This window comes from Lissotriton vulgaris, chromosome 1_1, assembly GCF_964263255.1.
Source record: "Lissotriton vulgaris chromosome 1_1, aLisVul1.2, whole genome shotgun sequence".
NCBI lineage: Eukaryota > Metazoa > Chordata > Amphibia > Caudata > Salamandridae > Lissotriton > Lissotriton vulgaris.
Genome location: NC_141685.1, coordinates 1,090,698,413 through 1,090,770,501, shown reverse-complemented (window position 1 = coordinate 1,090,770,501; position 72,089 = coordinate 1,090,698,413). Strand labels below are relative to the sequence as shown.

General features: G+C 48.2%; 1 protein-coding gene across 1 annotated transcript; it reads left to right on the top strand.

Annotated features, from left to right (window-relative positions):
• Window positions 1-19,027: 19,027 nt before the first annotated feature.
• On the top strand, window positions 19,028-70,027 carry CCDC134 (coiled-coil domain containing 134). The gene is made up of 7 exons (XM_086963479.1): window positions 19,028-19,270; window positions 32,164-32,282; window positions 49,198-49,319; window positions 54,143-54,227; window positions 54,752-54,933; window positions 55,396-55,467; window positions 67,545-70,027. Exons 2-7 carry the CDS (start codon window positions 32,180-32,182, stop codon window positions 67,668-67,670), a joined length of 690 nt encoding a protein of 229 aa, XP_086819605.1. The 5' UTR covers window positions 19,028-19,270; window positions 32,164-32,179; the 3' UTR covers window positions 67,671-70,027.
• The last annotated feature ends 2,062 nt before the right edge of the window (window positions 70,028-72,089 follow it).

Below are 72,089 nucleotides of genomic sequence, written 5' to 3'. Positions count from 1 at the left end.
CTGAACTTTTCTTGTCACCGTCCAGCATTAGGAGAGAGGACGTTAAATGGATTAAGTGTCATTTTTTGGAGACGGTATGTTTAGACGGAGAGGAGAAGGAATTAGCGAAACCTTCATTAACCCCTTCGATGCTGATGAGGAGCTCAGCTCGTCATCAGCTACGGCGCTCGTATGCTGATGACGAGCTGAGCTCGTCATGTAACGTGGTATTTTTAAAAATGCCGCACACAGCGGGAAAAGCCCCCGCAGCGATGCGGTTAAGATCACACCTAGTGTTAACCATCACCCCCTCTCTGGAACCGTACCTTAAAATTGTCACTAAACCCTTACACAGATTTTTATTGACAAAATTCAGGTTTAACCTGATTCATTACTCATTAGGTTGTTATCAACCATGGGCAAAACCAGAAGAGGCCCCTCCCTGTGATTGTGATAAATTTTCTAATCAAGATACCATGCATTTTATGATGTTCTGTGGGTTTTAAGCCACCTCAAGGAAGAAATATTTAATACCTGTTTTGAGGGAGGCCGGCTTTATCCAAGTCAGGCCTGCACTTATTTACCTCCAGATGTTGGACAATACTCGCATCATTTTTAGTGTTGCAAGTTTCTTAGCGGCAGCATTTAGAATCAAGAATAAACAGGTCCCATCAAATGCTTTACATTAACCATGGTATTGTTTTTACTGATTTTAACTTGTGTAAATATGTTGTATAATGGTTTATCTGGGTTCAGCACTGACTTTGTATATTAATGAATTGCCGATTTTTAATCTTGTTTGTAATTTTAGGGCCTTTTATGGTTTTTTATAAACCGAATAAAGTGTATTTTGACTGACTGAATCTCTGCTTGATGAGGAGGACGTGGCAAATACCGCGTCCCTATAGGGGCCGGGCTGTGCGCAGTGCAGTGCGGCTGCATGAGTGAGTCCTGACTGTTTTTTTGATCATGCGCATTGTGAAAGGGTACTCGCAGTGACATGGAAACTGTACCGCTAACTCACACTGCTCAGCGGAAGATTCCGTGCCTGCGTTGATCGCGGGGTCTAGATTTTCAGGGTAAAAAAACACTGTGACATTGTGTTCAGATACAAAAGTTATGTGTTTTAATAGTCGCAAGGAAACAGGTATGAGGCTGAATTAGAGAGCCAAAAAAACGCTCCTATGTAGTTGAGCCCCAGTGACTGTGGATCCTGTGTCTGCGCACAGTAAAACATGTTCCAATATAAAAGCTATGTCTTCTAGTGATTGCAAAGAACCAAGTATGATGCTGATTTTGAGAGTCGGGAAAAACACGCCCCTATATAGTTGAGCCCCAGTGACTCCATAAAGGTAGATAATGTCAAAGGTATTATAAGTAAGGTGGGACCATTAAGAGGAGGTTTCTAGAGAATGGTGAATACAAGCCAATTAGTAATGGGATTCAGAACAATCTATATATATATATATATATATATATATATATATATATATATATATATATATATATATATATATATATATGTGTATATATATAAATATGAATATAAACACTGTGGGTCATGAAAAATATCTGTGGGGTGAACCCACAAGGTAGGAACTGACGCCACTTTCAATTGAAAGTTATAAGGTATTATCATAGACCATTTCAGATGAATTGATTCCATGGGATATAGTCATTGAGCCCTGTCAGGCTCGTCCCCAGACGGAATACCCAACGCTGTTCCTTTTCCAGTAGACCAGTCTCTGATGGCAGTTGATGAGAAGTGTGGCTCAGGGGTTAGAGGCGGCAGACCCGGAAGCTGAGATCGGCCCTGGACCAGGGTTCAATTCCCCGCCTCGGCGGGTCTTGGGCTCAAAAATTCCACGGACTCGATAATTCTCGCTCCGGTGCCTTCTCGACTCACGGGTTCATACTCTGCGACTCTGGGCAATAGCTTGCTTAATCTCCACAACGGCCCCTCGCGGCGGGATGCCTGGCTTTCACCTTGTGGATACCCTGCCGGGGTTATCTCACAGGGGAATACCAGGACGGGTTCCCTAAGCAAGCGCCGGGAAACCCTTTGTGGGTAGCTGTGCGCTATATAAGCTCAAATACATTTACATTTACATGATAGTCCAGTGTAGATCATCCACTGTGTGTGTTTCGTCTAGGAAGTGGGAAGCCATTTTAGTGGTGCTCTTTTTACACCGAACGTTGCTTTTATGTTCACCTATTTGGATTTTAACTGGTCTTGACATCATGCCTATGTATTCGAGCCCACATGGGCACGTGATCATATATATGACATTGCGGCTGTTACAGTTAGTGAATTTCCTCTGTTCCCATTTGCTTCCATTTCTGAATTCCACCCATCTGCTTTTTTTAGTAAGGTGGCACTTACTGCAGTTGCCACAAAGGTGGTGGCCCTGGACAGGACGTACAGTTGGGTTGTTGGTAGGTGTGGTATGGCCTGTGCGGGGGCGTGTATGGACCAGCATGTCCTTGAGGTTTCTTCCTCTTTTGTGAGCAAACAATGTTTTTTCTAAATGGAGATCACCACAAGTGAGGATTCTCGACTGCTTGTTTACAATTTTGGAAATCACATCTGAATGGGTGTTGTAGGTCGTCAAACATATGGGTCTGGCCTCTGGATCTTTCAGAACCCTTTCTTTTAGCAATGCCTCTGTGGTTATTGCGTGCCCTTTTCATGGCCCTATTTATGATGGGTGCCGGGTATTTACAATGGAAAAGTTTGGTCTTAAGGTCTGATGCTTGTTTCCTGTAGTCAGAGAGATTGGTGCAGTTACGCCTGAGGCAGAGAAACTGCCCATAGGGGAGATTGTTGTGAGAAGTTGGCCTGATATATGATGCTCACTAGTTCTAGTGATCACCTTGTATCGGTCCAAACAACCCTTATGGTGATTGGTTGTAAAGTCAACCTTATAGACCAGCTATCCTAGTAGCGTGGACAAAAGCAGTCTTTAGGCTAAACTCTGAATGGCATGTGAAGCCAGCTGTTTTACCACATATAACCTTTGAATACCAAATGAAAAGGACACCACACAGGTTGTTATGAAAATAAACAGTTATTTATTAACTAGCATACACCTCTGAACTCTTTATGAGGTCAGAGGGCTAAGCACAAGACAAACTCTTTGGAAAAATACGTTTAAGTTGCACGATTTACAATGGTGCCCTAGGGGCACGACAAAACATATACTAAGTAAGTGGAATGTGAAAGTCAATTAAAGGAATGGAGCTGTCCAGAGGTTGTTGGATCGCTGGTACCACGCTATACTAACTTGAGGTAGGTAGTAGGAGGCCCACGGAGCGCGTGTGCAGAGTGTGAACTCACACGCGAGATGCGTACAAACGTCTATGGACAGTACAGTTTAAAGGAAAGGTGAGTACGGACGTTCCTGACTAGATAGGACAAAAATGACAATGGAACTGGACACTAGGAGAGTCAAGCTACCCTTGAGCACCGAAATGCTCGTGTTACCTCACCCGCAGGCTGCGGGTGCATAGGTGCGAAGTAGTGTCGGGTTTCCACGTCGAAGTCTATGGAGCCTTGAAGAAAGATGCTGCAGGCGACCAGGAGGAAGATGTCCGGTGCAATCCAAGGGTGGATTGGTGAAGAGAGGAACCTGAAAGCAGAGGGGACAATGTTCAAAGTCACTAGCCAGTGACTTGAGTGGAACCAGGAGTGGAACCAGATGTCGTCGTCGCGATCAGGTGAAGGTGGACGCTTGTCTCTGCAGCCACGTGGACCAGGCGGTGTCTTCGACGACCAGGATGGAGGCACAAGCTGTCCCACGCAGGCTCTTGCTGTCGGCGGTGTCGTCTCCCGATTCGGGTTCAACAGGCCTTGGCAAAGGCAACCCACGCGGTGAGTGGAAACGGCGTCTGGAGTGGACCAGGAGGGTCCGGGGTGCTCCTCTTTTGGAAGGGAGCAAGGGCCAGTCTGGAGCAACCAGACCAGCAGCAAAGTTGTCGGAGTTCGTCGTCTAGGAGGCCACAAGCCAGCCGGCAAGTGACCAGACAACGCGTCGAGCAGCAGGCAAGAAGAAGGGCCCCACGCAGATCTCGTGGATGCTGGAGGGCTGGTCTTCGGTGCAAGAGCTGCTCGGGGTCGGGGCTTCTCAGTCCCCAAAGCACTTGGATGAGGATACCTCAGGAGTCGTGCTGGAGCGAAGTGCTGCTTCTTCCAAGATGGCCGGTCCCACGTGTCTCGTCGCACCCACGGATCTCAGCTGTGCTGCAGATGTAGGTAGAGGTCGGAGAGGTCTGGGAATCCAGGTCTCGTCGGGCTCTGAAATCTGGATCCGTGCAGGAAGACGACAAAGGGAAGCCGCGGTACGCTGATGGTGCCTGCTTGTGCAGGGTGAACACTCCTTGCCCACAAGGGAGATTTATTCAGTCTTCTGTGGAGCAGAAGGTCGAAGTCCAGAGTTTCTTCTTGTAAAGTTGTTCAGGATAATCTCATCTGGAATGGGACCAGCTCCTACCTTTATCCAGCTAAAGGGGGCTGCACTATGACTAGGTCCCTCCTCTGGGTGGGACCAGGAAGGGGGGTGGTTACACCCCCTTTCCTTTGTCCGGTCTTGCGCCAGCTCTGGGGCTGGAGTGCCCCAGGAACTGGTTTAGACCGGCATATGCACAGGGACACCTTGTGTGCCCCAGGCATGTCTCATTCCTTTCAGCCCTGTCCTACCTAATACACAAAATCCTGTCTGGGGTGGTGCTAGCACCTCCCAAGGCAGGAAACCCTTTGTCCGAGCCTCCCTCGCTGGAAGGACTCCCAGCAGCAGGAGGTCAGACTTGTGTCTGTGGTGGCAGCATCCATTTTGTGATGCTAAGGCTCGTGTTAACTTTAACTGGGGTTCACAGTTACATACATGTTGTGCCCCTCTAGAAGGGTGGAATGCTACCCCCGTCGCCAGAATTGGCGAGGGGGTAGTATCCCAATTCGTATGACACCTTACTCGACACGTTTTGATAATGCTATACCAAAGTTAGCATTTGACCGCGAGGATCATAATGCACTTAAGAGTATATGGTATAGCGTTATCATGGAACAGCTATTAGGACTTGGTTCCGCAAGCTGCAAACGGGCTCAGCTCATGCCAGAGCACCATCTCACATAATTCCAAGCCCTCTGCCTTCAGGATTGATAAGGCCTGCCATAGGAGTGACTGATAGGAATATATGTGTCCATTTTAGGGTTAGATATAGGGATACTATATCTAAAGCAAGGGGTGGTTACACCACCTTGCCCCAGCTGATTGATCAGCCAGTTGTGTCAGATTTGGATGGCCAGTCAGGGGTGGCATAATACATGCTGCAGCCCCTGGTAGGCCCTGGGTGCACCTATGCCCTGGGTACCTAAGGTACACTGTACAGGGACTGATAAGGTGACCCAGTATCCAATTAGATATGCACCTAAGGTGCATGGAATCCATTTTACAGAGAGAGCAGTGGGCCTGGGGTCCTGAATAGCAGGGCCCCAGGTCAACTAAGTCGAAAAACCAGCAAAACACCAGGCAAAAAGTTGGGGGTAACCATAGTCAGATATCCACCTTCCTACAATTGTCTCGTAGGTGGCGTGGATGTTAACTGTCATATCTCAACAGGCAGTTTTTTGATGTTGGTTTGAAGTGTGTGGTTGTCTTCAGTACCCCTCCTTCCGGGTAAATGCTGAGGTCTAGGAACACCAAATGTTTGCGGGAAGAAATGCTTGTGAATTTTAGGTAGGGGTTCTGTTGGTTGGTCCAGGTCATGACATTCTCAATGGATTGGGTATCACCCTCCCAGATAACCAGCATATCATCAATGTAGCACTTCCAGGGGACGATGTTGCACCTGAAAGGGTTATCTTGATTGAGAATCTTGCTGTGCTCCAGATGGTGCACATAGAGACCTGCCAGGCTGGGAGCAAAGGTACTCCCCATGCTGGTCCCATGTCTCTGCAAGTAGAGAGTTGTCTCATAGAAGAAAAAGTTTTTGGTAAGTGCTAGGGTAATACACTCCATTACAAGGTTCCTGGGTGTTTGGTACCCCCGTGCGTGGGAGAACAGGACTTCCTCAATTATCTCCAGGGTTTCATCGTGGGGGAGGCTTGTATACAAGCTCTCTACGTCTAAACTCACTAGTATCTGTGTCTCTGGGTTAAAGGTAAGATCCTTTAGTAGTTGCAACACTGCTTTGGTGTCTTTTAAGTAGGTGTCAGTTGTTTGCACCAGAGGGTGTAGAAAAGCATCCGCAAACTTAGAAAGGGGTTCCAAAATTTAGCCTATGCCGGAGGCTATTGGTCTCCCTGGCGGGTGTTCAAAGTTTTTGTGTATCTTGGGAATGGTGTAAAAATAAGGTGTACTTGGTGACTTCTGGTCAAGGAACTCTGCTTCCTTCTTTGACACCCAGTCATGTGCTAGAGCCTCTTCCACCATTCCCATGATTCGGATCCGTAATGATTCTGTGGGATCCTGTTGTAGGATGGTGTAGTTTCTCCTATCTGACAGAAGTCTTCTGCATTCCTGGTCGTAGGTTGTTAATGTCTGTATCACTATCGCCCCTCCCTTGGCGGCGGGTTTTATAGTGATCTCCTTGTTGTTTCATAGTTCCTGGATAGCTGTTTTTTCCAGTCTGGAGGTGCTGTGAAAGGTGGGGTGGTGTTCTGTTGTTAATCGTCCCAGGTCACTCATTATCGCTTTTTCAAAAGCCAACAATTCGAACTGTATGGTAGAATCTGGTGGGGTGAATGTGGATTTCAATCTTAGGCCTGTATCAGTAGACCCTGGGTTTTCTTTGTTTTGAAAAAATGCCTGAAGTTTCAACTTCCTCATGAATTCATGCATCTCCACGTGGATCTTGAATGCATCCAGTCTGTTGGTCGGTACAAAACCAAGTCCCTTTTCAAGGACTTGTTTCTGGGTTTCCGTTAACTCATGTGATGTTACTTTGACCACTAGGTGCCCCTCTTGCTCGTGGAGGCCTGGTTGTTCAGTGAGCCTGTCATGCTCCTCTACGCGACCCGGGGGTCTTCTGTCTCTTCTATCGGCCAGTGGACATTGTTTCCTCTCCTGTTCCAGCCTCGTCGGGGTCCTGGGCACAATACTAAAAAAGGCAGTGGCCCGTAGAAATTGTAATCGGGATCCCATTGTTGAAAAGGGCCTCCCATAGGTGTGGGTCCATACTGGTATTGTTGAAAAGCTGTGGGCCCCTGGTAACCACCCCATCCCCTCTGTCTGGGATTATATGGTCTTCGGTTTTGCTGGCCTCCCCTCTGGTTCCTGAAGGAATTCTTCCTACTGGAATTGGATCCGTTTGAACTGTTGTCAGAAAAATCGCTGTCCTGATCACTGTTATACTCCTTTTGTATGTAGTCATCCCTAGTGTAGGGGTAAGCCCTTTCATGGCTAAAGCGTTCCTTGTCTTTTTTGAGTTTGTTGAATTTGATTTGTTTGAGAGTGACTTTGAATTCCGTCATTTGTTGATTTAGTTCCTCAAGGCGTTTTTTCAGGACGGCGTGGGATTGGTAGGATTTCCGTTGTACCTCTAATTTCTGAATGTCAATTTTTAGCTCTTGTGCTATCCTCGTGGCAGTCTTTATGATCAAAACTAACCAATCCCTGGTGCAGTGCCACGAGATGAGCGACCAGTCCTTTTAAAACACTTTATCGTTCTGAAAAATGAATGGTTCGTTCCGAACAATTAACCCCATCTGAGCCGCGTTGGTCCTCAGGTACTCGGTCATGAACAAGCCATGTAGTGCTGTTTTGATCTGCGTTCTTCTTAGATTAGTGAGTTCATCCCAATCTGAGCTACTGGGGCCTGGGTCGGTGTTGCTCAAGCCCTCAAAAGGATTGATTGCTGCCAGGATCCTGCCAATTTCTTCTTCCCCTGTTTCGTCGGTCATGTTTCGGAAGGCGTATGATGTGATAGGTCAAAAAATGGAGTGTATACTATGTGTCAAAAGGTTGGTGTGTAAATACTTAGAAAGGGGGGTGTGCAACTAGCTCTGATCGGAGAGGCACAATGTCTACTCAAGGTCAGGATTCTAGTTATTGGGATTATAAATGTATAATATATTTACTAGAGACCAGAAATTCTGGTTAAACTCCCACAGCTGTGCGCTGTCTGGATACCATGTAAATCAAAGGAGGGAGCGGAGAGAGATTGTGTCCTCATGGACACTTGGGCGGATTCAGTCTCCTCAATAACAGTTAAAGAACATCGAGAATCCACCCATGAGTGATAGGCGAAGAAGAAAGGGAACAGGTTTTTATGAAAGGGGGGAGTGTTTCCTACAGTGGTGGGAAGCACTTTGTGTTTTTAAAATACCCCTCACACACCAAAAGGGCCCTTGGTGTCATGCTTCATCAAAGGGGTCTTCGCGTCCCTCTGCGGAATGCGGCATGCTGCTAACCAATGAATACGCTGGAGCACTGATGTATTCTCTATGTGTGGTGCGTGAGGTTGTTGACTGGTAGGGTCAGAAGTGAATGGATTAGTGAGTATTTAAAAAATACCTGGCAAGTGAGGACTAAAAAAATGTTTAATATGCCTCTGTGCTGGTATTGTTAAAAAAGGTGTGCTGGAGGTTTTATGTGTATTTGATGTACATAACCTCCTGTGTGTGCGTCGACATGTTTTGAAGCAAAACGCTTCTTCTTCAGGACAGGTGTACAGATCCCTACCTTACTCACATGTGACAGATTAAATGCTGTCTCAACATAAATAATGTTATGTGTGGGAAATAGCCAAATGTGCCTACTATGGTAGAAAGGTCTAACACAAGGTACTGCCTTTGTCGTCAATCTGAAAAAGAACACAGGGGTGCAAAAGTTATTTAAAACACATATTCCTGGTGTAGAAATCGTAACCTGTAAAAGTAAAAATCACACAGTGTGATGGTCAACCTATCAGTATCAGTGTAGTGCTCTGTACAAAAGACACACACAAGACATACCAAACACTTAACATAAAGCACACTCTCTATATAGACTTATGCGTATTGCCGTGGTCATCCCTTATTTAGAACAGCACTGAATAAACCTTGTGAGAGGGAGGAAAAGGAATGCATACTTGCTATGATGAAATGAAAAGCATCATGAGACTGCAAGGACGTTGTGCTTACTAGCACTCTGCAAAGGTAAGAGAGAGAGTACAGTATTCAATATCAAAGCAATACTCACTCAATCTTCGTGGTGACAGTCCCATGGCCCTGACATCGGCGATGCCGTACTTACACGAGTAGAGGTACTCCCTGCTACCAGCGAGCCTGTTGCGACTCCGTTGTGTAAGTGGAGCCAGCGATAGTATCTTTTTATCCTGCCATTAATTGAAAGGAATCCCTGCTTAATGAGGAAGATGTGCCAAACACCGCATCCATATAGGGGCCGGGCTGTGCTCAGTGCAGTGCGGCCACGTGAGTGAGTCCTGATTGGTTTTCTGATCATGCGCATTGTGAAAGGGTACTCGCTGTGACATGGAAACTGTACCGCTAACTCACACTGCTCAGCGGAAGATTCCGCGCCTGCGCTGATCGCGGGTCTAGATTTTCAGGGTAAAAAAACACTGTGACATCGTGTTCAGATACAAAAGTTATGTGTTTTAATAGTCGCAAGGAAACAGGTATGAGGCTGAATTAGAGAGCCGAAAAAACGCTCCTATGTAGTTGAGCCCCAGTGACGGTGGATCCTGTGTCTGCAAAGATTGCTGAGTCTATTTTTCTCTTTCATAGGAAAACATGTTCCAATATAAAAGCTATGTCTTCTAGTGATTGCAAAGAACCAAGTATGAGGCTGATTTTGAGAGCCGGGAAAAACACGCTCCTATATAGTTGAGTCCCAGTGACTCCATAAAGGTAGATAATGTCAAAGGTATTATAAGTAAGGTGGGACCATTAAGAGGAGGTTTCAAGAGAATGGTGAATACAAACCAATTAGTAATGGGATTCAGAACAATCTATATATATATGTATATATATAAATATAAATACCGTGGGTCATGAAAAATGTCTGTGGGGTGAACCCACAAGGTAGGTACTGACGCCACTTTCAGTTGTAATTCATAAGGTCACCCACCCCACCCCCATCGAGGAGCGAAAATCCTTAGTCACTTGGCAGAACTTTGCCGCCATCTCAGAGGTTGATCTCATCTAATGCATCCGCAAAACCAAACCCTCCAACCATTCCTCTGACCCCATTCCCAGTGGCATTGCCATTGATTTCTATACTAACACTCTCTCCTCCTGGGCCAGGCTAGTCAATCTCTTCCTCAGTCAAGGATCCCTCCCAATTATCCTCAAAACAGGACAGGTTACCCCCCTTCTAAAAAAAAACCTTTGCAGATGCAAATGACCTCAATAACTTCCGCCCCATCACCAATCTTCCTTTTCTTTCAAAGATCACAGACAAATGTGTTGCAAAACAACTCTCCCAACACATTATGGAAAATAATCTCCTCGACATGTTCCAGTCAGGCTTTATTCAAAACTGCAGCACTGAAACAACCCTGCTCCAAGTGATCGATGATGCGCTGCATATTCTCGATTCGGGGGAATCGTGCCTCCTGGTTCTTCTTGACCTTTCTGCAGCTTTTGACACTGTTAATCACAACACCCTCCTTAACATTCTTCAACAGAGAATGGGCGTGGAAGGCACAGTACTCAAATGGTTTGCCTCTTTTCTTTCAGACAGATCCCAAATGATCAAGATTGCAAATAGTCTCTCTTCTCCACTGGTGGTTGGTCAAGGCGTCCCTTAAGGTTCTATCCTTGCTCCCACTCTGTTCAATCTCTATCTGGAACCCTTAGGGAACCTTCTAAGTAAATCTGGAATCCTCTACCATCTCTATGCGGATGACACCCAAATCTACCTCAAGGTGTCTTCCCCTCATGATCTCTCACTACTCAGCTCTACTCTCAACACTATTCACAACTGGATGCTAGTTCACCAACTCATTCTCAATCCCTCTAAAACAGAATTACTCCTCATATCTAGCTCTCTCTCTCCACCTCCTGTTCAAGCCTGGATGGATCAATCAAATCTACTCAACAGTAAACCCATCATTGTGGACTGCGCTAAATCCTTAGGTGTCATACTTGACAAAAGACTCAAGCTAATCTCACACATCAACTCCATGGCCAAGAGCGCACGTTATCAACTGCGACTTTTATGGGGGATTCGTCGGTTCTTCCCGGAGAATGATCTAAAAACCTTGGTCCAATCGCTAGTTCTCTCTAGACTTGACTATTGTAGTTCTCTGCTGACTGGCCTTCCCAAATCTCACCTCTCCCCCCTCAAATCCGTCCTCCATTCAGCAGCTCGTTTCATTTCAGGGTCCAAACGAAGTGACCACATCACTCTTATCCTGTGTTCTCTCCGATGGCTTCCCATCGAGGCTAGAGCTATCTACAAAACAGCGTGCATCACCCACAAAGCTTTGCACTCCTCCTCCCCTCGCTATCTGGCGAATAAACTCAAACTGTCTGGAGGCTCAAGACCTTCTCGGAATGCGGAAAAGTTCCTTCTTGAACCCCCCTCCTTCAAAAGAGAAAAATTGTTGGCACAGTTGTTCTCAGGTAATGCGGTGAGAACCTGGAACTCGCTTCCTCCTTCGCTCCGTGCCATCACCTCCATCCAGATCTTCAAAGCGGACCTCAAATCGCTTTTATTCCAAAGACACTTTCAGAACTAATTCCCTCCTTCTCAGACCCCGCCAAGAAGTTCTTTAGTCATTGTAGATTTGTCACATATGTTTATATTTTTGCTTGTACATCCTGTGCTTGCTGCGTTTAAAATGGTGTCCCTGTTGCCTGCGTTGTTTTGATTCTATGGCCTGCTATTGTGCGCCAGGAAGTTCTTTAGTCATTGTAAAATTTGTCATATTTATTCTTACTTTTGCTTGTACAGTCTGTTCATGCTGTGCTTGAGATTGTGTGCCTTTTGCCTGGGTTGCTTCGACTCTATGGCATGCTATTTTTGTTTGTTCTATTCCTGCAACAGTTCTCTCATGTAACGTAACTGGTTCTATTGTACAGTGCTCTGAAACCTTCGGGTAAAGTCCGCGTTTTATAAAAATGCATTAAATAAATGAATAAAAATAAAATAAACAAAAATAGACCATTTCAAATGAATTGATTCCAGGGGATATAGTTGGGGTTTATATAGGGCTGTGCTCTACGGTTGGTCATGTGACATGTAGGTGTTCATTGGTAGTGTTATTGAAACTTTTCTTTCATTGGCTGCTGTGAATAAAGTGATAAAAAGAAATGAGAAGCATAATCGGAGCCTCGGGCTTGACATAGAATGTATTCCTACTTCTATGTTTGGATAATGTCCCCGTTTGTTTCATTTTAAGAAAATCGTCACATCACATGGGCCTTCCCTTCCCCGTGGCTACGTCTTACATGCATTCCAATCAGATACGCGAGAGATAGTAAAAAATTAATCGGGGGAATTTATTTCCCATTGACTAAGATTGACACACATTTAGGGGAAAGACAACCATATCGGAAGTCTTAAGCCTCACTGAATCTAACCTAGCGAATTCCTGCCACGACTCTTAACGCAGCACAGGCGCTGCCAGCACTCTGACCTGTTTCCATCATCTGCCGCACCTCTGTAGCCCGCCCGCCCCCAGCCGCCCGACCCCTTCAGTCACCTTGGAGGTCCGGCCGCTGCGTGGAGTGTGGGCGTGGCACAAGGACTACAGATCCCAGCAGCGCTAGCGGCGCACACCGAGACCTTTGCGCGCCAGGAGGCGCATAAAACCAGCGTCACCCCGACCGAGGGGGTGAATCTAACCTAGCGAATTCCTGCCACGACTCTTAACGCAGCACAGGCGCTGCCAGCACTCTGACCTGTTTCCATCATCTGCCGCACCTCTGTAGCCCGCCCGCCCCCAGCCGCCCGACCCCTTCAGTCACCTTGGAGGTCCGGCCGCTGCGTGGAGTGTGGGCGTGGCACAAGGACTACAGATCCCAGCAGCGCTAGCGGCGCACACCGAGACCTTTGCGCGCCAGGAGGCGCATAAAACCAGCGTCACCCCCGCCTCGCGGGACGCCGGGCGAAGCCCGGGCCAAGGGCGGGCCCGTTTCAGCCCGTTACAGACTGTGCAGGACTGGACTGGGCCACGGTATTTTCATTTCCATTTACAGTTATACATCATTTTCTCTAGTGTTACATCGCTGAACATTCTCACTGTATTAGCCTGAAGCTTTGTAGCACTTGAACCCATTTAATAATGAATAAACGGACTAGAAGTAAAAAGACCTCTAGCCTAACTGATATAACCGGTCCACTAGACCTATTCATTACTAAGACGCATGAGGTCATTGACAATAGTATACAGATATTACAACGCAGGGTATCCCATGAATTGGAGGTCGCAAGAAGGTCGTCCATGGGGCCTCTGGCATCTGCACAAACTCCACTAAAGGGTCCAACTGCTTCCCTGCTCAAGCAGGCAGATAACACGAATGTATTAATTCATACTGTCCCAAATAGCGTTGATTTATCCGCTACCCAACTCTCCCTGGGCTCCAATTCCTGTGAGGACTTGGAAACTACACCAGACTTACAATTTTCCCAAAACGAACAGCATAGCGTAGACATTGTAGATCTTGACCCCACGGGCAATCTGGAGGGTGCCATAGCAAAGAGGTCAAACACAAATATGGACAAGGCCCCACACGAGATAGCACCAGTTGCGCAAAACACCAAGTCCTCGCTTAAATCTATCACTGACATCACTCCGCCAGGGCAATTAACTTCTATCAACAACGGCGCCGATTGCACAGCGACACCGCATGACCTCTGCCCTAGAGAGCTGTCAGCGACACAAACATCGGGTGTTGTCATCCAGAAACCATGCTCTGCATGCATAACATTACACGACTTTATCACAAATAGCATGGGGCGATTGCTAAAACATCACTTGCAACCCCTAGAGAAGAGCATCATGATTATAGAGAAACAACTAGCCAAATTAAATGCCCCAGTATTTAAGCAAAACACACTGAGCACACTTGCTAAGGGCCCTGGGATTGTAAGTAACACAAACATCCAGGTCCAACGCCCAACTCCACCAGCCATTCAACCCAAGCCCCATCCTCCTAAAAAAGCTGTTAACCTAGAAACTCAAAAAACTGACAGGCAAAACACACAAACTACCTCAAACCCCGTGACAACAGAAGGGTCGGGAAAACGGAAAGGCCCTATCGAGAACCCACAAAAAACTCCAGCTCCTGCGGAGTCCACCAGCCAAATAGCAAAACAAAAGGATACCCTACCAACATCCCAAAAAACACAACCATCTCAATCACAAGCTAACGAGAGGAAGGCCCCAAGGTATAGACGTCCGATACATCTCCCGCCTGAGGCGACCCCGCACACTGTCATACTTACAGGGGTTACAGAGCTGGCTGATGGTATGGATGAACCCCCCTGGTCCCTGCGAAACAAGGTACTTCAGTGGCTAAGCCAAAACAGACCTCTTCACCCATACAATCATGGAAGAATTGTATCCATGAGGAGAGTGTTCTGGATTGGTGAAACCAAAAAAACTCTAAAGGGCGATTGTATCGTACTAAACTGTGAGGACCCCGATACAGCCGATTATATCTCCTCATGGCCAGCTCTAGAAAAAAGGGGGGGCGTTGATGTACAACGTCTTTCTTTTTTTTACCCTCCTATAAACATCCCTAATTATGGCGACCCAAACAGTTGGGAGGAAGCACAGGATTGGACTTGGACACAGGTGGGGCATTATAATGGAAATAGAAACAGGAACAGGAATAGTAAAAACCATTGGAATGGAGGGTGGGACAATCATCCCTGGCCAATGAGAAGAGAGAACGCATATCCTGATTACTGGAGGGGGGTCCCCATGAGGAATAGGTATGATTGTCTGGACATGGTCGATTGACCAATAATGATAACAAACCTCAAAAATATAAATCTAGGCACTCCTGTAGAAACCTCTAACAGTGAAGAGCAGCTTGACACTGTTAATAGACCATCAGTAGGGTACACGCCTGATCATCTTCCATGGAACACACCTCGCACCCCCACAACCCCACGGATCTTCATCCAAACACACAGGGAGCAAGGATTAAACTTAGAGGGCATAGAGAGCCCAACCCCTCAGGTAGTGGCAACAGAACCCAGCCGACATAAATTAAATTTGAAAATTACCTCCTGGAACATTGCAGGGTTGAGTAATAAAGTAAGAGCCTACCCGTTCCTATCTCTCATGGCAAAACAGGATATAGTATGCCTACAGGAATGCTGGGATCAGGAGGAAACCCATATCGAGGGCTTCAGTACCCACTACATCCCGGCGATACAGGGTAACCGAGGCAGAGGGTCGGGGGGCCTATGCATCTTTACTTCCAATCTGAGTAATACAAAATTAACCACATATCTGTCGAGTGGATCCAATGTAGAGGTGGCTAGATCCTTGCAAGGACTCTTAGTCAAAGCAAAGGGGTGGTCCCTCTTCTTGGTGAATGTATATATAAATGTGCCCAAAGTAGAGCCCAAAGCCCTAATAGCAGAGCTTAATGCAATGCTCTTGAGGGGTGATAAAAATGCAGATTGCATCCTGGTAGTAGGAGACTATAACTGCCACCTGTGCCCCTATAGCGCCACAAAAAACTGTGGCATCTATAATTTAAGAGGTGACCCCACCACACATTTTGAACATTCCATTATTGGGAATATGCTTAACCAATTAATGCATGACTGGGACATGGGGTTCGCTAATGAACTTTGCGAGCCTTATGTAGCCTTCCAGACAACATTCTTTGGGCGGGGGTCAGGTACTACAATTGACTACATCTTAGTCACCAACAAGAACCAGGGTTGCCTGGGGGCTTTCAATACGGAAGATCTAGTATTAAGCGACCACTTCCCGATCAGCACCACAATTTTCATTGAGAAAGACGAGCGCCCCGAGCTAAGCATACCGAGTATCCTTCATGGCCACTCGGTGTCACTGGCAAGAAAAAACGGGTATGCTATAAAATGGGGAAAAATCGATGCTACAACCTTTCTAAGAGACCTAGTGCAGAAAGAAATGAATCAATTCATGGTCTGCCTAGAATCTAATACCACTCCTCAGCAAATCATAGTGGCATATGGAAGCATAATTGCCACTATAAATGATAAACTAACAAAAAAATTAAAGAGAGGCATAGCAAAGAGAGAATATGGCTGGTTTAATACCGCCTGCTCTAAAGCCCACAAAGATTTATTACAGGCTCTAAAGACACTTCCCAAGGATAATAGTGCGATTAAGCAAGCAAGACGTGTCTATAAGCAGACCCTATGTAAACGACAGGATGAACTTAAAAATCAGGCTTGGGAAGCTCTAGTAAAGGCAAGCTCCATAAGAGACGATGTCTCTTTCTGGAAGGAAATTAACGCTCCTTTCTTCTCCTCGGAGAACAAGGCAGATTCATTGGAGATAGCCATAATGGAAGACGCCTGGGTTGACTATTTTACCTCTTTATATAAAAAAGAGGCAATAAACATGACCCCAGAACATAACATCTATAATGGGAATTCGGCGATTCAAGATAGCTTCCCTTTAAATATAGTCTTTACTCCTGCGGAGGTTGAATTAGCAATCTCACAGAGCGCAAATTTAAAAGCTCCCGGCCCAGACGGAGTACCCATTGACTTATTTAAAGTCAATGCAGAACTGTGGGCTCCATTACTAGCAAATGTACTAAATGCGTATAGCACAATGGGATTCCCTGACTCATGGCATGAAGCCATAATCATTCCAATATTCAAAAAGGGGAATAGACAGGACCCAAAATGCTACCGCCCCATTTCCCTGCTGGATACATTAATGAAAGTGGCAGGTAGAATACTGCTAACTAAACTACAATCTTGGTCCAAAGACAAAGGGATCCTTTCTAAATTACAGTACGGCTTCAAAACTGGAGTTGGCACTGTAGAGCAGGGTTTAAATTTGAACTTAATAATAAACAAGTACATTAGCAAGAAACAAGGGAACCTCTTCCTTACTTTTGTCAACTTATCCTCGGCTTTTGACTGCCTAGATCATGCGGTGCTGTGGAAAACTCTGGCAAAGCTGGGAATAGATAAAAATATCCTACATTTTATACAGGAATTATACAGAGATGCGGGTGCAGCGGTTAGATATGGCAAAAATGGTGAGCGAACAAAAAAATTCCCTATAGCGAAGGGTGTCCGTCAGGGCTGCATCCTTGCGCCATTTCTTTTTAATCTATACATCAACGAGATAGCAGACGTTTTAAATGATCTTAGAGTTGACTATCCTAAAATAAATGGCACCCCAGTATCTTTATTATTGTATGCCGACGATGCTGTGATTATGGCCCGCACACAGCTAGGTCTTCAGAAAGCCATAACAGGTTTCTCATCTTTTATGTCCTCAAGAGGCTTAAAAATAAATGAGGGAAAAACATTTACAATGTCATGCTCTTTGCGAAAAAACACACCAGACTGCAAAACCTTTGTAAACACCAGCAAGATAGCGATGACCAAAACCTTTTCCTATTTAGGAATCACATTTAATAACAAGGGAACATGGTCACCAGCAATAACCTCGAGGAATTTAGCCTTTGCCCGTACAATAGGCGCTCTTAAACATTTTGCTAAGAGACTGGGCAAGAAACCTGTGAACATATTATTGAAGATATATGCTGCTAAATGCGTGTCTACCGCCGTATATGGGGCGGGTATATGGGGCATAGCAGATAGCACACAGATCCAAACAGTGGAAAATGCTTTCCTTAGATATCTACTCTCAGTCCCTCGCTCCACGTCTACCACTGTGTGCCACAACGAACTGGACAGAGTACATATCACAGATCTGATAAAAATAGCACCTGTAATGCTGTGGTTTAAGATTTGGACATGCGAGGACACAGGGTTCAACAGGGAAGTAATTAATGACTGTCTAAACTACTCTGCGTCTACCAAACAACCATGGCTAGCCTATGTGAAAAAGTTTTTTCTTTCTATTGGTAAACCAGATCTTTATTCAAACCCCACAACATGCTCACTAATATCAAAAAAATCTCTAAAAACGGCATGTTTAGATCTACTGGCGGAACGAAGATGGTATTTAGACGGGCACAAATCCACCATAGTAGCTCATCGTAATATTTTACATGGCCCGGGTATCCATGCTTATTTAGCACCAATCTACTCGTGTTACCATAGAATGCTCATGACCCGAATGAGGACGGAGTCGTTCTATAGGCTTGTATCTTTCCCCATCACAAACATCTGGGCTGTAAATATGGAAAATTGCCCGTGCGATGACTTATCCAGACAGTCAAACTTACATTGTATACTCTTCTGTAAGTACTATGAGTGGGGGAGAAAAAGATACCTGTTACCACTGCTAAAGTCATGGGGTGTAAGAACCTGTAAAACTGCATTGTTTAGATTATATATGCTGCAAGATGAAGTTACCATAGTGACAGCGATAAAATTCCTGGCGTTTATTGTAAAATGCAGGGGGTCCATGGGAAACGCATAGGACTTCTTGGTTAAACATAAAACTGAAAATTCGTATTATAATGTTCCTTATAAACACCGAATAATACGTATACAGCAGTAGACTGTATGAACCCCAAGAGTCTTGTAAATGAATATTAGAACTTTTTTATATGCACATTTTAATGAATTTGTTCTATTTTATCCTTTTTACTCTGATGATATTTTATATTGTAAGAAATTTTGTATATGAGAAAAGTTGTTTAGTCTGTTTTTTGCTTCGTATTTGTATGTCATGCTTTTATGGTTTTTTGTCAAAATACCGAATAAAGCTATCTTGAATTGAATTGAATTGACTAAGATTGACACACATTTAGGGGAAAGACAACCATATCGGAAGTCTTAAGCCTCACTTAGGTTATGTATAAATGTAGGTCTTTGATGAAGTCCCTAACTGCATTTGACCTTCGTGAGGTGCAAGGCTTGCGCTCCCTCGATGCCGTGAAAGCAATTAATTGGAACTACAGAACAGAGGCTTGTGGGTAGCCGTGATCGGAAGTGTCGTGTTCCAGCAAGGGATGCCGGGAATGCGAGTAGTATCTGAGTGCATCTGGAAGAGGAACGAGAAATCAAGAGAAAAGCAGCATGAGAGACAAAGGTGGCCCGCGGGAGTGACACCTCCCGGAGAGACCTTGCCTAGGTGAGGGCGAGCCTGCGGTCCTTCCCAGTAACACTTATGTGGAGGCCTTCCCTTGTGGAGCGAGATACGAGGAGGGCGGTTTGGAGAGTGACAGCCCTCTGAGGTGAGTGCTTTGGCTGCATGAAGAGTGACAACCCGGGCAATCATTTACCCTCGGAGGTGAGAGCGTCAGCGCCCGAGAATTCGTCCGCCTCCACGTGGATTTAGAGCCTTGTAGTGGGGAGGGCTGGAGGGGGGGGGGGGGCGTGAGAACCTTACAGAGGGACATGGGGAGTGACAATTCGCCCCCAGAGACACGTTTCCTTGAGTGTTGAACCCAAGGGGTTATGCAGAGGGATCTCCACCTCCCTCAACAGCTGTGCTGTGAACGTGGGGGCTTGGAGGTCTTGAAACTTTTTTTTTTCGGGTCACCCCCAACCTGAAATGTTTTAAGTATGTGACCCCTCAAAACGGTTGCAGTAGACTGAGCTTATTAAATAATTGGGGGAGTGGGCAATTGTGTTGCCTATAACTCACTTTAAATGTAGGAGATAGAAGAGAGCAAATGTCCTTGAACGTAAAGACAAATTGATGAAAAATCACTGTTTCTCATACGTGGGTTGCAGTGAAACTACAGCCCAGGTCCCCGATGCAAATGTTCCTGGTGCGCCAATGCAGACTAAGGTTCTGCGAAGGAGGGTGTCTGCTATGGCTGTTTGCCCCTCATGGCCAATGTTCCAACCCCAAAGCAAGCTACCTCAGCTCTTTTGAAGAAAAAACAGAACTGCCATATTTAACCCCACCACTCCGCAGCAAGACGTGGACGTCTGAGAGAGCAAAGGCATCGGCCAGGGGCAAAGTCAGCAACACAGCTTAGTGAGCTGTGTGTGGTGCACCAGCTGGAGCCTGCACTGTGCCAGTCTCCAGCAAGTGGAAACGGATCTACTTAATCCGCCACAGACTAAATCGACGGTACAGTGCAACTGAGCGGCCTGGCGGGAGAAATAGGACGTTGGCACAATTCATGCCCTGTTAAGAACCTAGCTTGTTTACTTTGGGGAGGTACTCGGGCTACCCAGAAGATTCAAACCCACCCCTTTCCCCGGAAGTCAATCGCGCTCTAGTTTACACAAACTGTATTCTGTTACACCTGATTATTGGGAACTGCATCCGCTAATACCAGCTGGTTCCGTTCCACGCTGATTCCAATCTTTTTTACTGTGTACCATGTTTTTGCCCTCTTGACGTTCATGTACCACATTCGGTTGTGTGTATGTGTGTGGAAGTAAAGTACTTTTTTTCTTTTACTTAAAAGCCTTATCTGGACAGTCATTTATTAATTGCTCTTATGTGTCTTATTGAGATCTGAGTGTCTACTCCACACCAACTCTCAGGTAGACTTCGCTACCCTGAGACTCAAGGGCTTAAAAAGCGTAGTTGGTGCTCACCTTTGGATTCAACAGTAAGTAAGTAAGTAAGTTTATTATGCATAGTTAATTAAAACCAGTGCAAAGCGTATTACAATCAGTAAACATAAGAAAAAAGTAAAAAAATAGACATTAAAAAATCATTAAGATTTGTGCATTATTCTCGTCGTTAAAAAGCATACACAGAAAAACCCAGTCTGATTAGCAAGGAGCAATTGTCTTTAAGGCGGGGGCAGCGTATTCCTGTGGGCCGCCTACATGTTGTCTGTGTCAATGTTCGGAAGTTTTTTGTTTTGACAATTTTTGCTCGATCATTGCAAGGAACTTAACGTATCTGCAATTCAGTTGCGTGTTCGAAGGGTTCAGGCAGGCGAGAACCGCTTGCCTTCTTGTGCAAGTTCCTAGCTGCTTAAGCTGGGCCTTTAAGAGCTGTTGACGGGCCGGCCGTAGCTCTTCGCAGAGGCAGGTCAGATGAAGTATATCGCCCTTGTCTGTTTTGCAAAACGGACAAACTTCGTGGCCGTTTCTCCTGAGCCATGGTGGAAGATACTCTCTGCTGGGCAGAACCCCTAGTCTATGTTTCAAGAACTTCAGTTTTATTGTCTTAGGATAACCCTGGCTGAAGTAGGGTTGTGGTGTCAGCATTTTATAAGAGTTTAATGACATCCAGGCATGGTTTCTTTTAGCGAATGTGGCCTTGTCCTCTAGTAAGGATAGTGTTTTAACGGTTTTCCAGACTAGTTTTTTAAATGAGTTGTGCCCGAGTTGCATGTCCCAAATCACAGTTAGATTAGTGGCCACCAGAGCAGTCTTCAGGTAGGATCTTGCCTGAGATGTATCCCTATTTTGGATGTCTTGCCATAGCAGCGAGTTTAGAGTGTTGGTGGGGGCCGAGCAGAGTTTGTGGCAGCAGTTGATGTACGCTCCCTGTCTGGCAAGGGCTTGCTTTTTCAATCCAAATTCCAGCCTAAGTTGGGCCGGGGATGTGTAGGACGGAAGGGAAAACATTGTTCTGTAGGCTTTTGTCTGGATTGTGTCCAGGTTCTTGGAGTCTTTCCCACGCAGCGCCTCGCTGCCATAGCAGATAGAGGGGAGTAGCTTGGCCTGGATAACTCTCAGATAGGGGGTTAGAATTGGCCCCATCAGCTGATTGGCTATGTTTTTTAGTGTAACAGCGATGCACGCCCCACTCCTTTTTGCTTCCTGCTTTTGTTGTGCAAAGGTGCCATCTCTGTCGAAGAGAACTCCCAGGTATTTATAAACAAGTGCCGACTCTATTTTTTGACCGCCTAATGCCCATGTCTTCTGAGACTTCTTCTTGGTGTTGATCGACATGGTGCGTGTCTTGCTCAGATTTATTTTAAGCTTGTTTTCCGTGGCATAGCTGTGCATTTGGATCAGAAGCTGCTGGAGGCCGATGTAGGTGTGGCTAAGTAGCACAACGTCGTCCGCATACAGCAGGTTACTCAAAAGTTTTCCCCCCCAGCCTCGGGGAGTCGGAGTTGCATATGTTGAGTGTGTCTGATAGGTCTGCCATAAACAGATTGAATAATATTGGGGCAAGCACGCACCCTTGCTTCAGGCCTTTGGTGGTACGAACTTTGGATGATAGGTGTGTGCCGCCTCCTAGCTTCACCTGCACCCAAGTATCAGAGTGTAGAAGCTTCAGCATGCTTAGAATCGGCTGCGGTATTCCCCATTGTGTCAGTTTCCCCCAAAGTCTGCCTCTCTCGATGTTATCAAACGCTGCACTGAAGTCGATGTAGCACATGTGCAGCGGCAGTTTTTTTGTTTTTGCTGCGTCGATCATTAGAGAGATGGCCAGAATATTGGTAGCTGTTCCAGTATTTTTCCGGAAACCGGTCTGGTTCAATGGTATTATCTGATTTGTATCCGCCCATTGCGCAATTTCCTCTAAGAGAGTTCCCGCAAAGTATTTTGCCTCGTTATCGAGGAGGGCTACTAGTCGGTAGTTATTAGGGTCCGTTTTGTCGCCTTTTTTGAATATGGGGACAATCGTCGACCCTCTCCAAGATTCTGGGATTTTGTTTAAGAGTCTTACTTCCGCAAATAGCGGTTGCATATTGGTAGCCCATTCTGTGATTTTTTTTTTTCCTTGAATAGGGCTGGCGGAATGCCGTTTGGACCCGGAGCGCCTTCCTTCCTGCCCTTGCGAATCTGTTTTTTTATGATTGCTGTTTGCTGGTCGGCTGTTGTATCCAAGATGGATTCAACAGTAAGGTAAAGCTCCAGGACACCAGTGGCTAAAAAATAAATATCCGAGTTTCCCTCTAACCCTCGATTGTCCTGATACTCGTAAACATGGTATTGCAGTGCTTGTAAATATTCCCTTTCCTAACTTTAATTGGTTCATCCTTGATGCACAGATATACTATAACCCACGTTTCTGCAGTAAATGATGTGTAGGAGTGGGTGTCATCCATAGTGAACTAGGTGTCCCACGGTGCCTGCTTCTAGTTCCCATTGTTGACAGTGCTTTAGCTCGCATATATCTGACATGCTAAATTCTCCAGCACACCTCAATGGATCTGCTCATAGCCCCATTAGGCCCATCACTGCTGGAAGAAATATAGCAATTCACCCAGTGGGCAAGTGGATGTTTTTCAGTTGTAGAACGCAGGGCTAAAATGATAGGACACATAATAAATTGGACCCAACACCCTTGATCAGTTAAGTTTTTATCTCCGCAAATTGCTTCCCAACATTCTATGGGCATCTTGCCATATATAGCATTTCAGAATTATACTTACCAGACAGACACAAAAGAAGGCTGAGAGAATTCGCAATGCAGTTTGGAATATACAGCCATGTGAGACACCACATCCTAGAAACCGCTAGTACAGACATATACAATTAGAATCAACAGCGGTTTCTCAACATGAAGACTAATATATCAGTTACCACGCCGAGTTATCATTTAATAGCACACTGTGGGCATGAAGGTTAATCACCGAGCAGTTGCCCTCTGTGCAGCAGCATCCTTTCCATGGGAGGTTGTTCCCTAACCAACTACGTTTCTCTACAAACCAGTTCAGATCATCTGCCCTGTGTTCATTCTCTTGAAAATGCTTAATTAAAAGAGGAGAGCCCTTCACTTCTAATCATGGTTGGTTGTCAAGGAACGAAGTCCTAATCTTTGTTTGTTTGTTTGCTTGCCGTGCATATGTTTAATTTGTTACAAGGGCATGTGAAGAGATAAGCAACCCCTCTGGAGTTAGTTTGTGAGTTATTTGCTCCAAAGGTGTTCCAACCTGCATCCTCTTCCTGGTATAATGGCAGTCTGTACATTGACCACACATAAACATCCCAGATGTTTGAGACCCCTTGCACTCCCCTGTGCCCCATTTTCTTGGGACCTTGACAGGCTAGTTGATCCTGCAAATTCTTTCCTTCTCCTGAAAAACATATAGTGGGGGTGTCTGTCTTAGATCCAGTGTCAAGGTTCTTCCAATGTCTGAGAATATCCTTCTTGTATTTTGTTGGGCAGAATATTGTACGTAGGGACACTTATAATGCATAGTGACATGTATAATGGATATTTTACCCTCTTGGTTCTGTTCATCTGATAGTGCCTCTAATGTAGTCTGACACTTGCTCAATCTATCTTGAAGTTTGCCTTTTCAGACTATTGTATACATGTTGACAACAATAACTACCATCACAACTTCAGGTGACACCAAACCAGCTGCTTTCTAATCCTGCCTTGAAGAGGTCCCATTTTTTTGTTGAGTGACAAAACATTTCTGCTCTCTTTCTGTGTTCGTGATCAAGAAAATAATTAAAGGAAGCAGGAGAAAATGTACAAACTCTATATGGCGGACTGATTTATTTTATAATAAATTATCGTTTAACACAGATTTGAAAATGTTACACTTTAAATTATCATGTTTGTGTCTGCAAAGACCTACATCTCGAACAGTTGAGCCTCATTCTTGAATTCTTCCTAATTGGGAGATTCTCTTTGAATGCTTTGGGATGGAAGATGTCAAAATGCAGTGACAAACTATCTTATAATGGATTCGAAATCTTAGTATTATTCTTTTAGAAAATCTGCTCAAATATTCAGGCTTTCCTGGGGTATCTCATGTGTTTTGAGGTTCAGATACTCAAAACATTCCTTTGGTAATGTATGAGAACCCATCCAGATCAACAAGACAGTCAATATAGAAGGCAGTAATTATTTCTTTGAAGGAGTCTTCTCATTCGGGTTCTTGAATTCTTCAACGTGATGGACATATAGCTAGCCATATCGCACTCCTATAATGTCAAGAAATTTCTCTAGCATTATGGAGATGAGGGCCTTTTTGAATGACCAGAGTTGGTTTATGTGTCTCAAGTCATCTGGGAAGAATTCTAGAGCGCACAGATGACGATAGAAAAGGTACACTGTTTACCTTTTTAGGTTTTGCCTAGCCAATGTTCGTACGCATGCGCTAGGAAAAACTTAATGATATGTGTGTGGGGACTGGAACGTCCCCACTCTCGCATTGGCTAGCTCCATAAATGGAGGCTAGCCATTGGGAGAAGGCTCTGTCCGTCAATCCCGGACCAGATTCGGGGGCGTTCCGAGAATTTTTGGCTTTTGGCTACGTCAGCCGAAAGCCTGTTCTCGGGAACGCCCCCGAATCTGTGCTGGCATTGACGGCACCCGCCCTCATTGCACTCCCTGCCAAAGGCACGATGCCGATTTCAGCCGTACAAGCTGCTAATGACAAACCTGTCCGTCCCCAATCTTCTCACCAATTGTCTGGTCTCAGTGGCCGGAAGTCTCGGCTGCCGGGTGAGGGGGAGGTTGCAGCGTTTCTGTCAACCCCGTCATCTCTACCTGTGGGGGTGTGGAGCAGTGCAGCACCCCGGACCAGTTGTCAGCCTCCGTGAAGCTTGTGTGCACACGAGGATTGCTCTGCAGCTTGTGTGCACACGAGGAGTGAGCTGCGGCTTGTGTGTGCACACAAGTGTGCACTTCCTGTGCACACCTCGACTCCGCGGGGCCTCCTCCCTCGGAAGGCTGTCAGCTGGCTGTAGAGTTGCTCTCCCTGCCGTCAATGCCCCCAGCGAAGACGAAGTGAGCGTCGGCAGGGCTCCTCGGGTGTCATCTCACCCTCCTCCCGACCAATGAGGGGCGGTGTGGCGGGGCGGGGCAGGCGGAGGGCAGGAACTATCTTCCAACCACCGCCATTAAAACTCTGGTGAGCTCATTAGTCCTGACATCCTTAGACTATTGCAATGGGCTCTTTATCAACGCCCAAGCAAGAGTCCTAAAAAAACTGCAGACTATACAGAATGCAGCAGCACGTCTCATTCTGGGAATTCCAAAATTTGCTCCTTTATCCAATGCCATCCCCAAACTACACTGGTTGACGATTCAGAATAGAGCCAGATTCAAATCCCAGTGCATTGTATACAAAGTCCTAAACAAACAGGGTCCACAGTTCCTTAAAGACCATCTACGACCATACCAACCCACACGCCAATTGCGCTCTACTAACAGTAACCAACTTATGGTACCTCGAACCAAAACTGTGATGTGGGGAGACCGACGGTTTGTAGTGGCGGCTTCCAAACTTTGGAATACCCTACCCCAGGACATTAGGGCATGTCCCACGCTACTCCAATTTCGCAAGAAATTAAAAACTTGGCTGTTTAATAAATAAACTTCTAAATGACACCAGGTATAGAATAATCATCAGAGCAAGGCAGTTTCACCCAGCCGGCAAATTATTCAGCGCCAAGACACCCCAGGGTATATGCTGCGCTTTACAAATGCCAATAAATAAATAAATAACTCCGCTCTGAAGGACGTTCCAGCCCCTGTGAAGCCGAGCACACTCACCTCCCCTCTGCACCCACCCGTGCCAGCCCTACCCTGCCCTCCACACCCCTCCTTGCCCACTCACTCCCCTCCTTGCCCACTCACTCCTCAGAGCTCCCAGAAGCAGCGCCAAGAAAACATCCTCGCCCACACGGTGCCCATCATCCTTCAAGGGTCCCTCCCTGTGCCCCCATCCCATGGCTTCCTGGGGACTTCTTGCAGGAGCAGCGCTCAGCGGGTCCACCCTCCTGTGACCTTTCACCTTGGCCAAGGTCGAGGCCTGAACAGCGTCCCACCCAGGTCGGAGCCATGCCGGATGGGTTCCGGCCCATCGCGGGCAGCGAGGTAAGTGTGTGAATGAGGCACGCTGCCTCTGTTTAGCGCCTCACGCCAGAGAGGCTACCTCCAGGCGCTGGCCACCCGACAGTCCCCATCAGACACGATTTCGGCATAGCGTCGGGGAACAGGCCTTCTTAAGGCAGGGTCGTTCAAGAATGGGGGCCCCAGACCCCAATGGGGGTGTCTAGAAAACTTGTATGGAGGAACATGCCCCTATGCTGGCATTGGCAACAATCGCTTCCCTTTGCTACTGTTGCCCTCGTTTTTCCAGTTGTGCTTATTTTATTTTGAAATACCTTTACATTTGTACTTTTGCCACTCACTTGTAACTTTGTATGACATGTAAAGCGCTCTTAATAAAGCCTGTGTTCGTAACTCCTAAACCACAACGAAAAGTTAAATAAAATATATATAATGAAGTGCTTCGAAGCCTAACAGGAAAAAAAGATGTGCGTGCGAAATTACGTTAACCTCGGAGCTAGCAAGTGTACCCTTGTCTCAAGAGCTCGTCACGGACATTCTTTGTGGTGTGTTTTGTCGAATGTTACAGTGAGTCTTTCTGCTAATTTGTGAAGGATTACATTTATTTAAAAATAAAACGTTTTTAAGGTGAAACGAAAGCGGCTTATTTCACGAAGGGACATTTCATTGTTACCATTGGTTTTGGTGGAATCTGCAAATAACTAGTGGCATTTTATTGCACCTTTGTTATATTTGGGCAGTGCTATATACTTTTTCGTCCGTTGCACTGCAATGAGCTAGCGTGTGGCAAAGACGCGTTTGGTTAAATGCATTTACTGCTGAGTGTTCTAGGGGGGTGTAGTCTATGTAGATTCAGCACTAAGAGTAATTAGGAAGTGGTAACAATTTGAATGTGGATATAGCGTGGCCGCCCTACTCTAGCTGGGTGCGGACACTGAGCCAGCCATGAACTTAAAACCACAATTGATTTCAGTCTAATCAGTTCAGTTGTAGCAAAACAAGACTATGACGCCCCGAATGCATTAGGGTCGCGGATGTTACACAAAATCCATTAATTACCTGTGGGGAAGTGTGTGAGGTCTGTGAGACTGCAGGCACTTTGGTGTTTATCGCACCAGTGTACTGTCTTGAAGTGGGGTATATATATGTGCTTACAGGATTGGGCCCTGTGAATGGGTATAGGAAGGGCCCGGAGCTCGAATGCCTTTTAGTCTTTAGCACTTTAGAAGTGACGTTGGAATGTATTGATAATGTGAGACGCGCAGGCAGGGATGTTACCCCTGAATGCAGCCTGTGAGGTGCTGGCAGCAGCAGGGACTGTTTTTTTGTTAGAGGAGTATGAAAGGGTCAGGCAGTACAAGCCTAGGGGCTTAGCTGAGAGAAGTGTTAAATTGCAGTTTAGACGGCACTGCAGCAGTGACTGTTTAGGCCACTTCTTGCGACATAGAGGACAGCACAAAGCAGACAGAATTAGAGGGAACACGAAGGCTCTGACCACATTTGAACTTTAGTGGCCGTCAGTGCATTAGAAGCGAGAAGCCTTTGTATGCTCTTAAAGGAGCCGCCGACCATTCCCCGGAGCCCGAGGCAGGGCAGAAAGTGGAACTTGAACCCGCGGCGGTGAGAGAAATGCGCTTTAATTACTACTGACCGCGGGGACACCATGCTCTGTTTGGCAGCCTCCCGATGTGTATATATAGCAGGCCTGTTCCGCAAGATGCCTGCAAACAGCAGGGATGGCGCTCAGGAGGTCGGTACAACAGCGGCACAGTGAGTACAGGCGAGGGGGGAGGACCTCGGTAGGGTGAGGGTGAAGTGTGTCTGGGAGAGGGCTCCGGGAGGCAGCAGGGAGCACCGGGCAGTGTGGAGGTGGCGCTCTGAGAGGACAGGCCAGCGGCAAGGGAGGAGCAGTGACGGTTACCTGAAAAGCCGTCCCTTTCCGTAAACTGCCCGAAGTGCAATGGTGCGAAAATTAAATAGAAGAGGGAGGAAAAATAAACTGTGCCCATTGTCATTTTGGGATTCCGCGCAGTTACGTGACTTTCTTTGCAAGAGGCGCGCTCTGGAGTAAGAGCAATAAACGAGTCCAGTACTTTACTCTAATTGGTTGTGTGGGCTACACAAACAGTCCCAGGGCCTATCTCAGCTGATCGTTTCGGAAGAGTACGGGTTAAACGCAGAGGGTCATTGAGGATAGCTCATTCCTGCTGCTGCTCTCTGTCCAGCTGCTGTTACCACTAATCAGCTTAAACTCCTTTCCCTTTCCAACAGGTAAGAAACTTCACTCTATGCCGATGGACGATGCGCCACATTACCCTGTATTGGGATAAAGCCAGGAACCACATTTGCCTCTGACTCCAAGTTTAGTTACTCACGGCGAACTGCAGCTGCTTCAGTGGAAGGGAGAGGAAAGCGTGTTTCGTGTCAGACAAAAGTGCCCTTTAAGCTTAACTAAAGAGTGATGTTTGGGTTTGGGCCACTAAAGGTTCCTCCAAATCGCTTCTAGTCTGGCCCAACTGAATGCGAAAAAAGGCTACTCGAATTAAAAGCAAAAAAAACAAACAGTCAAGCAAGCACTTGCTCAATAGACAATCTTCTTCACAACAGACGAAGGGCGAGGGACTGGTGGGAAGAGTGTAGTGTAAGAGGAGGAGACCGTGTGGGAAGAGTACTAGAGGAGGGAATTGAAGGACGAGAGTGTGCATGAAGAGCAGTGCTTGAAGAGTGCCAGGGCATTCCCCGGTAAAGCCAACACTGAAGCAGACCCTATGGGGCACTCTACTTCCGTCATTTGCCAGCTGAGAAACACTACCTTCTCGTATGTCACAGGCTAGTGATGCAACTCGATGTCACCACAAGTCACCACACATTCATTTCATTATTGGTACTTCTGTGAAGCGCTCTGACACCTTCGGGTAAAGTCCGCGCTATATAAAGTTGCATAAATAAATAGATAAAAACACAGGGACTGAGACAGGCGGCTACGTGTGTTTACCATTGGTGTTCCAGGGCCTAAAGCATTATTTCATGGCAACTGAATAACTAATGTACTGAAACTTTGAAATGCCTCATGGTGTAATTGCTTCTGGTCCTGCGTAAAGGTGCTATGTTTGTGGTAAATCCATGAATATTTGGGACTTGCATTTTTTAGGTTTTGCCTGGAGGGGGCTCACAGTGTGTGGGGGGCTCTGTGTGGGTGTGTGGGGGGCTCTGTTTGGGTGTGTGGAGGGCTCTGTGTGGGTGTGTGGAGGGCTGTGTGAGGGGCTCTGTGTGGGTGTGTGTGGGGGCTCTGTGTGGGAGGGCTCTGTGTGGGGGGCTCTGTGTGGGTGTGTGGGAGGGCTCTGTGGGTGTGTGGGGGGGCTCGCAGTGTGTGTGGGGGGGGCTCTGTGTGGCGGTGTGTGGGGAGCTGTGTGTGGGGGGGCCCTGTGTCTGTGGGTGGGAGCTCTGTGTGGAGGGGCTCTGTGTGGGGGGGCTCTGTGTGGGAGGGCTCTGTGTAGGGGGCTCTGTGTGGGTGTGTGGAGGGCTCTGTGTGGGTGTGTGGGGGGGCTCGCAGTGTGTGTGGGGGCTCTGTGTGGCTGTGTGTGGGGGCTCTGTGTGGCTGTGTGTGGGGAGCTGTGTGTGGGGGGCTCTGTGTGGGGGGCCCTGTGTCTGTGGGTGGGAGCTCTGTGTGGAGGGGCTCTGTGTGGGTGTATGTGGGTGGCATTTGCGAGAAATTAAGCTATTGGCATTGTAAATGACAATGCCATTTATTTAGCTGTTGTGCTGTAGCTATCATGGGACAGCGAACGTGATCATTTGTAGCTCGTCCATGTATTTTAGGTAGTGTGAAATCATTTCTCCTGTGTTCTACTGGGTGCCACCAACTCGAAGAGTGCCACTGTGTTTTCAAGGTGAAACATTATAATAGAGGCGAAAGTAGAGCTTTACGGCGACAAGTGAAATGCATGTAAAGAATGCCAACATCTATTGCTGACATTTCTGCTTACCGGCATCAGGATATCGATTAGAACTGAAGTTCCATGGGTCTCTTAAACACAAGTGCATTCACATTTTAGCCTCTTGCACTCTTACATGTAGGCACATTTTCAGAACAAAGAAAGGGGCGTGGCAGTTATTTAATGAGGAGAAAAGATAATGGGCCAGAAGGTGTGTGGGGGGCTCAGTGTGGGTGTGTGTGGAGGGCTCTGTGTGGGTGTGTGTGTGGGGGGCTGTGTGTGTGGGGGGCTTTGTGTGGCTGTGTGTGTGGGGGGCTTTGTGTGGCTGTGTGTGTGGGGGGCTCTGTGTGGCTGTGTGTGTGGGGGGGCTCTGTGTGTGTTTGGGGGGGGGCTCTCTGTGGGTGTTTGTATGTGTCATTTGCGAGAGATAAAGCTAGTGGCATTGTAAATGACAATGCCATTTATTTATGTTAAAAAAACCATAAATAAATATAATGTCAAGAGCAATGCCAATAGCTCTAACTTTAACAAAGGCAAAAACATTTTTATCAACCAACATCAATGCTTTGATGGGACAGCAGGAAGTAAAACATAATATTAAATATACTGAAGCCATTCCATATAAGAAATGGTGCACCAAAACTAAGCTCTCACACTTAATATGAGCAGTAACGGGGGGCCAATAAAGGCTCCAGAGCAAGGGAGTAATATTTCTAGCAATAGTAAATATCGCCTATTTTGTAGCACCCGTTTATAGGAAACGCCTGGTAGAGGGTTATAACAGGGTCCAGAACTTCTCTGTGAGTAAGCATAGAAGAGGGCTGAGAGAGTGACATCTCACCAGCCATGAGAGCCCCACTCCGGCGATGTAAGTGGTGTCGGTGAAAAAATGCCCATGCCTTCTCCGGACAAAGGGGCGAACCTGAAAGAGCAATATAGACGTGGTAAGGAAGCATTTACACTGATATATGAATAAGAACTGCGACCCCCCCCCCCCCCCCACACACACACACACCCTACTCTCACTCTTCTTAGGCACCAGTACAAATTAAAACAAGATTAGGGAGCTCTTTGATACTGGAACACAAAGTTAAAATGGGACAGAACCTCTTCCACTGGGACCAGAAAACTCATGCATGCTAGGATATGGAGTACACAGATGCTTGGACAAATAGTGTACAGCCCCTAAGTTACAAATCATTCTAGGACAAGATCTTTTGCACTAGGAGAGGAAAATACGTATGGTAACAGAACACACTGAACACACTCACAAACAATGGGACAGGGAGGCAATTGCATATTATAACTAACACAATTGTCTGCTATTGTTTGGGAGCTAGAAACCCTCTGTCCAGCTGATGGGCACCAAGCGTGCCTCGATGAACAGAACACGCGCACTTGAACTGTGAACACACCATGTCTGTAGTGACATCCTCACACACTTTTTAAGGTGGCTGACACACTTTGACCTTTCCCCTGACCATGGTTCTTCTTCTTGCAGGTACCCAGCTACCGGGATGGAGCTTTTGCAGGTGTGTAGCTGCCTCATTGTGCTGCTTCTTCCCCTGAACCATGCCTCAGACTCCAGGACCCAGAGAAGAGACACTGGCTTTGAGATCTGTATCCTTCCTCCAAATTGCTGCCTGCTAGTTGAACAGCATACCTGTAAAAACAGAGGTTCAAAATGTTGACTGCAGGAGAAATGGCATGACAACATTCTATCTATAAAAGAGGAGCGGAGCAATATGCTAGCTGCAGATGATGGTTACTGTGCTAACTTAGGAAGTGGTGCATGTTTTGTCGACGAAAGTTAGTAGTATGTAGCCGGCAAGTGGACATTAAACTCTGAGCGGCCTGCAAACGATGCACTGGGACATGTCAACGTGTTGCTAAGGAGGGTTGGCAAAATTCTGCTTGCCGGGGTAGGTGACCTTTTGCTTGCACTGGTGGGTGATATTGTATCTCTGACTTAAGCCGCAAGCCTCCAAAAGCGCCAGTGTGCTATGTGTGAAGGGAACTGTGTTCTTCCTGCATGCAAGAATGTTTCCCACTTGCGTTCATTGACGATGTGCTGTCTTTGAGTGAAGCAACTTCCTGCCTATTGTATTAGACATGCTACTTACAGTGGGCAAGGCCTGATGTCTGTAAGATGGAGTGACGTGCATGCTGGGACTAGGGTGACTTGCTGATTTGTAAAGTGATTCAAGAGAACTAGTTCCTCTTGTCAAAGTGCAGCGCCCTACAGAATAAGGGATACTGACCGGAGTAGATGGCCTCTTATTTCTGCATAGGAAGGAGTGGTGCGTCGTGCTCCTTTTGAATGACAAATTTCCATTGCATTTGTAACGGAAAGTTTCGATTCTGATAGGTACACGGCGGAGAGGATTATGCTCCATGTTCAGTCCTTTATTCATCACTAGCAGACTTGAACATGCAAACAAAAAGCCACCTTTCCATAAACCCTGGGGAAAGGGACTACAAAACTTTAACCAATCAGTGTCTCTAACTGTCCTCATAACGCGTTGTTCCCCCTGCACCTTCTCTTTCGGTCTTGCGACATGCAGCATTCCCAGCGACTTCTCTATTCAGCATTATTGTTGCCGGAACCTGAAATACAAACAACATACTGAGATTCATAGTCTCATAACGTGGCGATTTTGTAAAAACGCAACACAGAAATTACCAAGCCAGTCAGTGACACAATCCTTCATCTCAGCAGTGGAAAAAACTAACCTCACTAGAAGAGAAACCAACAACATGTACTTATACCTTACGGAACAACCTGATGCACGAACCCATAGAGACATAGTATGCCCAATTCTAGCATAAATGGGTGGTACGTATCCCCAGAAACCATGGGTGGGAATAATCCTCGCCTCTTAATAGAATTGAAACTTTCTGTTACAAATGTTAGGACATTTTTCATTCCGTGTCCAGACCAGAGGCGAGGATTATGCTTGTTCAAAGCTTGTCAAACATCAAAGAGACCATATTCAAAACCGGTTTAAAGTAAAACTGCTTAAACATTGGTCTTTGGGCACAATTGGCTACGTTCAGGATGTCCTCAAAACGGACTCCCAGATTGAACGCTTTCAAGACCATGGCCCCTCTCACAGAATGAGCACCAAATTGTGAGATATCAATACCAGCCTCTTGCATAACCCAACATATCCATCTTGCAATTGTTTGGGAAGACCCTGCCTTTAATGGTTTCTTAAGGGATATCAGCAATTGCCTAACCGCGGGAGGTCTCCAATCTTCCGTCATACTTTCATGTCTTCAGACATTGCACCACACACAACTTCGGAGAGCCATCAGACACGAGTAGGAGATTGCCAGATAATTTGATTTTGTCCTGTGAGAAATGTGAAAAGTACCCCCCTCTGGTGTGAATACTCTGCCTGTAAAATTTAGCACCTGGTTAAAATCCCATACGGCAGAATATCTAGGCTCTGAAGGCAGTGAGAGACGAATGCCCTGCATCAGTTTACGGATCAATTGGTGCTCCCCGACCGAATGACCCTAGTTTGGGGCGTGAGCAGCCGAAGTAGCGTACCCGAAGGTATTGACCATTCTATAATCCAAACTTTCTAAAGCCAAAGATGCTAGGAAGTTCAGGATTTGGACAACGTCCAACCCCAAGGGATTGCAACCTTTTTGTATACACCAATATTACCCATCTCGCCTATGCAGATTTATATCTTCTGTCGGTTCTGTCAGCCCAGGCGGATGCCAACATCTGCTTGGCCTTTGCTGAAAGGCCGGCGACTCTCTATTGTTCCCTGTAATCCTCCAAGCCATGAGTAGAAGCTGCTCTTGAAGTACCAACAGGTGAGGATTCCCTAGCAGGTCCTGGAGGAGATCCTGAGCATGAGATTGACAGATTGGAGAATGCCAAGAAAAAGTTCCATAAGAACTGGAAACCAAACTTGCGATGTCCAATACGGAATTATTAGGACTACCCGGGCACAAAACCGTCTTACCTGTGTGGACACTCTCATGATCATCGCAAAGGGGGGGAAAGCATAACCCCATTTCTCGACCAACCCTGCAAGAAAGCATCTGTCGCCGCTGGCAGGGGATCCAGCCTCCAAATAAAATACCAGTCCACCGGATGGTCCAGGCGAGATACAAAGAGGTCAACGGTGAATGGACCCCACCAACTGCCAATCAGTCTGAAAACCTGTGAAACCAGTTGCCGCAGACTCGTATCTTACCACTCCCTCGAGCAGCAATCCACCTCTTCGTTGGAGCTCCCTGGAAGATATTCCACCTTGACAGTTATGTTTGGATAGACAAAAGGTCCAAAATTCCTTGACCAGGAGTTTCGACTGAGGACCAGAACCCCCCCCCCCCCCCCCCCCCCCCCCCCCTCCACACCCTTCCCCTCCATATGGTTACAGTACCAATATTTCCAGGCAGTTGATGTGGAGCTGTTGCTCCTCCATGGACCACTTTTTGTTGGTGGAGGAGTCCCTGTAGCGGGCCTCCTATCTGGATTTGCTGGAGTCCAGGTCAATATTGAAGGCCTCTGTGAAGGTGAAAGGTTCTGAGCCATCAGAGCGCCCTGTGATGTAAGGTACCCGGAAAAACCACCTGAATGGAAGAGGATAGAAGCCCTACCACACAAGCCATATAGAGCAGTATCGTCAATGGGTGAGCCAGGGTGTGCCTCTACTCACTCTGAATTTTCGCCATCTTTCGGGAGGGAAGACTGAGCATCTTGAAAGTGGAATTGATGACCACACCTAAGAACTTCGTCTGTTTGGACTGGGTCAACAGGGACTTCTGCTTGTTTATAATGAAACCCAAACCTTCCAGCACAAAAATTGCCATCTGCAGCTGTTCCTTCAGCCTGACTGGGCATCGATTCATGAGGAGAACGTCGTTTAGGTAAATAATTAGACGGAACCTCAGAGCGCAGAAAAACTCCATGCTGTTTTGAGAATCTTGGTGAGAAACCAAAGAACAACGAAAGACCGAAAGGAAATGTGGTGAATTTGAATACCTGCCCTCGCCACAAAGTGCAGGAATCTGCGTTGGAGCAGGAAAAGGGGGATAGTCAAGTACGCATCTTTGAGATCGAGGAGAACCATCCAGTCTTCCATCTGAAGAAGATCGTGGAGCAAATTAATTCAGTCCATTTTGAAGTGGCGGTAAACCAGCCACCCGTTGAACTCCTTTAAGTTGATGATGGGCCGTTGACCCCCGTCTCACTTCTCCACGTGGAAGATATTGCTCAAAATCCAGTTGTGTAGGAACAATGCCAGCCCTCCACTTGTTGATGGGAGGACGGACAAACATCTGCTTGATTGCTATGGAACTGGCCTCTAGAGGAACAACCTCTCCCGTGACCCATCTGGCCTCTCCAGGAAGGGAAAAACTCCTTGTCAGGACCGGTCATGCCACTGGTTCCAGCGGTAGCCATGGCCTCTGGCAGGGCTTGTGCATAGAGGAGTCGGTTGAGCACCCCCTGCCACGACTGACCTCCACAAACATTTTAGAGCAGAATATTTTCTTTATTGAGGTTTGAGCCTTATTCAGAGAGGTAAAGTAAATGTGGCTACGAATTTGTCCAACTCTTTAATGAAAGGGTCTCCAAATAAACCCCGCTGGGCCACTGAGCCTACTTTAGTGGAAGCCTGATCTTTTAGCTTAGAATCAACTTTTAATAAAAATGACCCCCGCGTCTCTGTGGATAATGCGCAGTTCACATTTTCTAGAGCAATGAGCGCGCATTGAGCCCAGTCAGACATGACTCTGGCGAGAGCGGGCCACCAGAAGCCTTTGCCGCTTCTGCCAGCTCCAGGATTTTAATGAGGCCCTAGGGTATCCAAGAGCTTGTCCTGGCAGGACCTCAAGGACTGATCAATCCCTTTTTTGCGATCTCTAATATATTTAGCCAAAAAAGTGGCCAGGCGGGGATCTATATCTGGGGCAAGAGCCACATTATCTGCTAGGTAGGGCCAAGGGCATTAGACACATAGACGTGCTTCTTTCTCAAGGAGTTGACCAACGCGCTCCACCACATATTTGGCAACCTTAGCAGATGGAGACATTCCACTGACCTGGTGTGCATTAGATCATTGGAGTCTAGTATGTCAGAAGGGTCATCCTGGTCGTCAGAGGGATTTGGAGTGGACTTTGGTGACTGGCGCCAGGGATGGAAAGGGCCTGCGTCTTCATTAGAATCCCCATGGGAGTTGTCATCATCCCCGATCAGGAAGGGGAGACTCAATGAGTCGCCATCCGGCAGTGGGTCTAGCAGTGCCTATGAATCATCCCCAAACCCAGATGGGATTGGCCTGGCCAAGAATGGCTTTTTTAGGCACTCAAGCGCACTTAGGTCCATCCTTGAGTCAGCTTTACGCTTTTTTGGGCATTGGTCAGTCTCCGCATTTGATATCGTGGGACTCCATGGCTGGGGTGGGTCCAGCTTAATGCTTTGGTGGACTGGACAGAATAATGCAATTTGCAGTAAGCCCCGTTCTTAGGGCGCAATTGCAGAGGCCACTGCTTACTGAATGGACACATCCACAGCATCACACAATTTGTCATCCAAAGGAAGGACAGCAAGGTATTCCTCCACATATTCCACTTCCACAACACTGCAATGAGAATGATTATGGCAAACACCGTATAGTAGACAACTCAGTAGTGCAACGCGAAGTTGCAGTGAATATTCTGTATACATCTGGGTTGTTGCAATATGGCTCCAGTTAGAATTTGGGGGTGCTATAAAACGTGCATATCTGAAAGAAACGGGTTAGTATTAGATTCCTTATCTTCGAATATCCCCAGGCGTCAGACTGGATCCGAAAACTTTTGCGTAGCAGTACCCTTGTGTCTCGGTAGGTGTCGTCTGCGGCTCCGCGTCCATCGTTGACGTCGCCGGAGTACTGAGACGCCGCCCTCGCGCGCTGACGTCAGTTCTTCTTTTTTCAGCGCCAGCAAGCGCAGATCTGGAAAAAGTTGTACCCTTAGTCAATTTTTGACTAACTTTTTCGATCCTTTTTGATCATCTTTCGAAGTCGCTTTGACTCTGATGGTGCCGGTAGGGATGCCCGGGTTCAAACCCTGCGTCGATTACAAACGACTGATGTCGGTTACTGACCCCCCGCCCCCCCCCCCCCCCCCCCCCCCCCATCGCCTGTGCCTGACCTGTCTGGGCCCAGACCACGACGACAGGTCCTGCTCCGACTGCCGGGCCCTGACGTCCAAAGCTAGACGGGAACGGTCCCGCAAGCGACTTGAGCTCCGGCAGTCGGCCCGCGCCGCTTGAGGCCCCGGTCCGGAAGGAGGTCGATGGACCGGTCGCGGGGTCTGAGTCCTCATAGCTCCCGGAGGCATCACCAGTCTTCGGCCTCGAAGTCCTCAGGTAAGAAGTCGAAGAGGCGTCATCGCTCTTCTGACTCACCCCCCCCCCCCCCCCGACGCTCGTGCGACGTGGCCGGGGGTTTGGGCGGCACTGCCCCCGCGGCTCCGCCGGAGCCGCAGGCGCCGCAGCCTGCTCCATACCCACCAAACCCTGGGCAGAACGCGACGCCGGAGGAGATCAACGCCTTCCTCATGGCCATGAGGTTGCTCACTCCTCCGTCCGGTTCCGTAGCGCCTTCAGGCAGAGCGGCCCTGACTGGGTCCCCAAGCAGGCCGGGTGCTTCGGCGCCGTTGGCGACTTCTGTCCCGACGCCGCAGGGCCCCGCTGGATCCGGATCCAGGTCGTCGCCGGTCGACCTTACGACCGCGCCAGCCCCCAGGGTGTCTCCTTCGGCGCCGTCCCAGGACGACATTGTCCCTGGTCCTACCCTCGATTCTGGTCCGGCGTCGGAGCGGCGCCGCTCTCAACGCCGAGGGGAGATTTCTATATCTATGACGCGGCCCCATCCTTTGACCCTGAGTATCAGGAGATGGGTGGAGAGGAGGATTGGGAGGGGTCCGAGGACCCTCTGGCACGTGAGTGCCAGTCTTCTCAGGAATAGACAGGTGAGCTTGGGGAGGCCAGTGGTCTGGACACTTCGCCCAACACTGATTTTGTCTCCCCTCCTACCGTGGCTACGGAGGAGGGAGCTGCCTATAGTGTATAGTATAGTATAACCTTGAGCCCCCCGTCGCGGCCGTGAGGACTAACCTCCTCACTGAGTTCCTTAAACCGCAGGCAAGCTCGGCCGAGCCTCTGCTGCCTTTTAATGAGACCTTGTCATACGTTCTTCTGGGCACTTGGTCCAAGCCCGCTACAGGTCCGCCTGTAGATAGGAATGTGGCAAGGTGCCACCGCCCGGCTCCGGGCGACCCTTTCTTCCTCTCCACCCACTCCACCCGAGAGCCTGGTCATCCAGGCCTCTAACTCCCAGACCGCATTCCTGACGGTTCCCCCTGATCGGGAATCCAAGAGGTATGAGCAATACGGAAAAAAGGTGTTCTCCTCCCTGAGTTTGGGGTTGCGGTCAGTCAACACCGCATGCCTCTTGGGCCGTTACACCCACTCTCTGTGGGACACAGCCGCGGACGTGCTGCCACAATGTCCGGAGGGGGTCCGGACTAAACTCTTCCAATCCCTTGTCGAGATGCGGCACGGTATTCCATCTGGTGTGGGCTGGATACCACGGACTCACTGGGCAGAGCGATGGCAACAATGGTGGCGATTCGTCGACATGCCTGGTTGAGGACCGCCAACTTTTCGGCTGATGTCCAAAACACCCTTATGGACATGCAGTTTGATGGCCGTCGCCTCTATGGCGACAAGGCAGACCATGCGCTTGAGTGCTTTAAGGACTCCAGGGCTGCGGCCAAGTCCTTGGGCCTCTCGGCCCGCGCCAGCAAACGGCTGCCTTTCGCTCCTTTCGTGGCCAAGGAAGGGGCGCCCCCACACGTCCTGCCAGCCACGGGACGCAGACTACCATCCAGCGCGGTGGCGGATGTGGAAACCGCCGTGGCGGCGGTCGGGGACAGCGGCGAGGTCAGTCCACACCTGCCCCTGCAGCATCCGCCTCAAAACCCTCCTAGTCCGAGCTTTCAGGCTCATGTGACGCCAGTGAGGGGCAAGGTTCGTCATCACCACCTTCACTGGTGCACTGTCACATCGGACAGGTGGGTGCTGCAAATCGTCCGAGGGGGCTAATGCCTCCCCTTCGAAGCGACCCCATCCAGCCATGCCACCGCAGTACCACCGCGTGTCGGGGGATCACTTGAAACTTCTACAAGAGGAAGGTATAGCCCTCTTGGCCAATGGGGCCATCAAGCGCGTTCCTGGTCCAGAAGTAGGGTGTGGTTGTTACTCCCACTACTTTCTGGTACCCTAGAAGGGCAAAGGGGGCCTACGCCCTATCTTGGACCTGCGGAACGTCAACGGCTTCCTCCGGAAGGAGAAGTTCAAGATGCTGACACTGGCTCAGGTCTTAGCTGCCCTGGACCCGGGAGACTGGATGGTAGCGTTGGACTTGCAGGACGCTTATTTTCATATCCCCGTCCTGCCGGCCCACCAGCGTTACCTGCGGTTCACGGTAGGCTACGAGCACTTTCAGTTTACCGTGCTCACCTTCTGCCTTACCATTGCCCCACGAGTGTTCATATAAGTGATGGCGGTGGTCGCAGCTCATCTGCGCAGGTTAGGGGTTTCAGTCTATCCATACCTCGACGACTGGTTGTTGAAGGCGGGCTCGCCCCAGACTGTCGTCAGCCACCTCCTCACCACGGCCGACCTCCTGCACCTGCTGGGGTTCTCCATCAATGTGCCCAAGTCACACCTGTGTCCCTCTCTGAAGCTCCTCATCATCGGAGCGGTTCTAGACTCTGCGCAGTTTCAGGTTTCTCCTCCCGAACAGTGGGTTCGTGATATTCAGGCTCTGATTCTGATCTTTCATCCGTTATCCCGTGTCTCAGTCTGGTTGACGCTGCGGCTTCAGGGGCTGATGGCCTCCTGCATCCTTCTGATGCATCACGCCAGGTGGCGGATGCGGGCTCTGCAGTGGGACCTGAAGTTTCAGTGGGCCCAGCATCAGGGCAACTTGTCCGACCATGTCTTGATCTCGGAGGGCACTGCAAGACCGTTGCAGTGGTAGCTCACGGACCGCGATTGGGTCAGCGGCAGATCCCTCTCCCTACCCCAACCGGAGCACACAGTTGTGACGGACGCGTCCCTCCAGGGCTGGGGGGGGCACATGGGAGAGGCGGAGATCTGAGGCCTCTGGTCTCCGGCGGAGTCCCGGCTCCACATCAACCTTCTGGAGCTGCAGGCGATTCAGCTTGCACTGAAGGCATTCCTCCCCTCTGTATGGGGGAGTGTAGTGCAGGTGTTCACGGGCAACACCACCGCCATGTGGTACTGCAACAAACAGGGCGGGGTGGGGTCGTGGACTCTATACCAGGAGGCTCTGCGCCTCTGGCAGTGGCTGGAACATCAGGGCGTGACCCTGGTGGTTCAATACCTGGCAGGTTCCCTGAACGCCAGGGCGGACGAACTCAGCCGTCGGTGCATGATGGATCATGAATGGCGTCTGAACCCTGACGTGGGGCAAGGCCTCTTTCAGCAGTTGGGAGAGCCTTGGTTAGATCTATTTGCCACAGAAGAGAACGAGCAATGTCATCAGTTCTGCGCGTTGGAATTTCCAAGGCGGCACTCGCTCAGACACTTTTCGTCGCAAGTGGAGCTGCGGTCTGTTGTACGCCTTTCCGCCTATACCACTTCTGCCCAGAATGCTGAAGAAGATCAGACGCGACCGGACCCAAGTTATCCTTGTGGCTCCGGACTGGGCACGAAGATACTGGTATCCTGAGCTACTCAGCATGTCTGTTGATTCCCCCAATACTTCTGCCTCTTCAGGAGGACCTTCTGTCGCAGCAGCAGGGGACCGTCCTCCACCCGAACCTGTCCAGTCTCCACCTCCATGCTTGGAGATTGAGCGGCGACAGTTGAGGCCATTTGACTTGCCTCCTGAAGTTTGTAATGTGATTCTGGCAGCCAGGCGTCCCTCCACAAAGTCAGTATACGCCTGCAGGTGGAACAGATTTGTGGCATGGTGCACAGCAAAGGCTGTGGATCCTCTCTCTGCCGCCCTTTCTGAGGTTCTCCTCTTCCTTCTTTCTCTTGCCCAGTAGGGCTTTGCTCTGGGTACTATCAAGGGCTACCTTTCTGCCCTTTCCGCCTTCTTAAGGCTACCTGGTCAGCCTTCTTTGTTCAAGTCCCCGATTGTAAATAGGTTCTTGAAGGGCATCACTCATATGTTTCCCCCCCCCCCCCCCTGTTCCTTTCGTGATGCCCCAGTGGGACTTGAACCTGGTTCTGACTTACCTGATGGGCGCTTCTTTTGAGCTGCTTCATAACTGTCCTCTCTGTCTTCTTACGCTTAAGACTGCTTTCCTGGTTGCCATCACCTCTGCCAGGAGAGTGAGTGAGCTCCAGACTCTTTCCTCCAAGCCTCCATTCCTTTCTGTCCATCCGGACAAGGTTGTGTTGCGGACAAGACCCTCTTTCCGGCCCAAGGTAGTCACGGCCTTCCACTTCGGGCAGTCCATCACCTTGCCCACCTTCTTTCCGCCTCCGCATCCCTCTAAAGAGGAAGAGCGGCTCCACCGTCTGGACCCAAAACTATCTGGATCGCACACGCCAGTTCCGGGTGGATGACCAACTCTTTGTTGGTTACGTGGGCGCTAAGAAGGGACGGGCAGTTCACAAACGGACCATCTCTCGGTGGGTCGTGTTGTGCATCAAGGCATGCTACTCCTTGGCTAAGAAGGAGCCTCCTGTTGGGCTGAGGGCCCATTCCACTCGGGCCACGGCGGCTACTACTGCCCTGGGCCGGAGAGTCCCCTTGCAGGACATCTGTCAGGCAGCTACGTGTACCTCGCTGCACACGTTCGCAAGACACTATTGCCTGGACAGCCAAGTCCGGAAGGATGGCTTCTTTAACCGTTCCGTCCTCCAGGACTTTCTGGTGTGATTATTGGTTCGCAGACCCACCACCGGGGTTGGTATTGCTGGGGTATCTATTCTAAGGTAAGGAGTCTAATACTAACCTGTTTCTTTCAGATGCACAAGTTTATTACCTTCGGTAACGATATATCTGTAAGAAACAGTAGTTAGTATTAGATTCCTTACTGCCCCACCCATCCTCCCTGTTCTGCGAACCGATATCTAGGGTTAAGGTCATCCCCTTTCAGGGCCCTAGTTTCATGGCACCAGTACTGGTTTTTATCATGGCTCTGCGTTTCTGGCGCGGAAAAGCTGTGCATAAGAACTGACGTCTGCGCGCGAGGGTGGCGTCTAAGTACTCCAGTGACGTCATCCCAGCGCCAACGGCGGACGCGGAGCCGCAGACTACGCCTACCGACACGCAAGGGTACTGCTACGCAAAAGTTTACGAATCCAGTCTGACGCCTGGGGATATTCTAAGGTAAGGAATATAATACTAACTACTGTTTCTTACAGATATATTGTTACTGAAGGTAAGTAACTTGTGCATTTTGTGTATGTCTGGCCCCACAAAACCCTATAGCTCAAAGGATAAAACTGCACCTGGGACAGACCCCTAGCGGCAGCAATGCGCGCATCCCTGCATTCTTGCGTATGACAATGAAAGCACACAGAGCAATACACCCCCTTGCAATGACAGGTGTTGTAACGCCTCTTGTTGAGAAAGTCTACAGACCCCGACGGGGCATACAAGGCTTTCAGGGTCCGAATTCCTGAGGTACCATGCCCCACAGCAAAGAGGGCGTCACAAGTGTTTACGACGCGCAAGTTTGCAGCGGAGCATCGAGACGTGTAGAGCGTCTAATGGGTCGCCTTGCACACTGCACACGTGTGGTGACGGTCCCCTGAATAATAAACCTAAATGTTCTAACTAATGGGCACTGAGGTGCGGTCCCGCGGATTAGAGCAATACCAGTAGAAGAAAACAGTATAGCAATGGCAAACGCAATACAGGACAACTCTTAGTGAAATAAAGATCAAGAGCACCTGTCTGCCTGCTGGAGCAGAAAGAAAGAGGAGGTGTCAGAAAGAGCAACATGTTATGAGGACAGAGACTCTCATTAGTTAAAGTTTTTGTAGCTCCTTTACTGTGGGATTATGGGAAATGGGTATTTTTTTGTCTAAATGTTAAAGTCTGATGGAGAATAATTTAGGATTGAAAATTGAGCATAATCCGCGTCTCAGGTCCTGATTTAGAATTCATGTAAGCCCTGAAGCGGACTGCTACCTGTGTCCAGGCTTATTTTCTTGTGACAGATTAGGGACTGAGGTTGAATGTCATTTGGATATTATTCGTAGTAGTTCATTACTCCATAAAGAACAATTCTGTTTGTTTTCAAGCAAAAACAATCCTATTTGATTTTTTTTCTGTTTTGAAGCCCACTGTGCTTTATTTAGCCATTTTATACTCCTGCAGACAATCAATCCGCATTTGTTAAGTGTGACTACTCACCCGTGAAGGTCTCAAGTCGTGCGCTCGGTGGGGGGTGTCAGTTGAAGAGCCAGGTCTTGAGATCCTTGAGACACGTTGCATTCTGGAAGTAATGAGCGATATGAAAAATTTGGATGTATTTAGTCTGTAATAAAAAGTCAGCAGTCTGCTTGGCATTAAAATTGTTACTGGCAATACTACGGTTTGCCCCATCATCCATACAGTGAGTTTATTTAGAAAGGGTTATGTTTCACAGGGTAGTCAGGGAATTATCCTCACCTGTATAATGCTGGAGGTTTTCATGCAGTTTTGCCTCCCAGAACCCTCCCAGTAGAATGGTGGAAAGATGTATTCTAGCATTCTGGTACAGGTTAGTATTTTGATGGTTGAAAAGCACTTTTTTGAACGATGGTGTGTTGAATGTTCTGATATAGTTTGTGAAAAGCTGGTGTTTCAGTGATGTAAAGTCACTTGTTTGAAGGCTATTACTTTTACATTGAAGATGCATTTTGGTTGGAGACTGGTCTTTTCGAAGAGGAATGCGCTCCTTTTAATATCAGTGTTTTGATTGTCGGATGGTGCTCCTTTTAAGATTTCTGTTTTGGTAATGGGACGAAGATCTTTTTTTCGCATTAAAATGGCACCCCGCTGTGAAATGTGCGTTTTTAGTTTTTTGGGGGGTTTTTTGCAACTGCGAAATGCATTATGATGAAGGATGTTTATTTGAGGAAGGATGCTTCTCTTTTAAAAAGATATTTTTTCAATTGCGGATCCCTGTGGCATTAAATTGTATTACTTTGTTTTAACAATAACTGTGCACTTAGGTTTGTGTTTTAAGGTGATCATGTCGCTCCAACTCGATTGCGGACCAGGAATTGCAAACTCTATTACGGCTGTACGAATCTCCACCCGACCATGTCTTAGACAATGAGGAACATGCTATTCGCCTAGTCTCCATCAACTCTTGCAGAACATCATCTCCAATCCAGAGAGGAATAAACCGGAATAATCTTCACTCTTTAATTTCAAACCAAGATTATCAGGAGCCTTGTCCTATGAAGCCCTGAAACAAGATTTCTTGCCTTCTTCTAAACTGCCGCTCAGCCCCTAAACACGCCTCAGACATTTCTGACCTCATCCTAAGCATGAAAATGGAACTAGTTATCCTCACTGAAACATGGCTCAAGGAATCATCTTCTCCATGCCTTAACCTTCTGGTCCCCCAGACTTCAACATCATTAGATTAGACAGACCCCACAAAATAGGCGGAGGATTAGCCTGCATACATCGATCGGACCTCACAATCTCAAAATTTCACTTTGAACCCCTGGACTCGTGTGAATACCTTGGGATCTCTGTGATCACTTTCTTAAATTACATATATTCTACCATCCTCCAGGACAAAACATAATTGTCACAGAACACCTTATGGAAATCATCAAGGCAAACTCGTCCACTCACTCAAATGACATATATTTCTTCATGGTTTCAATCTTCACTGGGAGAACACACTAGACAAGCAGGTCAACCCCCTTAAAACCTTCCTTGCTGACCACTCCCTGATCCAAGCTGTCTCTGAGCCAACTCACTCAAAAGGTTCCACGCTAGACTGGCTCATTTCTAAACTAAATACTATTGAATCAATCTCGATTACCCCTTGTGACTGGTCAGACCATCACATTATCACCTTCCAAATCCCTTCCTGTAACAAGAAAATCCTCCCACAACAAATTAAACCTAAACAATGGATAAGAGACACAAAGAACATCAACTGGATCAAGCTTGCTTCCCAATGTGAGAAGGCTCTCATCCCCCCTAACATAGGAGACGTCACTGCCCTCCCTGATCACTATAACTCCACGATGACTAAAATATTAGACCAAGCACCACCACTAAAACTCAAAAGAATTCCCGACAAGGATAAAAACCCATGGTACAGGGAAGCCCTGAATGAGGAGAGACGCAAACTCAGATCAACGGAACGGAAATGGAGGCAATACCCCCCCCCCCCCTCTCCCCCCCCCCCCCCCCCCCCCCCCAGCTGAAACTACTCAGAAAAGCAAGGAAATCATACAATAAAAGTATTCTAAAATCAAAAAAACACTTCTTCAAATCAGAACTAGAGTGCTAAAAAAAGACCCAAAAAACTCTTCAAAATTCTGAATCAGCAATCAAACAAATTGGCCAAATCTTCACTCCTAACATCAACATCACAGCTAAGTAGTAACACATTTTCCACATTCTTCACAGCAAAAACAAATTCCCTCCAACTTGGAACTCAATATGGCAGCAAGCAACGTAGACACCCCAAAGATCAGGCAGACCACTAACCTGGTACTACTGAAGCGATCTCTACCCAAAAATAACTCTCACTGGTCCAACTTCGATTGTATGATATCACCAAAATTCTAACAACCACTAAACTCAACAACCACTTTAATAACCCTGTCCCAGCAAAGTGCATACCCCCACATCTATCATATCATATCCCCTCTCTGGACCAAGATCATTAATGCCTTGCTATCACAAGGTCACATCCCGGACTACCTAAAATCTGGTCAAGTTACGCCGATCCTAAAAAAAAAACGACTGCTAGCAACTCTGACCCCAACAATTTCCGACCAATAACCAACATTCCCATGCTAGCAAAGGTCTTGGAAAAATGTGTTCAGCAACAACTGAATTTACACATTGCAAACTTCAATTTATTGAACATCCATCAATCGGGCTTTAGACCTGGCCATAGCACTGAAACCGCCATCCTACGTATAGTAGACGACGCTCTATTAGCCATTGACCGCAATGAAACATGCTTGCTAATCTTGCTCGACCTCTCATTAGCCTTTGATACGGTCAACCACGACAAACTTCTAAGAAGACTAGAGGATAGGATGGGCTTCTCTGGCACAGTCCTTCTATGGTTCAAATCCTTTCTGGAAAATAGAACACTATCGTTCATGACCGACAAGATCCTTTCTCTTTCCTCACCTAACCTATAAGGAGTACCTCAAGGCTCTACCTTGTCACCCACACTATTTAACTTGTATGTTGAACCGCTCACTGATCTACTACAGCAGGCGAACATCTCCTACCACATGTACGCGGACGACACCCAACTTTACATTAAAATCACCTCCCTTGAAGAGATAAAGGTAATGAATCTAGCTCTCGAAAAACAGTACAGTGGCTAACGTCCAACTTTCTCAAGCTAAACTCACAAAAAACTGAATTTCTTTTAATCTCAAATCCCAATAACTCTCAAGAAATAAAGGAATGGACCAAAATGATCACTGCTCTGAAATGCACGCCAACGTTGGTAGATTCCCCAATATCTCTTGGAATCACTCTGGATAAGAACCTTAACATGCAAGCGCACATTAACTTGATGGCTAAAAATGCCCGCCTTCACTTGAACTATCTGAGAGAAATGAAGCCATTTAACGAGATCCATGACCTCAAATCTGCAGTTCAGGCCTTAGTCTTTTCAAGGCTGGAGTTTGGGTGTTCCACCCTCTCGGGGCTTCCCAAAATCTCCACCGCACCCCTAAAAGCCTGTCTCAACGCAGCAGCAAGACTCCTTGCAGGATCAAGGAAATTTGACCCCATATCACCACACCTGAAGGCACTCAACTGGCTACCCTATGAAGCTCTTATTCACCTAAAGATTGCTTGCATTACTCACTAGGCGCTACACCACAACACTCGAGAGTTCCTAGACCAAAAACTCACACTATCTGGAGGAAACGGACATTCTAGGAGCACAGATAATGTACTCATGAAACCCGCAAGGTTCAACAAAACTAAAACCTCCAACAGAGCATTTTCGGGAGCGGCTCCAAGAATTTGGAACTCTCTTCCGCCATCCATCAGAAAAATCGCCTCAACGCCCCTCTGCAAATTCCTCCCATAAAATCCTCATAAACACCCTGCCAGCTTCAACTTCTAACCTGTCTACACTCTTCCTCTTATGACCTCTGAAGATGAGACTTGCACAAGCTCTAAATTGACTCCTTATCGCGGAACGGTCATCTACCCTTCCTTTATGATGTTTTTTTGATGTCTTACTTTGCGTTGTTACGGTTTGTTTTATTGCTATCAAATGTACTTTTCATTCCTTGCTCACTTTGTAAAGCTCTCTGTTACCCTACACTTGGGTCTGTTTGCGCTATAGAAAACTTTAAAAATAAAATAATAAATGATAGGTGTTTTGCCGTTTGGGTAAAGGCTGCCAAAGCCTTTGGTTTTGCCTGTTAAAAGTGGCTCTAATGAAGGCTGATGTTTTGTGAGGCTAGTGTTTTCTTTGTTGAGGGGCTTGCTTCAGAGAATGATAACTGGTGGAAGGCATATTCTGGTAAATTGTAGGTTGGTGAGGGGAATTGCAGTGATATTATTTGGCGATGGGAAGGTGGGGTGCTCTTCCAGTGTTCGGCAGTGGGTAGGAATGATGGGATGAGTTGTGGTGTTCAGCAGTGGCGGCTGCCACATACAAATGGTGGTAGGGTGGAGAAGGGAGGGGGAGGGAGAGCTCAGGGGGTTAGTTTAATATTAAACAGGGAAAACTTACCTTAATTTGCCGTCTGCTTCCCACCTGGTCTTTGCTCTTCCTTGTCAGAGCAGGCACTGAGCTGCATCAGACTCCATGTCCAATCCCCACGCTGCCCTCATGCTATGAGAGCAGCGCAGGAGATTGGCCTAAGTTGGCTGAAAAGATGCTTGCTCGGGCACAGGGAGTCTGTGCTGTTTTACTAACACGGCTGTATTGAACAGCCGGATTAGAGAAACCTAAGTGCGCATGTGTGTTTGCCAGGCCTGAGACAGGCAGCCACACACATATGCGCACTTAGTGCACATAGCACTCCTCCTCCCCCCTCCCATGCCTCTGCCCGTCCCTCCCTGCACATGCTGGTTGAGCCAGCTGCTTAAAAGTAAAACAATAATGAAATATTGTTTTGTTTTTTAGATGCTGGCTCTGAGTCAGTGGGGTGATGCTCCTCCTCCATTGCAAAGGAGCCGCCCCTGATGTTCAGATGTTTTGCAATATGGAAGTGCATTGGGGTTCTGATTGGGTGTCTGGTGGTATTTTGATGTTTGTCAGTGCAAGGCGAGCTGAGTTATGACCCTTGACTAGACCTCAGATAAGCGGCTATTCGAAGTGAAACGGAAGGATCAGATCAATGCTTTGAACAACCTTGTTGAGCTGAATGATGTGAACCAGCAATACAAGATCATTGATATTATGTTGAAGGGGCTGTTTAAGGTCAGAATGTGCTTTTAATTTCCACTGAAGTCTTCTGCATGCTCATCTTTCCATTGCCCCATTCCCTACCACTGTACCTTCTCTATGTTCACTCTGCCACTTTCCGCCTTGGTTTTTTCAGCCTTCCCCCTGCCACACATTTGTTTTCAGTTAAAGCTCCGTTGTTGGTAAGGGATTGATTTAGGACTGACTTTATATGGTAGTTGTTTGTATTGCAGAATTCCATAGGTTCCATGGCAGTTTCTGGTTTAATAATTTTCTGCCTAGTCAAATTTGTTAAAGGTTGAGTCCCACTGTGTGCAGGTAAAAGCCTTTATACACTGTTTTGTGACACTGTAATCCTTTCATTTGTCAAGGCTATGCATGTGTCTGATGTAACAGCAGACGGGAGCTTTCCCACAGCTCAAACCTCCAGGCTCTTTTCGATACACACACAAAAACCATAGAGTTCCAACCCCTAAAATGTATTCTTACTGCAGCCAGGGGCATAGGTTAACCAGATTTGATTGATTCGCCCTAAGACTAGTCTTTCCTCAGTACCTATGTGAGATGTATTATTGCAGATCCTTCTGAGTTATAAAGGACGGACTGGAGAGTCCTTGGCCATTGTATAAGGATGTTTGCAACCTGTTAGTATGGATATTTTGTACTTCTAGAAGTGGGATGTAGAGTGTGTGTGATGGTTTTGTTACAGCCCTCAAAATTTTTGTTTGTGCCTGCACTCAAACAGCCTTTGGCTAGGTCACATAGTACTGAGTGACCATTCTGGGCACGTCCAATATAACGTGGACGTCTACCAGCCTGATAATGCACAATTATGGGACAAAACTATGTTGAAAGAACGGTAGCCCACATGCATCATTGTTACATTTTGCACTTCCTAATTTGCGAAAAATAAGGAATCGCAAATTAAGAAGTGCAAAATGCTATGCATCATTGTTTTCGGTATTCATTTGGGATTCGGTAAAAATCGCAATTTTTACCGAATCCCAAATGAATACCGAATTCTTAAGTGCATTTTTGCAATTCCTATTGATTCCTATGGGCCAAAAGGCCCATAGGAGTCAATGGGAAGGCATCAGCAAATTGCGAGTAGCACTTTGAAAATTTCATGGGTGCAGGGGGGGGTCCAAAGGACCCCCCCATGCACCCCTGAAATGTATTTTTCGCATCATGTTTCACACACACATGTCCTAAGGACATGTGTGTGTGAAACATGAATGTAGAAAAAAAAACATTTGCAGCATTTTAAACACTTTTTCCAAATTTACCGAGTGGTTCAACCACTCGGTAAATTTGGCACCCTAATTGCGACTTTGCACTTGTGAAAGTAATGATGCATTGCTTTTAAGAAATCGCACATCTGCGACTTCTTAAAAGCACCCGCAATTTTAGAACTCGCAACAATGTTACGAATTCTAAAATTGCTTCATGCATCCCAAAAAGCACTTTTGCATTCGCAAACGGCCGATTTTAAGTAATCGCACCGTTTGCGACTACAAAAATGCTTGATGCATGTGGGCCTGTATTTCTAAAAAAAAAAAAAAAACTCGCTCTTGAAGAAATATAAAGTAACACATACCCTGCAAACTGTACTTGTCAACTCGTGGTTGTTATTATGAAGTACATAAATTGAGGGGGACTGACCTGTTAACTTGCCTGAATACTGTTATCTATTAAGTGTCCATCCCTCTACGCCGATGATGCACTATTCTACCTGACCTCCCCGCTGGAGGCTCTCCCCGCTTTACTGCGGCTTTTGGACCGCTTTGGCGCGGCCTCTGGGCTCCGCATGAATGTCAATAAGTCCCTGGTGTTCCCACTGACTCCTACCATTCCCGATTTAGACGCGGATTCTCGCTACCTGGGCCTCCGGTGTGAACGCATGGCGTTCCGGTACCTGGGTATTCAGGTGGCCGCCTCCGACGACGCTCTCTTGACTCATAATATAGACAAAATACTTGCTGGCCTCCGGAAGTCCATTGATTTTTGGAATACGCTCCCGCTCTCCCTCATGGGGCGTCTGGCAGTTGCCAAGATGGTGATGCTCCCCAGGGTACTCTATGTGCTACAAAACACCCTATGCCCGTTGCCTCCCCGAATCTTCCGCACGCTGAACTCACTGCTCACCTCCCTCCTGTGGGCGGGTGGTCGTAGCAGGGTAGCGCTGCGCACGGTGACACAGTGCTGGGAGGAGGGTGGCCTAGAGGCCCCGAGGTTCGACTTATACTACTATGCGGCGCAGCTTCTCCCGGCGGCCAGGTGGTTTGCTGACAACGAGAATTGGGAGTTGGCATTGTTGGCGGGTGTGGCCTCGGACAGAGACTTGCAGGAGGCGTTCATGCAAGGCCGGGGCGCCCCTGGTGCTCTGCCCTATGTCGTAAGGCACACGGCGAATATATGGCAGCGCTTCGTTGAAAGGGTTCTGCGGCGCGCGCCGTTCCACAGGGAGCTATCCGTTTGGATCCTGGCCCCGATTCTCAAGATGGAGGCGAATATGTCCTTCCGGGAGTGGCGGCTGGGAGGTTGCGACACCCTCGCAGATCTTTATCCGGACGACTCCTTTGTGTCCTTTGAGAGAGCGGTGGACTCTTTTGGACTCAGGGAGGGCCAGTACTTGCACTATGGATGCCTTAGAGATGTGGCCAGAATGACGTGGCCTCAGTTCCCGGAGGCGCCCCAGCTCACTAGTACCCTGGACGTTATATTATCCTGTGGTAGGGGTAGACGTTTAGTCTCCCTACTATACTCTGCTATGCGCAGGGACTCAACTCCCCCGGTGGCGCCAGCTTGGGGGGCTTGGGAGGCGGACCTGGGGATCGAATTGGACCCGGCCCAGAGGAAGCGGATTGGATTGTTGACTCGCAAGGTTTCCTGCAATGCGCGCTTCAAACTAATTCATTTTAACTTTGTGCATCGCACCTATATGACACGTGTCTCCCTCCACCGCATTTCCTCAGATAGAAGCCATAATTGCCCTAGATGTGGTGCAGTAAGAGCGGGATTCCTTCATCTGGCCTGGGAATGCCCCTTGGTTCATGATTTCTGGCACGAGGTGGTGGGTCGCATTAACCGGATTACACATATTCGGTTGCAACTTGACCCGCTTCATTGTTTACTGGCGTTCGTTCCCAAACCCAGGAGGAAGGGACTGTCTTACAAATTGCTTCAACTGCTTTTGGTTCTAGCGAGGAGACGGGTGGCCATTACCTGGATGGGCCAGAGGGCCCCTGAAATACCTCTATGGTTGCGAGATGCCAGGGAATGGGCCTTGGCGGAGGAGACGCATATGCAGCACACTCGCAGAGACGTGAAGCTCCAGGAAGACCTGCTCGCCTGGAGAGTCATGTGTATCGCGGGGATGGGGGAGGACGATTCGGACGCCACCAGCGCTGAGTTGTTTTCCTCCGCTTCCTCAGAGTCTGATGAGGGGGGGGGGGTTGGGTGAGGGAGATCGGGAAGCGATGTAACTGTCTCCTGGGCCATGCTTCCATTCCATTCCATGCTGGATATGTTTGACTTTAGCCGTAACTCCCAGTTGACCGCAGTGTACTGTTATGACCGCGGCCTCCTTGGCCCTTGCATATCTCTCCTTCTGTGTTCGGATCAGCGCTAGAATTGCCACTCATGGGGGGGGGGGGGGGGGGGGGGGGGTTTGTTAGTGTTTATAGTTATATAGTTTGGTATTGTGACATCAAAAATGGCGTAGTCATTGATACTGTCTAAACTGATATTTGATGCATGAGTGCACGTCCTCCTGCTTGATTATGGGTTCACCTTGTCGCCGCCCTGCCTCCGGGATGTGGGCTGAACGTGGCTGTGTACTCATCATGGACCTGACCTACCTGTCCATATCCTGTCAACTGATTTGATGACTATATGCTATGTGCCCTATTTGATACTTTCGCCGCAAAAAATAAAATTATAAAAAAAAAAAAATCTATTAAGTGTCCATATTTAAAGTGCAGGAATGGTTACAGTCTTTGACTTTGGAATTTACAATTGTCAGAAATCAGGGGTTGGCTTATGTGTTACATTTCCATGTGCTAACAGGTGTCTTGACAATAATTGACTTTGCATAGAATTGCATTTGGGGAAAGGAATCTTTACATTTTCAGAAATACCAGTTTCTTTGAAACGTTGATTGGGCTGGAGCACTCCACTACTCTGGTTATTTACTCTAGTAGGTCAGCTGGGCTACACTCGTTCGCATTCCAGCTTAGCCTTGAAGAGTCTAATAGGGCTGACTCCTAATCAGTCATACATCAGGTGGCCTTGCTAGGCAACATCGTAGAGGGACTGACTCCGCACCAGACCTGTGCAATTATTGTTGAACTTTAAATTCTACAAACTAGATTGCCTTTTTTGGACACCAGGCGGGCAAGGAAGCCTGAAGCTGATTGAGGGTTAATGTAAGAAATTCAGATGCACAAGGTCTTGTCCCCAAATCTGGCATATTTGTGTGCAAGTCTGTTCGGATAATTCTGGCAGAGAGGTTGCTAAATTTGAGTAAACTGCTACTTGAAGTCATGAAATAATGAACTGGTGATAGTATTATGTGATTAGTCCCTCTTCATGGTCTCAACGTGTGACATGTAGGTGACAGAGAAGTGGGAATACATGAAAGTGATTTGGTAGGAGTTGCAAGAGTTTATTTCAGCAGATATATTTCACAGTCCGTGTTCAGATTTCGTACTTTGCAAAAGGACCCATCAGTGCAGATTTCAGTTTTGAATCCAGTGTCCCAGTTGGGAACCTCACTTTGGCCTGGCTGAATAGGCCTTTTATCTGCTGGCTGTGCTTAAGTCTTCTCTTTCTCACAGGTGCTGGAAGACTCAAGAGCCATTCTGGTCGCTGGAGATGTCCAGCCGGATGGTCCGTTCCCTGAGGATGAGAAAATCAAGGATGGTAAGAAGCCTATAATGTGCTTCTTGTTGTTGTGGAAGCTTTTGTTAGACCCCCATGATATGGGTTCTGCATAGGTGATGATTCCCTCTGTAACCGGGTATGTAAACAGTAGTCTGACAGCTGCAAAAAATGTATCTATCCAAGCATGCATGGTTGACCACCAACCTCCCACATACCATTGCCACATGTCTGCTCAGTGGAGCACTTTGGGCAATGGCATAGCAGACACAGTGAGTGACCTTGGATGTTGCTGTAGAACTAAGGTGTTGTATGCTTCATCAACTTCCTGACCGTGGCATACTGCCATTTGGTTCGATCCTGCACTGCTGAGTTTGTAATCTTCAGTTACCATATTCCTGTCTGTCCTTGCTGCTCCTGCCCTGGTGTATACACTGTTCTCTACTTTCACTGTTTGCTTTGTACTGCAGCTTCCTTCATGTACCTGATAGCCCCCTGTCTATAAAAGCAAGCATTTGTTTTTGATCCCAGCTTCCTCGCTTCAGTTAAATTTTTCTGCCTTACAGCATACTCTCATGCAGTTGAGAACTCTGCTTTCTTTGGTGACGTGGTCCTGCGCTTCCCCAAGATCGTTCACCACTACTTTGACCGCAACTCCAACTGGAACAACCTGATCCGCTGGGGCATTGGTTTCTGCAACCTGAGTGGGGTCTTTGATGGTGGCCCACATGCTCAACTTTTAGGGCTGGTAAGAGATTCTGCCTATTCACAATGCTTAGGAGATTAAAGAAAGATTTGCATGTCGCTAACTGTACTCTCCCGTTGCTGGGGGTAAGCTGTCGGAGAGGTGCCAGTGATTAGCATGATAGCGGTCTCTGATAAAGTAGAGTTTATCTTGGGAACTGCTTTAAGAGTTTCAAATCCTTTTAATATCTGCAACTGCCCAACCATGGTGCAGAGCAATGTGATCCCATAATACTCCTCTCTGGGTCCTATCATTGTGCATAGCAGTACACCTTCCTAAAGAGCTTCAGCTGGTCATGTGATGCTTAGGAATGCTAGCTGACCATCGCCCATTTGAATACTGGCGATTGCCATGGCTTGTTATGTTTTTGTGCTCTGAGTGGAGGTTACCACTAAGGGAGTGTCTGTCCAACCAGCAGGGGTGAATGTGTTGTCAACTGTGTGTTTTTTTTCTTGTATCCTGCAGATGGCCCAGGAACTGGGAATAAGCGAAAAATCCCCAGATTATCGGAACCCGTTCAAAAGCGATGAATCAGAGGTGAGAAGTCAAGAGATTGGGGAAGGGTGGCACTGAATTTTATGAGATTATTGCATATATTTAGGATTAGTAATAAAATTGCATTCTCCACCCTATTTTTATTATCTCTGTGTACTGTAGCTGCAGAGGGTGGTACCTGCTCTGTGTTAATTCTCCTGACAGTCAGTCATCGAGTCTTTGTTTTCCTTCGGTCATACCTTTCTTTGTCACTTCTCATTTGAAGGGATAAAATTATGAAAGTTGTTGGGAGAGGATTTTGAGTATATTAATGGCAAAAGGGGTGGTGAGTCAGAGGACCCATTCGTGCCATCTTACAGCTGTCTGTCGATCCAGGCCTCTGTCTGCGGTGACCTCCTGGATCTACAGTTATGCTGTTTGCTACAGAGCTTAATTTTGATGCAGCGTGCTACCGAACCTAGGAGTCAATGTTGGTAAAGTGGTTGAACCACCAGGGATCATCAATGTTTGTACAATGCACTATAAACCCCAAGGCTTGATTATTATTATTTGTTTTAATCTTTTTATTATTTTGAAACACAAACAAGACAAAAAAGGGCCAATGCAAATAGAAAGCATTCCGCATTCCGAATTAAAATAAGATTTGACAAGTATGCAGCAAGTAACAAAGCATATAATCCCCAGTCAAATCTGATGCTATAATGCACAGCACTTCAATCAACCCATGGTCGCGCCTGGATGCAGGTTCTTAATTCCTAAGCAATGCCCCCTCATCGGTCTCTCACAATAACCATCAACTCCCATCCCCCTACCCCTGCCGCTGGCGCCGTTGTGTAGGTAACAAGTGTTGCAAAGATACTACTCATGTGTGTAATGTACTGATGGGTCATCTTATGCTCTATATTCTGACTCCTCCTAACCTCCTATGCTCCGGGGACCTCCCACTGCGCTAATTCCTCCCAGTCCGGGTGGAGCCACTCGTGCCTGTTCCTCCCCCGCCGAGGACACTGAGCTCGAATCAACCTTCCTGTCCAGCATCCGGAGTTCCGCCACCAGGGCCTCCAATGCCTGAGCCGCTTCTAGTGCTTTATCACTATGGGACCTATGCACCTGCTGCATTCTGATGGAACTCTCACTCCCCGCCCACCAAAGTAACGCTGCCTTTCACCTAACATAGCTAGGGTCAACTGCTGCCTTCCAATGCGACGTTATTTCCCTCTTGGCTAAGATGAGGCCTAAATCCATAAACTTACTAGTTATCTTATTTTTACTAGTATGTGGGAACCAGTGTAGCAGGCACGCCCCCTTGTCCATATCAATCTGCCGCTCAGTCACCCTACAGAGCGCCCCAGTCACCTCCTCCCAGTATGTGCCTAGCCAAGGACCATCCCATAACATGTGATTCAGATCCGCTCCCTCAGTTTGACATCGGGGGCATATCGCTGTATCAATTCGGAAATATTAATTAATTTTAGCTGGTCTGAGGTATGCCCTATGTAACACAAAGAATTGAATCAACTGGAACCTTGCATTCCTAGTACCCTTCCACGCCCTTCGAAGTATCTGTGACCAGGCCGCTTCCGGGATGTCCTTCTCTAGGTCCGCTGCCCATTGCTCCCGCAATCTTTGTAGCGGGGTAAGTCCATCCCCTAACATTCGTTTATATAGACAGGTAATCGCCTTATACGTGCCCGCTGCCATCACGACATATTGACATGCTCCGCTTAGTGGGGGTTCAGAAAGGCCAGCACCCTAATGTTTTTGCAGAGCGGCACTCAAGGCTGCGTGCATCAGGAAGTGGCCCCGCGGGAGGCCAAAAGATTCCTGCAACGCACTGTATGGTAACAGTGCTCTGTCTGCATACAGGTCGGCCACCATCTGTAGGCCCAGCTCCCCCCACTCCGCCAGACCGGACCAATCGCCCCCATGCGGCAGCCCTGTGCACATGCCCAATGGTATCTCGGGTGCATAAGGCCTCCGCACTCCAATTCTGCTGTGGAACCGTTTCAAACAATATCGAAGAGTATTCTCCACCATGGATAAGTCAGCATTTCTCAGTCTCTGCTGCATTATCACAAACGATAACACATGTCTCGGCACGTCCACCATAGTCTGCCTCTCCGGTCCTCTGAACTCCAGCGCCACCGCCTGAGTGAGGACCTGGAACTGCGCAGCTAGATAGTACAACTCAAAATCTGGAGTAGCAAGGCCTCATTCTTCTTGCGGCCTCATCAGCGTTTCCAATGCTACTCGACGCCGACCAGCACCCCAAGTAAAGCCGCCCACTGCCGACCGGAGTTGACTGAAGAATGCCACCGGTATTCGTATTGGTAAGGTCCGAGAAAAGTACAATAGGCGAGGGAGCGCCACCATCATCAGGAGCGCGACCCGCCCCACAACCGACAACGGCAGAGACACCCAGAACCTCATGCTGCTTCTTAAACCCCTCATCGCTCTCTCGATATTACCCTCAAATAGATCCTCCTGTGTATGATACACCTGCGTGCCTAAATAAGGAAGGCATCGTGGCTCCAACACTAGATCGGGCGGTAACACCGGCGGGGCACATGCACTTGATACTGGGAAAACACAGGTCTTGGCCCAGTTAACCCGGAGGCCCGAAATGTCCCCAAAACGGCTGAGGAGGTTACGCGCCCCACTCAGGGCGTCCCCCGCATCGCTCAAGAACATAATGACGACGTCCGCGTAGAAAGATATGGTGTTCGCGGCCTCTGAGCTCCAGGCCCCGGTATGCCCCTCCCATCCTTGCACGCGCCGCCAGCGGCTCTATCGCGAGCGCGAACAACAACGGAGAAAGCGGGCAGCCCTGTCTAGTGCCCGCCCCACGGGGTAGGAGGAAGAAACAACCCTCCCCACCCGAACTCTAGCGGTCGCCGACAAATACAGGATTTTAGTCCACCGAACATATCCAGCCCCAAGCCCAAACGCCGTCATAACGGAGAAGAGAGAGCCTGGAATCCTATCAAATGCCTTAGCAATGTCGACCGAGAGCACCACTGCCTGTCCCTGCCCTCCACGCCCCTCATCCAAGACCCCTAGCAGCCTACGGACACTACTGGCAGTATTGCGCGTCGGGATAAAACCAGCCTGGTCCGCATACACCAGCCTCGTCATTCGTGGAAGGAGCCTAGTAGTGAGCACACAGCTCAGTATTTTATAGTCCGTGGTAAGCATGGAAAGAGGCCTATACGCTGCTGGGTCAGTCGGCGGCTTCCCAGGCTTAAGAAGCGGTATAATGATGGCCTCCCTAGTAGACTCCGGTAACATCCCAGTCTCCCGAGCCTCCCGGTACATTACCAGTAATCTCGGAGCCAGTAGGTCAATGTAGGCCGAAATAGAACTCGATATGCAAGCCGTCGCTCCCAGGCGTTTTGTTGCGTGCGAATTGCTTAATGGCGCAACGGATCTCAGCCAGTGTAATATCTTGCCCAATAGCTTCCGCCTCGTCCTCCTCTATTGCGGGTAAATCGCAGCCCTCCAGGAACGCCTGCGTTTCCGCCTCCCCAGTCTGCAAGTGGCTGGTGTAAAGGTCCGCATAAAAGGAGCGAAACAACTCATTGATACGATGTTGTTCATACTCCAGTTGTCCATCTGGGGAGGCCAGTGCCAGAATAGGTACGCACCTAGGGGCAGGGTCCGCAAGCCAAGCCAATAAAGTGCCCACCTTGTCCCGTTCCGCATGCGCGCGAACCATAAAGGCCTTGTAGTCAAAGCACCGGAGCTGTTCCACCCCTTCCACCCCTTCCGCTACCACCTCTTTCCGAGCCAGCACTTCATCACGCGTCCCAGAGCCATCCGAATGAGCCCTCTAAGCTTCACGCAGGGCTAACTCGGACGTCTCGATTTCCTGCAGGAGCAGCTTCCTAACCCCCACCCACTTGGCGATACAGATCCCACGGACCACCACCTTAAAAGCGTCCCACTCTAGGGCTACTGTTGAAGCAGTGCCTACATTTTCTGTGAAATAGTGCTCTACCCCTTCGCTCAGCGCGAAAGACCGGATCCTCTAACACCTCCGGGCGCAGCCTCAAGCAAGGGATGCTGGGGCGCTCCTCCATCCAACAGAAATTCACCAAAAGCAGATTATTGTCCGATATGGTGCGTGTCAAGTACTCTCTGCTGACCGCCAGGGAGGCCAGACCAGAACTACAGAAAACTACGTCTAGCCGCACATGGAGGTCGTGCAAGGCCGAATAATAGGAATGATCCCTGTCTGTCGGATGCTGCGCCCGCCAGACATCGAGGAGTCCCCAATTGTCCTGCCAGTGAGTGCGAACCCCAGCCAGTTTATTAACCGGGGCCGAGGCCAACGGAGGATGGGATCTATCTATGGTCACATCAGCAACAGAGTTGAAGTCTCCCCCCCCCCCCCCCCCCTCCCCATCAAGATCGGTATCGTAACATAATCGGCGAGGACAAGAGGACAATGTCTCCAAGAAGGAGGCCTGCTCAACATTAGGAGCATAGACACTGCAGAGGGTCACCTCGCGGCCATACAAGCAACCTCTCACCGCAATATAGCGGCCACCCGGGTCTACCAAGTGATCCATCAATTGAAATGGTACCCTGGCCCTAATCCAAATCAGCGCCCCCCGCGTAAAGGCCGAATAAATGGTATAGTAATGCTGCCCACGCCACCTACGCTGCAGAGCCTGCCCCTCAGATTTAGTAAGGTGCGTCTCCTGCAGGAAGGCCATCTGTACTCCCCTATGGATCAAATATGAGTGTATCCTATATCTGCGCTGCATGGAGTGCAATCCCCGAACATTCCAGGTTATACATTTCACGTCGGGAGCCGGACCCATAGCAGCAATGCAAGAACCCGCTTAAAGCAGCCCGCCTCCCCCAGCTGCCAAGCAGTGTCATCAATATACTAAAATACAACACTTGATAGTACCATCTCGAAAGTTAGGCGCATCAGCAGGCAATTTCCCCCAAACAAACCAATCCCAACCCCCAACCGACCCACGCCTTCCACTGAACCTCCCACCCCCCCAAGAACAGGCACCAACATAGTCAATCCCATCCAAACTGCCCCAACTGCACTCCCCATGCAAAATTAAGGCAAACTAAACCCTACCATCCAGTGGGGTTGGATAGGGCCTAGGTCACGATCTGCTATGAATCTAAATACACCATCCATGTCCGCCCCCGAGTCCCCGAATCATCCTGCCTCCTAGGACCCCCCCCGGATCCCTTTACAAATCCCCGCCCCCACTTCAACCCCATTGACTCACAAAACAGGCACTCAGCACCCCCAATACAAATCATCTCTACTATCTCCATTCAAACAATACAAACACTACAACACTATGTCCTAAATCCAAATCCCCATCCCCACAGACAATCCAACAGCTACTCATCCAACAATCCATCAGCTGTCCCAGGGGTGATCGACGGCAGTCTCTGATCATCTGATACTGAGGATTCCCCCTCCGATTGTTCCTTTCCACTTCCATGTTCAGCCGCCTCCGACGCAGTCTGCAGCAATTCACCAGAGATCGCCACCACCGCGTCCAGGGCTCCCTTGCGTTTTATGGCTGTTTGCGAGGTCGATGGTTTCCGCAGGCCGCGCCTGCGGCGCCGTAGACGTTGCAATCTGAGAGGTTGAGTCACCGGCCAGCTCACGCTGCTTTATTGGACTCCAGCCATTCCCAAGCCTCTTCTGGCGTATCGTGAAAATGGGTCTTACCATCCATTACTAGTTTGGCTGGGAAAAATAGGGAATATTGAATCCCCTCTGCACGCAGTTCCTTCTTCACAGCCTGGAAGGACATGCGGCGCCGCTGCGTATCAAACGTAGTCCGGAAAGAGAGTGACATTGTTGTTGTCCACGTGAAGGGGCCATCACTGCGGGCTTTCCGGAGAAGCAGGTCGCGATCCCCAAAGTGTAGCAACCGCACCACCACCGGTCTCTGGGGGCGGCCCTGCACCGGCAGTTTAGCTGGGACTCGGTGCGCCCGCTCCAGGGTGTAGAAATTCGAAAGTCCCTCAGCCACGACAGTCTGGAGCCAATTCTTTAAATATGCCACCATGACAGACCCCTAGATTTTCTCGGGCAGACCCACCACGCGGATGTTATTGCCTCTGTTTCTGCCTTCCGCTTCTTCAGCTTGCCGCTCCAATACCGTGATACGATCCAAGACCCCCTCCAGTGACGCAGTCAGAGCTGTCTGTGCGGGGCCAACCTCTTGAAGCGTAATTTCAGTCTGTTTTACTCGTTCTGTGAGTTTCGAGTGATCCGCGCGCAATATGCCCAATCCTGTCGCAACCTGCGCAATGTCCTGCTGGAGAGCAGTGCGAGTGTCCGTGATGGCCGCCAAAATATTGTCTAATTGTAGTTGAATACCCGTGTTCTGCGGCAGTACCCGCTCAATCTTGTACTCCTGAAGCGGGGTTCAGTGTCCAACGGTGTCGGGTCCCCCTCCTTCCGACCTCGGGGCTTGCCCATGGCGCAGCTGGCGATACACTCCACTCCTGCACCACCGCGCACTTACACCCTCTGTGCAGTCTTGCTGAGTTTCGCCTCCCGTGCGTCTCACTCAGCTATCCCGGCCCCTCAGGTGCAGGGTCACTCTGCTATAACCAATCCGCTCGTGCCCGCACCGGTAATGCCTGCTCCGCAGCTCCTCCACCGCTAGTCCCCTGCTCAGTGGGCCAGCCCGGGCGCACCCTCAGTCTCTCTGCAGCGCAGTTTGCGGCAGTCCACCACCACCAGGGGACTATGCTTTCTCCAGAGAGTCCCCGCACCTCCCTTTGGGGTCGTCACAGGTTCTTCCTCCTTTGCGCCCCTCTGCGGCAGCTGCTCAGCCCACGCACCGCACCACCGGGCAGTCCAGTGTCACCACCGACCTACCCACCCCTCCATCCACAGCGTTCCACGCAGCTCCAATATTGTATGGGGTGGGGGTAGGGTCACCAACATCCCAGGGGTCCGTCACCCTCCAACCTGCACAGCTTGACCACTGTTTCGTTGGGGCAGGGGGGGCTCCCGACAGGGCGCGCGTCCTCCGCTCAGCCCGCTTCACCCAGCAAGGTTTCCAATCCCCACCAGCACTGCTGCCTAAACCATAAGCTGCGTGTTAAGGGCAGGGGCCGTCCGTAGAGAGCCTCGGGTGCGCTCCGCTGCGCTCACCGGGGGTGCTACAGTACCATCTACTGGGCTCATCTCATGGAGGGCGATAGTTGTAGGCAGCAGCTGGTGGGCTCCACTCTTTGGGGCATCCGTGTCTCTCCACCCTCCCCGGTGCACCCCTAGCTCGCGGGCCGCCGCATCAGCAATGGCGGGCCCCGCCAGGACCTCCGCCGCGCCGGGGGTCCAGTCACTGCCAATGTGGGAGGGCGTCTCTCAGTGCCCCGTCTTCTCCCGATGCACTCCTTGCCGGGGTCGCGCACCGTAGGCGCGATCGGTGAATAGATGGTCGCGGTCGCCGAACTGCGACACACCTCAGAGCCCACCTCTATCTCCAGAGGCAGGATGAGCAGTTCACGCACCCCGGGGTCGAGGCGCTCCCATTGCTCCAGTCTGGGCACCGCTCCTTCCGACAGTATCACCACCGTCTCTGCCCCAGTCTTCAGAGGGTTCCAGCGCTACTCAGCCGGCCGGGATCACAGCCGCAGGTCCGCGCTCACACACAATGGCGTCACGGCCCGGCCGAAATCGAAACTTGGGGTCAGCGCCATTGTAGACACGTCGGTGGCCGGCAGCCCCCGCTCCATCCCGTGGCCAGTGCGGCCCTTTCTCGCTCCTCCACGGCAAATCTAGGTGCCCCTTCACACTAGGTCGCCTCCCGCTCCTGTAGCTCCGTTGCATCCACCACTAGGGTGACCAACTGGCATTGGTGCAAATTCAGGATGGTGAGTGTAAAAATTCAGGACACAAATTCAGGACAGGAGGTCAAAATTCAGGACAAAACTTCAGGACAATAGACACGTTTTACAGATACATGAGAGGTCGCGCAATAGTATATAAGTAAGCCCAGCCATTTCCAAACATATTCAACCATTTGCAAACCTATCCATCATGTAGCCTTCCATCTATCATTTCACTCATCCATCCCTTCATCCATCCCCTCATCCATCCTTTCACTCATCCTCCATTATCCATCCATCCATCCACCCTTTCACCCTATCCATCTGTACACTTATCCATCCACTCTTCATCCCATCCATCCATTCACTCATCCATTCAGCCATTTACCCTTTCACCAATCCAGCCATCCTTTCACTCACTAATCCTTCCACCCATCCACTCTTTTAGTCATCCATCCATCCTCCCTTTCTCTCTCCATCGACCCTTTCACTTAGCCTTCCATCCATCCACACACCCACCCACCCACCCACCCATCTACTCATCCACTCATGAATCCATCCATTGTCCCTATCACTCATCCATCTATCATTTCACTCCTTCACACATCTATTCATCCTTTTGTCCATCTACCCTCCCTTTCACTCACTCATCTATCCTTACACCCACCCTTTAACTCATATGTCCATTCATTTACCCTTGCAGTTATCAATCCATCAATCCATCCATCATTTCACTCATCCACCTACCCACCATCCACCCAACCACTCATCCATCCTTTCACCCCCCCACCATTCAATCCACTGATCCATCCTTTCACCCACCATCCACCCACCCACTCATCCATCCATCCTTTCACCCACCCACTCATCATCCATCCATCCTTTCACCCACCCACTCATCATCCATCCATCCATCCTTTAACCCACCCACTCATCATCCATCCTTTCACCCACCCACTTATCCATCCATCCTTTCACCCACTCTCCATCATCCTTTCACCCACCCATCATCCATCCATCCATCCATCCTTCCCCCTCATCATCCATCCATCCCCTCATCATCCATCCATCCCCTCATCATCCATCCCCTCATCATCCATCCTTACCCTCATCATCCATCCTTACCCTCATCATCCATCCTTACCCTCATCATCCATCCTTACCCTCATCATCCATCCATCCTTACCCTCATCATCCATCCATCCATCCTTTTCCCTCATCATCCATACATCCTTTTCCCTCATCATCCATACATCCTTTTCCCTCATCATCCATCCATACATCCTTTTCCCTCATCATCCATCCATCCGTCCCCTCATCATCCATCCATCCTTCCCCTCATCATCCAGCCATCCTTTTCTCTCATCATCCATCCACCCATCCTTCCCCCTCATCATCCACCCATCCTTCCCCCTCATCATCCACCCATCCTTCCCCTCATCATCCATCCATCATTCCCCTCATCATCCATCTATCCTTTCACCCACCCCCTCTCAATCCATCCATTCCCTCATCATCCATCCATCAATCCTTTCACCCACCCCCTCATCCATCCATCCTTCCCCCTCATCATCCATCCATCCTTCCCCCTCATCATCCATCCATCCTTCCCCCTCATCATCCATCCTTCCCCCTCATCATCCATCCTTCCCCATCATCATCCATCCTTCCCCATCATCCATCCTTCCTTTCATCCATCCCTCCCCTCACCCATCCATCCATCCTATCCATTTATCCTGCCCCTCATCCATCCATCCCCTCCATCCATCCTTCCCCTCCATCCACCCTTCTCCTCATCATCCATCCACCCTTCCCCTCATCATCCATCCATCCATCCCCTCATCATTCATCCATCCATCCCCTCATCATCCATCCATCCCCTCATCATCCATCCATCCATCCCCTCATCATCCATCCATCCTTTTCCCTCATCATCCATCCATCCTTTTCCCTCATCATCCATCCATCCTTTTCCCTCATCATCCATCCATCCATCCTTCCCCTCATCATCCATACATCCTTTTCCCTCATCATCCATCCATCCATCTGGCCTTCCCCTCATCATCCATCCTTCCTTCCTTCCCCTCATCATCCATCCTTCCTTCCTTCCCCTCATCATCCATCCATCCATCCATCCTTCCTTCCCCTCATCATCCATCCATCCTTCCCCTCATCATCCATCCATCCATCCTTTCACCCCCTCATCATCCATCCATTCCCTCATCATCCATCCATCCTTTCACCCACCCCCTCATCATCCATCCACCCTTCCCCTCATCATCCATCCTTTCACCCACCCCCTCATCATCCATCCATCCATCCTTCCCCTCATCATCCATCCATCCATCCATCCTTCCCCTCATCATCCATCCTTTCCCGTCATCCATCCTTCCTTTCATCCATCCCTCCCCTCACCCATCCATCCATCCATCCATCCTGCCCCTCATCCATCCATCCATCCTTCCCCTCCATCCATCCTTCCCTCCCCTCCATCCATCCTTCCCCTCCATCCATCCATCCTTCCCCTCCATCCATCCTTCCCCTCCATCCATCCATCCTTCCCCTCACCCATCCATCCAACCCATCCATTTATCCTGCCCCTCATCCATCCTTCCCCTCCATCCATCCATCCTTCCCCTCCTCCATCCATCCTTCCCCTCCTCCATCCATCCTTCCCCTAAATCCATCATCCTTCCCCTCAATCCATCATCCTTCCCCTCCTCCATCCATCCTTCCCCTCCTCCATCCATCCTTCCCCTCCTCCATCCATCCTTCCCCTCCTCCATCCATCCTTCCCCTCCTCCATCCATCCTTCCCCTCCATCCATCATCCTTCCCCTCATCCATCTTTCCCCTCATCAATCATCCAGCTACCCTTCCACCCATACATCCAGCTATTTACATTTTCTCTCCATCCTTCCCCTCACTCATCAATCCATCTATCCTCTCTCATCAATCCATCTATCCTCTCTCATCAATCCATCTATCCTCTCTCATCAATCCATCTATCCTCTCTCATTATCCATTTATTCAATCTTTCATTCATCCATTCACCCTTTCACTAATTCATCCAGCCATTCACACATCCCTTCACTTACTTACTCGCCCACCTTTCCATATTAATTTTGAGCTGAGCCCTTTTGAGAAGAGGCCCATCAAGAACTTCACCCTCGCTGCAGGGGCCGTTCCAGGACTGGGACAGAAGCCACCCAGGGAGGAGACAGGATCCACCACTGGGGGGGACAAGAGCCACCACAGGCAGGGGGGGTGGGTGGGGGGGGTGGGGGGGGGGGGACAAGAGCCACCACAGGCGGGCGGTGGACTGGAGCCACCACATGGGGGGACAGGAGCAGGAGTCATCACAGAGGAGGGAACGTGATCCACCAGGGTGGGCACAGGGGTGGGCATGCAGTATTCTAGTATCATCTTGGGCTTTTCGCCCCCTCCTGCACAAGACGACGAGAAGACAGGCTCTCTGTCCAAAATGCCATCCCCCACTGTGATATACTGTGCTTACAGGAGATACTCCGAGAGAACTGATTGTCCTCCATACTTTGTAAATCAGTGTGGGTGCGATTGTGCCATTTCTTTATTGTATTACATTGTGCATGTTTGAAGAACCGAGGTTTGCTTACAAATTAGTGACAGTAATTAAGCTCTGTGAAGAGAAGCAGGTGCTGCCTCGGTGTAATCAGGGGTGTAATCTGACCGAGTCTAGGATGTTTGGGGCCCTGGGTCGAAATCGAATGTGTGAGGCCCCCTCTCAATAGCTCCTGAACCTGCAGCCCCTCCCTCTGTCACCTTCAAGCACCTCTTAACAGCTCATCAAGGGCTGGAGGTGTGATGGCTGCCATCCCGCTGTGCCTCTACAGTGCTGCTGCTGGGGGTCTGAGCTTTCATACAGCATCGGAGTCAAGAAGGGAGGTGGGGGCAAGCTGCGCCTGGTTAAAATTACGGACAAATGGCGTCCGTTAAAGAATCCTTCACGGACAACGGACAGACAGCCAAAATTACGGACTGTCCGTGAAATTTACGGACAGGAGAAATACGGGGGACCAGGCGCGGAGCTCAGGGCTCACACAGCCTTCACCATCGGCTCCTAAGCCACGCCCCCATAAACCCCAAGGCTTGATGATTATGCTGTGGGCTGCAATAGCTATAACTTTGATAGTAAGACAGTGTGCTGCTAGCTCCAGTACTCAATTGTGAGTAAACTCTGACTCTTAATTTTAGATCTTATGCACTTATCTGTTACTTAATTCGGGTATCTTTTGCAATGTTTTCCAGCTCTTTCCTAACACGGATGTGTTCCAAAAAGCCCTCCGAGATGAGGAGAAGAGAAGGAAGAAGGAGGAGAAGCGGAAGGAGATACGAAAAGGTCCACGGATCTCCCGGTCCCGGTCTGAGCTCTGACCCTAGAGCAGCTAAGACTGCAGCATGGTAGCAAATGGACAAACAAATAAGATTGGATTTGGATGCTATACAAAGAGCCAGGGGAATGGTCCACCGCCCGAGTGATGAGGGCAATGCAGGAGTATTTGTGTCTGTGAGAGATGGGTAAACCCTTTAGGCAGCAGTGGAGAAAGGTGAGTTAATGCCTTCACTATCGAGGTACCTATAGGGAGCTTAGAACCCACAGCTGACTCTCTAGTTCTGTTTTTCCTCTTTGTTCTCAACCCTACGCTCTTCTCCCAATCTGTCCCCCAATAATCCCTCTGCATTATGCACCAGCAAAGGTTACCTGTGCCACAACAGTAGTCTCCTCCTCCATTGATCAGCTGACTTCTCTGCCCCTCCTGTTGATTCAAAATCTTACCTGTAGGTTTTGTCTCCTAGCCCCATCCCCCAACCCTCTGGGTTTGAAGTGTTGACTCCGGGCACCCTTCACCCTCCTCAGTGGGTCTGTTAGCTCATGTCACCCTCCTGATGTGTCCTCATCCCTTGTGCTCCAGTAAATATATTTGCTGGATTCTGTAGGTGTATGTCATTTTCTGCTACTTATGTGGATTTCCCCTCTTGCACTGTAGACTATTTGAGATGACCTCTCTACTGCCCCAGAGATTGTTCTTGATGCCAGTTTAATGCGCTCCGTGTTCCTTCTGGCACCAGGGCTTTGTTCCATAGTTTAGTTTATGGACACTGCTATCGAAACCATATAGACTCTTGGAGGTGCCCTGTTATTTATTTGTATTTCCATTGGTGTGCCACATCTTCTACATAAGAACCAGTGCTTAGCTTGCTTAGGTTGGATTCTTTTGAATTGATACTTCACTTATTTCTGTTGATGCCCAAATACCTTTTCAGTAGCCAAACCTAGACTATTATTTCTGTGTAATATGGATTTTATATTCCCACTAAACTCCCTGATTTTATAGGCTCCTAGAAATCCTATCTCTTTCTTGTCATATCTACATTTTGGGGATCACTTTGAACCGTCCTATTAGTGATGTTGATTTGAGCCCTTTTTACTTTAAATTACTTTGCTTTGTTTGTCCTTCACTTAGACTTCATAGTGTCATTGACAAAGTCCCCTTGTTTACAAGTTTTCTTGATTCCAAGTCCTGTTTTTACTAGTGCCCCATTCCTTTTCTTTAGGTTATTGTTGAATGCCGTCATTAGTGTGCCTTTTCATTAAACATACATGATGTAGATATGGTCCAAAATGAATCTTTTTTTAGGCCAGTGGATTTCATTCTATACCATTGGTGCTGGTACTCAAAGCTCCTGGAGTGATGACCTAGCTAGCTTCCCACATGGTTGCCAGTGGTGGTGCCATATTTTCCTGGTTCACAAGTAGGAGCCTATTTTCCATTCTGTGATTGAGACTGGTCAAGGGTACCCCGTTGTGTCCAGTAACAGACCTAGTTTTCTTCTTGATGGTAGAGCTTCTGGTCACCCTCCTCACCCCTGAGTGGCGATGATAGGGCAAGGCTTCCTCCTGAGTGATGGTTGTGATGTCTTGATTTCATCAGGCTATGGCATTTCTGATCCGGATTCCCCATGGCAGATTGTGGGGGCCTGGCTTATCTTAAGCAGTGAATGGAGGGTGCTGATAATGGAGTTTTGGTTTTCATGAATGAAAATCAAGTGGCCTTGATTCCCCACAAGGGATGGAAGCAGGGCTGAGCTTCTTCCCTAATTGGAACATTGCAAAGGGCACTGATGTTTGATGAATGGTTGTGGAGCTGATTTCCACTCCAACTGATTGCAGAGCAAGGATATCCCTTGTGATGTCAGCTGGGCCTGGATGACCGCCTAGAAGGGGAGCCTTGGAGGTCGAGCCTTCTCCTATTTGATGGTGCAGTTAGATTATTTAAACACTGGTAGTATGTTGTGCAGTAAAATGTGGGTACAGATGATCAAAGGTGGTCAAATAGAACTGAATGAGGTACTGAGTTACAGGGCTGAAGATCAATGCCGTGGAGATATACATTGGTAAAACAAAAGTATCTGAGTAGGATTGATGCGGTATGTGAATCTGCAGTCATAGAAATTGATTGGCAGGGCTGTATTAGTAGGCAGGTTTCCAGCAGTCTAGTCATTCTCAAGAGCTTTCATTTTGGCATTGTTCTATCGCTTCTGGCTCACCCAGTTAAACCTGTATGTACCATAGGGTTTTAAAAAATGATTTTCCAGACGCTTGGTGACTGTTTGTAAATTTTTGGGGGATACAATCTTTGTGTCAGATTATATTAGAATTCCTGTTCGTGTTTGAATTTTTCTCCTCTGAGTCAATTAAAAATGTATATTTATGATGTTTTGACTAAGAATGCAAATGTTGGAGTTTTTTTTCTTTCCTTGATATGTGAACTAGATTCTTGTGTGACAGAAATCTGTGCTAAGGCTGAATCCAGAAGTTCGTAAATAGTTATTTACAAAAGCAAAAAATATGTGAATCACAGTGAGACTATTAAGGGTTCCCTATGCATTATGTGAGCATGAAGCTAAAACCACACAAGTGGAGAGGACAAATGTATTTTCATCCAAAGGGCTCCAAGAGAGATCTTGTGATGAAACCGAAACAAACGCCTAGATAAGTCGAGAAACTGAAATCATGGCATAATACACATATTCAGATTGATACTAGAATATAAACTTTCAGAACTCATCAGTCTGTTTGAGAACTCTTGCCTCCAAAACCAGACATGAATGAGAAAGAACGTAGCTGCCACTACTACAGTTAACACTAAGGCAACATTTCTAAATTCAACAATCTCTGCCTTTTGCACTATCGTTGTATAATGTTTTAAGCAAATCGATTGTCGTAAGTTGCTTATAGCTTGAAACACATCATTAGGATTTTTGAGCCGCTTATTGCTTGAATTGTTATGTACATCATCATCAATGTCTGGTAGAGTAAGGGGAAGTAAATAAATATTCTTTATTGCCAGTAAAACAGTTATTGGAACATATGCAAAGCATGGGGAATATATAAAAAAGATAAGCAAAATGAAAACTGTTATAAGTATCTCTTGTATCTTCATTCTCAGTGCCCAAAGTATACCCTTAACCAAGATCATATACTCTGTCGGTCACAACTAAAGCCATTATTTCTTTTGTGTAATTCATCAACACTATCACAATTAAGAGCAATCCAGTCATGTGTACTCAATGAAACACTTGCTATGAATGAGCAGCACGCAGAATCTACAATATCACAAACTTCACCTCCACCCTTGGCAGCCAGGACAAAATCCAAGCCATTCTGCCTTGTACAATCACAGTTTTTTGGGATTTGTAATTGAACCGCGATTAACTCTAATTATACGGCTTTCACATTGGGTAGTTCTTCAAAAACCTTAGTAAAAGTTTGAACTTCATGTATTTTCACTCCTGTTCCATAAATGGAGAACAGCATCTTGATGAGGACGGAGTCGAGGAAAGTTGGCAGCCGGAGCCCCTCACTGTGCTGATGAGGCATGGCTGTTCAAGCAGGATGCAATTGAAGGAGTGGATCTTTTCTGTTTGTTCCCTAGAAAGCGCTGCCATGAACCTAGGCTGGCATCCTCTGCGGTGAGCGAGATTTGGAAGGGATCGTGCCAATTAAGCTGGAGGGCGGATTTCCCCTGGTGTAACTCAGTTTTCTAGTTGCAATCTGCGACAGGCTCTGGTGGGGCAAACTGGTAAGGCAGCTTGAACCTGAGAACAGAAGCTATAGATACCACAGATAAGTTGTTAGAAGTACGGGGGGCAATATCATTTAGGTGTAGATTAAAGGATGCTGGGACACTGGTGGATTAGATCGGAGCAGCATAGGCAACCCATGACACTTTTTTTGTATGTAGTTAACGCAGCATGTTTGCGACGGATGGCTTTATTTGACCAGAGTGCCCAAGGATTTGACCGCTTGAGACCCATTTCAGCACAAACGTTAATTATTTTGTTTTTCTAAGAGGAGTTAAACACTCTAGCTTTTCTGAAGATTTGGAGTAGTAAGTACAATGAAAGTTTGATTCCCTGAAGTCTTGCGCAACTCCTGCTCTACGGTAGAGACAACCTGAGTGCCCTTGTCACTCTGTATCGGAAAACCACACCTAGGGAGGAAATCCCTAATCAGCCTTTTTGCAACTGTAATTGCATCAGCATAGGAGCAAGGTTGGGTTTCTATCGAACCTTTAAACATACAGATTAAGACTAAACTGTTTTTATAGAAACAATATTTAGGTGAGCCCTAAAGAGGTGTCTGGGCAACAGGATTGGTTTTGGTTCCCTTTCCAATATTGTGGGCTTGATGGATGGATGGCACAGGAGTGGCAGTACTTTTTGGCAAGAGAAGGGAACAAGCATTTTCAATGCAATAAGCCTCGCATTTCATGGAGTTGTGAAATCTGC

Coding starts and splice junctions, on each gene's coding strand:
- CCDC134 (XM_086963479.1), top strand. CDS start 32,180: ATGGAGCTTTTGCAGGTGTGTAGCTGCCTCATTGTGCTGCTTCTTCCC. Junction 49,320..54,142: donor TGTTGAAGGGGCTGTTTAAG/GTCAGAATGTGC, acceptor TCTTTCTCACAG/GTGCTGGAAGACTCAAGAGC. Junction 54,228..54,751: donor GGATGAGAAAATCAAGGATG/GTAAGAAGCCTA, acceptor TCTGCCTTACAG/CATACTCTCATGCAGTTGAG.